The sequence below is a fragment of the Lagopus leucura genome, unplaced genomic scaffold (assembly GCF_019238085.1).
Source record: "Lagopus leucura isolate 7727_CA_CO unplaced genomic scaffold, USGS_WTPT01 Super-Scaffold_100002, whole genome shotgun sequence".
Lineage (NCBI taxonomy): Eukaryota > Metazoa > Chordata > Aves > Galliformes > Phasianidae > Lagopus > Lagopus leucura.
The window spans coordinates 13,559,299-13,631,387 of NW_024962263.1; positions in this window are offsets into that span (position 1 = coordinate 13,559,299).

Consider the following 72,089-nt stretch of genomic DNA (forward strand, 5'->3'; position numbering starts at 1 on the left):
TTGGTTTCATTTCCCCTATTTCTTCCCACAATAGCCTATTACAGCTAATCATTCAGAAGGATGGTTAGCATTCCGAAATGCCAACAGAAACAATGTTGCCTCTAAAAAACAGAAGCATTCATTTCCAGCCCAGTAAGAAAGACTTCGGTGGTAAGATTACCTCAAGAGTTTTCTCTGTTACTGTGTTACCTAAATCTGTATTGATACTTCTGTCTGGGTTCATATGAGGTTAAAGCACACAGATTCATCTACGCTTTTTCACTTCACTCGTCACATTCAAAACACAGAGGAAGTTCTTCCACTCAGGAGGTTTCTTTTGAAATTGAACAAAGGTTTTATTTTATTTTATTTTTTGAAGCAGACTCCTCTAATTTTTGGGGATCATTTATCGGTGCAGTTCCCATTAACCAGGTTTTCTGCCATTTTCCTCCCACCTTCCAGAGGCTATTAATTTGCAGATGGACAAAGAAGAGCTGATTATGCAGCTCTCTGTACTCCATCTCTGTGGCTAAAAGCAATGCCTTACTTCAGCCATGTCCAAACTGAAACATGTAACTCAATATCCAACGTTGGTTGCCTGCTCAAACTTTGTAGTCTAAGTAAGATTGTGGAAACATGGATGCTGGGTATCATGCCATGTCCTTCAGGGCTGACTGAAAGAATTGCTGAATCAACACAGTTTTTGCCTATGCAAGGTCTATAGTATTCCTGTCTCCAAGAACAAAATGCATTCATACTGTGAAATGAAAAAAGGGCAGTGGTTAGTATTTTAGCCCAGGTACACCAAAAACAAACTAACTAACAAACAAAAAACAACGAAAAAAAACAAGCCCAAATTGCATTAAAACTTCTATAGATAATTCATTTTTCATCTTGTATTCTAGCAGAAATATATCGGAGGGGGTTGTCTTCTGCCCATTGTATTTTCCAGTATCTTTAAAGATTCTATTAAATGTAAACTTGAAGTAAGAATTACTTTATAAGCAAATTCCAAGTCGCATAAAACAACAGTAGTGAACAATTTGTGCTGATAAGGTCTGGCAATTGTTTATTGACTCCAGAAGGCTTTATTGTGAAAATTACCATTTAATTCTTTTAGGACAAAATATTTCTCTTTTCTCAAAATACCTCTTTTTACACTTTTGAAGAAACCAATCCCTAAACTGTGTTCTCAGCAACTTTTGTGGCAGAGACAGAGCGGTAGATGCTGAAAGCTTCACTCCCGCTCTAACAAGGTTAATCACTTTAACAACTTTCCTGACATTTGCCAGCTCTAGTACCTTCCTGCACAAGGCTTTTCAGTGCCTCATTCACCGAAAAGGTAGGAAGTTCACTCCATATTTCTTTTTAAGTAAACCAATAAAGCTGCTGCCTCCCCCCCACACAGCTGGAGAACCGTCAGTCACCACAGCTGTTATTTTGTCAAAGCCACCAAAGCAATTCGCGGTGCCCTTCACAGGATTAAAAATAAAATCCTTTTTATAGTGCCGTGTGGGGATAACAGCCTCAGTCATTCCTCATGAACCTTAAAATCCTTGTTAATCATATAAAAAATATCAACAGTTGATTTAAAGTACAGCAGTTACCTCTGCACTTTTCACCAAGTGCCAAAGAATAAACAACTCCATTATCCGTTTCCAGTTTCAGATTTTCAGTCAAAATCACACATATAGCTAACTCAGGTGACATTTGTCACAAGAGAGACACAGATTCAATTTCTGCTGTTGTGGCTAGTACTTCCTCATCTTCAGGCACTGTGACAGATGCAACAGCATTGCTATATGACAAATTCTGCATCAGCTAAATCTATTCTTTGCCAGTGTGACTGATACATTTTACAATGTTAGATGTAGTAGTTTTCTGGCACGAATTCCTGGCTTCCTTGAAGTCAAAGGAAAAATCCCATTTCCTTCAAATCATGAACAGACCCAGAATTTCACCTCTGGCTCATGCCACCCCTATATTGTCAAAGTTCCCATTTCAAATTGCGAGCATCTCTGTCCCTGTCAAACAAGCTCTGCTGCCTCTATATTCATTAGATTCCTCCAGTCTTAATGAAAATAACCTGGCACAGCCTGCTGTGGACCTTCTGCCCATGAATAACAGGCTCACTAGATCTACGCTACAGCAACTCCATATGTATGGTTTTTGGGTTTTTTTTTTTGCCTCTCTTGATAGTACAGCTGTCTAAAAGCTCTTTTTTAACTTTATGCTTTCAATAGCTGCGACTCACTCCACCTCCCATCTATTATAACTTTGCTCACTCAGAAAGCAATGATGACCATTCAGCTGTTAAATGACCTTGCCCACAGCCAGTTTCGATTGGGTTGTTAGAAACCAACCTTAGGAGCAAACCCACATTTCCCTCAGATTTGACTGGGAGAATGATGGCCAAATTATCAGAATGCCTAAAACCTTACTGCAACCTGGAAAGTGCCTATATACCCTTCTTAGCATGTATCATGACAGAAAATGTCTTAGTGAGTAAGAAACAGAGCTTTAGAATAAACACTCTTGCTGAAGTTTGTCCACCCCTGTCAACATTTGTTTGAAAATATGTCGACATTTTGGACAAGGTTACAAAGATTTCCCTTTTGAGTAGAAAAAAGATGTGCTGGATGGAACTGTAAGTGCCAATTCTGCTTCCATTTTCATCCTTCCCCTTTTTTTTTTTTTTCTTTTTTTTTTTTTTTCTGGCCTGTGGCTCACTTTTAAGGAGGCTGGAGAAAAGAAGGAAAGGTCACTAGAATGGCAATAGGTTACAAAAAGATGGAAGCAGCATGATGCTCTGCACACCAGCAGCCAGAAAATGATGCGAAAGGGAGCGAAGATTTGCACTGTGAATCCTTGAACTTTGACTGAGGTACACCCAGTACAGTTTAAAGAAAGAGTGGGGAAAAAAATCTCCCCATTCTAAGTACCCGCACTGTATTGCCTTTTTAAAAAAAAAACAAAAAAACTTAAACACAAGTATAAATAAAATATAAATATTTCATTGCAGTGCTTTTGATTATTATTTCAACAGTGATTAAAATGAATAAATAAATATGCTGTAGCCTTGCCCGTAGCACTTATAATTCAAATGCTTTCAAGTATATGAAAACCTGGAGTTAGAAATGATAGAAAATAATATGTGGTAAATTCATTGACCCTTACTGGCTGACATAAAGCAAAGAAAAATAACTGGATCAGAAAAAGCACAAATGAAATTAAATTGATTTTTACAATTATTTAAGCAATCTAAAGTTTTCACAGTGGCATCAATAAGAACATTTTACTTTTAACAATAGGATTTTTTAAAAATCCAAGCCTCTAACTCTTTTCCCTGAGAACTGTACTTTGAAAAATCAAAAGATGAGAGGGACACCTTTCAGCATTAATAAACTGAGGAATATTTATGAGAATTAGCCTGGCAACTTCTTTGAAGCACCAAACCCCTGAGATGAATACGATAGGTACAATGCATACCTATTACCGGCTCGAGAGATGCTTCAGAATTTGTGATGTGGAGGAATTCCAAGGGCACACTGGCACACAGCAATGCACAAACTTACTGCGGTTCAAGACATGCCTGACATTAATCCTCACGGCAAGAGTAGCTGAAACAGGGATGCCAAAGTCAGGGCAGGCTTCTGGGGCAGGCACCTATGTCTATGCAGACACATATTGTTGTTTGATAGCTTTACAGTGCTCCAACAAAGGAAGCAGGATGAAACTCACAATTTTAGCAACTGGGAGAGATAAAGAATGAGAATATAGTACATAATTAAACCTGATTAAAAGTGATTACATTTCCACTGCCTTGTCTGCGATAGTAGGGGAAAAAGTAAGGGAAAACAGAGGAAATGCTCTGAATAGCACCTGTTATTAAAAAGAAAAATGGACTGTCCTTGTCTGACTTCCATTTAATATGAGAGATAGGCTGTTTGGCTTGAAGTACAGTGGTCTCTTCTTAGAACACTAAGAAGAAATCTAAATAGCCTGCTCATAAGAAAAAGAAAAAAAATACTCATGACCTTTCAGTATTTGTTGGGTATGAACTGTAAGCAGCAGATTGAAGATGAAAAGTAATTGGCACTGAGTCTTCTTAATTATTTTTCCAGTTTCAGGCCTTTAATATGGTTCTGGCTCTTATTGACACATCTAAATGAGGTTTACAGAACCTGGAGTGTGAATTCTGTGCTCATTAATGAAGAGTTCATAGGAGAAAGGCTGCAGATATTTTTTCTTCTTTCACTCAGTTTAAATCACCACCTACCCATGATTTAGACTTCATGCATGTGGGTGGGCCACCAAAATGGAAATCCTTCAAAGCAGCTCCTGACAAAAACAGAGCTGGCAGAAAGATGGCAGGCAAGATGACCTCTTGGAAACATTTTGAGTAACTAGTATGTAAAAAGCTGTGACCTCGGCGTCCATCAGAGCATGATAAAATAAACAACACCAGAGGGAAACAAATGATGCAGTTTCTAGGGAAAAAATAAACAACACAGAAATCAGAAAACCAGGCCAGTCTTCTGAGCACATTTGCAGACCCACAGTGTCTCTCTGTGGAAAAGGAAAAAAGACATTCTGGCTAGAAAAAAAATCTATTGTAAAACAAACTGGTTAATTTTGGGCAGGAAGCTTAATGATGAACAGTGGAGCAGTGGAAAGACATGTACTTTTACTTATTATGTAAAGACATTTGAGGTCAGTAATCATCTTTCACATTTCTGATGTGACAGCAGAGTCCTCAGAATGCCCAGCTGACCTTCAAAGTTGCTCCTGCAGATGGGAAAGGAGATACTTTCCTCTCCCAAAGCCCATCAGCTCTGGAAGATTCTGCCTCAGCGTGGGAGCATGCCATGCTTCTGCTGGGTTGCTGGTCTGGCAGCTGTGTGATCTTCCTGCCCATCGGAGGGACCTCTCCCCATGAGCTGTGTGAGGGGAATTGTACTTAGTGGGTGTATGGGAACTGCTGAGTCACGGCCTGAACCTCTGATTAATCACCTGAGGTGAGCCTTGAGTCAGCCAGAGGAGCACAGGTGAAGGCAATTCACCTGTGCTGCCGGAAGGGGTGGAGCCAGGCTCCATCCCTCCTGGACCTATTTAAGAGCTGGCTATGAGAGGGGAAGGATCTCTTCTGGAGATCCTCCTCTTTTGGTATCTTCTAGTGAGCTCAACCCAAGGGTAAGCTCTTCTACTTATTCTCTTTTGTGATCCTTGTTTGCTTTTGCCTTCCTCTTTTGATTATATTGCAATTACAACATCTTGGTTATACAGTGGGGTAGCTAAATTACCTCCACTACTTGAGCTGGATTTCTAAAACTAGAGTGTGCGAGTACTCACTTCTCTTTCCTCTGTGTAAGTAGCGATAGGTGCTATCGTAGCATATTCCACTGTCTGAATAACCACCAGTTTGATTGGGTTGAGTACCAGTGTCAGTGTACCAAGGGCAATAGCAGGGACTCGGGCACTGGCTGTTGTCACAATGGTACTATCTCAATATGTGCTCTGATGGCCAACCTGAGACAGTGGTTTTCAGACAGCAACACATGAAGGCTTACTGCTGTTTGCTCACTAGGGAGTTCAGGACAAACCATGCCATTCCTCAGTGGAGTGCTCTGGCTGGGAAATTCTGGAAGAAAGCTGCATCTTAACAGGCAGGTAAGTGTCTGACACTAAAATCAAATAGGACTAGGGTATGATAAGGTTACAGTAGCCAAGGTCACAGCAGTCTTAAGTACTGAAATACTATTTTTTATCTTCCACCCAAATGCTTGAACACACAAGAAGTGCCCAGGAAATAGTGACATAGCCTAAACGTGCAGCAGACAGTAACAGATGAGATGCTGGAAGAAGGAATGTAGTTGGGAGATTTAGAAAAGAAAAAAAAGCCAACAGAACAGTTTTATAGAATCAGCATTTTTGTTGATAAACATAGCTCTGAATACTTTTCAATTTTTGTTTCTATTTGTTAATTGGGTGGTGGGAGAAAGAAGAAAAGATTACAATGTGTAGCCTTAAAAATGCTCTTGCATTTTGAATAACTAATGGTCTGAAAGATGCTAGAAAAGCTAACAAGACTTTGCATGATCAACTGGACTCCTTCATAGCACTTATGACAAAATATGGTATGTACCAGAAGGAAATAATGTTAAATATACTCTGCTTTGTTGAATGTTCTAGCGTATTCTTATTCAAATAAAATTACTAGTAACAACTGGCATCTCACTACATCTTGCCAAAAGCCCAAAGGGGGCTACTGCAATGAAATCTCTGCCTTTAGCTTTCCTTGATATTGAAATGTCACTGCTGAAAGCGCACATGTAGGAATAGAATCAACTGAGATGATGGGAGGCATTACTTGGAAGGAGATTAGGTCATATGAAAAAATCAAACCAAACAAATAGCCAGTCTGCTGATGTCTGTACTCTGAAACTCAAACCTGTTATTACAAAAATTCTGCCTCTGAGCCAAAGCAGCTCTATTGTGAGCTGGTGCAGGGGAGAGTAATTTTTTTTATTCCTTTCCTTCACGTACGGAAAATTGAAGAGGAAAAGCAAATTATATTAGAAGATAAATAATATTTTTTTTCTGCCTGTCGTTCTTTGGCTATGTGAAAATAGCATCATTCATAGCTGTGAGAGGCCACTGAGTAGAGCTGACCAAGTGGTTAGGTGCCAGGAGCTGTCTGGTCATAGTCTCCTTATGAATCTCTGTTGCTCCCAAGAAAGGTGGAATGCAGGCAAGACAGTCTTAATGGTGCACACCATATCCTTAAAGGCTCAGTGGCTGAGGTACAATCTTAAATCAGGAGATGCTAGAGGACATACAAAGAATGCACTTTTCAGTGTGACTCACTGAAAGAATGAAGCAAGATAAGCTGTGAGAGCTCAGTAGGGGAAAGGTCTCGGGGAATCACAGAATGGTTTGGATTGGAAGAGACCATAAACCCCATCCAGTTGCAGCCCCCACTATGGCAGGTTTACTACCCACTAGACTGAATTACCAAGACTTTGAATGCCTCCAGGGATGGGGCATCCACAACTTCTCTTGGCAGCCTATTCCAATGCCACACCATGCTCTGAGTAAAAAATTTCCTCCTAATATTCAACTTAAATCTCTTCTTTTTTGGTTTAAAATTATCCATCCAAACTCTATCACTGTCTGCCCATGTAAGAAGTCAGTTTTTTTTCTGTTTATGCACTTCTTTCAAGTACTGGCCACAGTGAATTCTCCTCAGAGCCTTCTCTACTCCAGTTCCCTCAGCCTTTCTTTATATAAGAGAGCTTGTGGCATGTGGCTTATGACATGTGGGCCGTGGCATCTGGCTTGTGGCACATTGTTAATTGCTTGCATGTGGCTGGCACATGGCATGCAGCTGGTGCAAAGCTGGTGCATAGCACTGGTCAGTATATGTTGGATTCACCTATAAATTTTTTTGACAGAAGGAAAGGATGCATTCCAAAGGGACCAAAGTGGCCTAATGCATGACTGCCCAACCTTTTGGCTTGCGTGGACTGCATATAGTGAAGAGAAATTTGTCTTGGGCCTAGGTTCCACAGAAAGTAATACCTCCTATTTATTTTTATAGTAACTACAACAGATACAAAGAGCACAATAGCACTGTTTGATAGAGAAGATTCTCAGTTAAAAAACGCTATTTTTCAACACAGTCACCATCATTATGCATTTTTCAGACTCTCATTTGAAGAGAGTCTGAATTCAGACAAGAGTCTGAATGCTGTGCTCATAAAAATCTACTCCACTGTAGATGACCCACTGTCATTGCCACCACTGCTGAAACACACCACCCACTACCTCACTGTGCTCAAATCCGCTTAGATTCCATAAATATTCAGCAAGCATCAGTGAATGTCAATGAGTGCCATTTTTTCCACATGGAGGAATTCAATTTCACCCCTTTGCTTCATACATACTTCCATGTCAGACACCATTCTGTCAGACTGCCCCTCTGGTGCCATCTGTCACACAGCAACAGCATGTAATGGGATACTGGTAGGAAGGTTCAACCCCTACTGCCATACCACCAACATCTGCCTCTGACATCATGGGCCAACTTAATAAAACAAGTGGCATTACTTTCAGAGAGACTTGCTCAAAATACATAATATAGTTAACCTACACAAGTAACAAAACATTTTAATTTTAAATATTTTTTATTAAAACATAAAAAAAAAGCAGAGCAACAAAACCATAAAACTAGTGGGCTATTTGATCTTGTTTTTGTGAAACTAATGTATCAGTCTAGATTGATGGAAGTTGCTACAATTCCTAGTGAATTTTCAAAGTATTCATCAGAGATTTTTGATGAATTTTTACTTTTCCTGTGCTTCACGCTCAAGAACAGTTTTTTACAAATGTATGTACTTCCAAAAGCGATGACATGAATAAGGCATGATTATGAAGTGAGGGATATATCTCTCTGCTAAGACGGGGCTTATAAAAGTCTGGTAGTGAGACATGATCAGATTTTTGAGGTGAATATCTGATTACAACTCAATACATTCCATCTGAAAATTTGCAGATAATATATTTATACTGACTGCAAATGGAGTCAGAAGTATGGCAAAAAATGATAATGGTTTTGCCAATCTTGAAACTTTTTCTCAAATTCCTTTCTTACAACAGAAAGCACAGCTGCATCTATTTCATTGCTCACAGAACTGAGTTTAGGAAGTGTATCAAAATGCATCATTTGCCACCTCTTGAGTCAGCACTGCACTGCATCGTGTGCACCTGGTTTGGCGTATTCCCATACACAAGCACAGGCAGAGAAAAGAACTCTTTGGGAGCAGCCTTGTGGTGCTCTAGTGAACTTCGTTGTTCTGGTGGATGTAAAGGTGGACATGAATAAGCAGTGTGTGCTTGCTTCCCAGAAGCCCAAGCGTATACTGGGCAACATCAGAAGTGAGGTGGCCAGGAGGAGGCGATTGTTCTGCTTTACTCTGCTCTCGTGAGGCCCCATCTGGAGTACTAAATTCACGCCTGGGACCTCCAGCACAGGAAAGATGTGGAGCTGTTGGAGTGGGTCCAGAGGAGGGTACTGTGACAGAGAACTTACATTTAGTTTTCTTGTATTTAAATCTACTGTAATGCTGAATCTTAAAAACCACTGAACTATACTAACTGTAAAACAAGCATCAGGAGTTATGTACACAGTGTGAAATATCCTACAATTTAATTTGCATTTGCACCATTTTCTGAGACACTTGTGCAACTACGTGGTGCTTTACCTTTCTAGTTGTAGCCTAGAGATAAGAGGGATGGCATTTCAGAAATAACTATAGATCAACCACAGTATTCATAAACTAATTGGCCACTGGAGGTCCTTGACTTCAGAGCTATGAAAGAGTTCTGTTCAATCAAAAAAAAAAAAAAAAAAAAAAAAAAAGGGATGCGTTCAGCACCTTCTGAAAACTAGCCCTTTCAGCTTATCTCAAGCTGGGCATCCTGAAGTAACAGGCATGTCTGAGTTCGCATCCACAGAAAAATAAGGGCCTCACTCTGACTGCAGATGATGCAGTGAAGCTTGAACGGGGACAGAATATGTCTGCACTGTTGTCAGAGCTGACCATAGAGACAGAAACTCACCTCCAACCCTGTCCAGCACTCTGGGAAGGCAGGGGACATAAGATACCCACAGATATTGCCATCCTCCTTAGGCTGCTATCCAGGATTGCAGTAGGTGACTGCGGTACAAAAAGAGGATCTAGCAGGGGATTGTCTTATATCTTCTTGCAAACCATGACACAAGCAGCCTTAATTTGAAGTCACCCTTTTCTTACAGTTTCTACTCTTCCTCAGTAATACACAGCTGTGATCTTTATTTTTTAAATTAAAGGGAGTATATAATTTATCCTGTGAGTAGAAAAGCAAGGTTTATATATAGAGGAAGAGACATTTAATAACTCTCATAACTTGGACAGGTTCGTCTATTACGGCATCATTTTGTTTGAACTCTGGGGCCAGAGTACAGCAAAAAGATGTCTGCTGCTTTACTGACAAACGGCCAGCATAAAAACAGCCAGGGCGATGTGAACGATCATTCCATCTAAGGGCAATGTGGATTCTTTCTCTCTGACTCAGTTTTATCTCTGAAGGTGAATGCCTACTCACCTGCAGTATATTCTGCCTGCAAATTGGCGTGTGTCTTTGTAATGGTTCTCATTTTATCTTTTTCTATTAAGCCTGAGGAAAGAAGTTATGATGAAGAGAGAGAAACATTTTTGTTTTCTCTTCAGAATCTCCTATATAAGCAAGAGTTATCGAAGGGCACTGTTCATCATTTGATTTGGAAATAATTTTGCCTTTCAACATTCCCTGCATATGTGAAGAGGAATAGAGGCATGCAGGAAAAGGAGATGAAAGATCCTCTTATTGTTATTTATTGATTTTGTACAGCTCAGCATAAAAGCTTCATGTAACAAACGCAGCAGCTTAAGAAGGATGCACAAGTCATCAAGAGCCACGTTAGGCACACAGCGATTGAAACAAAAAAAAGCACAAGGTTATTGTCTGCAAGAGGAATATTTCCCTGTATGCACAAACCTCCTTGCACACATGCATTCTGTGGAAGAAGTAAGCAGTCCCATTGAGTCTCAAATCCTTCCTGTGAGGTGACAGGCAGCTAGGCAGCCTGTGGGAGTTGTGTCTGGTCCTCAGCAGTGAAAGAATTTATGAGTAGCCATCAAGACTCATCCTCTAAGACTGGGAGATCCAGATAATCATGGCCAGCATTACCTCCTACAGCTGATATGCAGATGCCCCAGGGCTGTGCCAGCACATGCATCTCTTTGCACCATGCTAAGTATGGTGTGCAACCTCTCCTTTGTCGAAAACACATCTCATGCTAAACCTCAGGTTGTACTTGCTTCACACTAAATATTATCATTAGGACCTGGCCTTAAAGCAATATTAAGCAAAAGGTGTTCTGTCCAGCAGCTTACTGCTTTGCAGGCCTAATTCTTTAATACTGCCTGCCTACACACAATAGCATAACACATTGACATTATATGATTGCACTGACTGCAAGTATCTTTTTTTTTTTTTGTGAGCTATTTTAAACACAGAATGAAATTAAACCCAAATCTATAGAGATTTTAGTTTAGTTTTAGAATCTGGATAAAGGCGCATTGAAAGAGTTAGAACAATAATGACAAAATGTAAAGCAAAACACTCCTCTCTCAAGAGCAGAAAAGTAGCAGTGGTACGATCATACTGTTTTACTCAGCAATAATATGGTTACTTCATCAAGACAAACTACTCAGCCTTCAGCCTTGTAGTTTATCTGCTCAGAAACTGGGTTACTGCCTCATAAAATAGTGCAGTGGTGCAATTATCACTACAGTATTAGGTAGGTACTGGAAGGTGCATTCATTCTGTGTTAGGAAGGACACTTTATGGTACCATAAAGTCTACGTGGTTTCAAGAATTTGATAGTGTTAAATTAATGAATCATACTGTGAGACACATCTTTAATAAAAAGGAACAGCTCTTTTTTTCTTCCAACAGGCACCGAAGGTGTATGAGATAGTATGCAAGCGGTATGGACATCATCAAATTGGAGGAATGGGTCATGATGAAACGAGGTGGTAGATGCTAGTGTTGGTAATTACTGAATGTGCTGTGAGAGGCTGAGATGGAGGCATATGTTTGAGACTTGTCTAATATGTATTTCTACTGAACTCTACATCTCAAAATATCTTCACTGGAATTGGGAGTTATACTCGCAGCAAAATAAAATTTTATATATATATATATATATATATGTATATTTCAGACTGAATGGATGCAGGGTGATGAAGATGTGTAGAGAAGAATGTCACACATCACACTGCGTAAAGTTTTAAGGACTGGAAATAATGGTGGTGGAGACCTTTCCTGAGTGTGAGTCAGCAAGTTACTTCTGTGAAAGAATATCAATACTTATATTTATATACATATTTATATATATAAAACCTGGTCACTTTGAATGTAATGCCCCCTATTTATTTCCATGGAACTACGACTGATACAAAGAACACAATAATATTATATGATAAAGCAAATTCTCTGCTACAAAACACTGTTTTTCAACACAGTCACAACCATTATCTCTGTATTTTCACTGGCCTTGAACAACAGTCCACATGATGTACTTGTACAAATCTGTCCTATTGAAGGTGCCTCACTGTTATTGTTACTGCTGTGGAAATGCACCACCCACTGCCTCACTGTGCTCACATCCACTGTTCGGTGTCCATAAACGTTCAGCGAGCGTTGATGAATGTCAATGGGTGCCATTTTTTTCTGCATGGAGCAAATCAGCTCCACTCGTTTGCTTTATATACATATATATAGTGCTCTGACACTTTGTGTGTCAGACACCATTCTGTCAGACTGCCCCTCTGCTGCCATCTGTTGCATGGCAACAAACTGTAATGGAATATTTGCAAGAAGGTTCAACTTCTACTGCCATACCACCAACACCTGTCTCTGATGTGGACCCACATCATAAAACAGGAAGCATTACTTTTAGACTGGTCTTCTTATATTTAAAAATAATGAAATTTCAAATGAAAATATCATAAGCATTTTTTTTAAAAGTTTACCTAAGACTGATCTTTTAATTTCACACTACCTCAATGGACATTGAAACATCATTAATCAAAACTTAGAAAGTGGAAGTAAGGGTGTTTCAGAAGAAGGAGTAACTAAACACCGTGGTTGAGATCTGGCCTTCACAACCAGTTTAAAATGCATGTTTGTCAACTTTATAAGCTTCCTTAACTTGAGACTTGTTCAAACACTCCCTATCTCTTAAATACAATATGCATAAAGATTTTAATGGTATTTATTGATCCTGAATACATTACATCTAGAGATGTTACATTCCTTATGAGTACTGACAAGATACTGCAAATATGCAAAATGCAAGTATATCAGACAGGGCTGGCTGAAAGCTTCTCATGAATGTAACAAATGTATTTTGCTGCCAATAGGATGACGGAGAGAAGTGACCAGGCTGCAAACAGGTCCCTCCTGCCAAAATGAATGGGGAGATGAGGGCAAAGGGGATGTGGAGGTAGGATCAGATACCTGCCATCCCAGCCGCTTTCTGAGGAGCTGCCATACTGGGAGAATCGATCCCCAGCCACTCCTGCCTGTGCTTCCTGTGCTCCATCTGCTGCAGTGGGACCCGAGTGCCTCAGTATGTTTGCATAGCTGCCCAAGGATGTGGCCAGGCAATGGTGCCTAAAGCTGAGTCATAGAACAGCCCCAACATCAAAGACAGACAAAATATATAGCATTTCTAGCACTGCATGGACTATATTAGTATTATGAAAGATGGAAGAATCCTGTACAGCGTTTGAGAACAAATGAACTGCAGTTTCATTATTTTCTTTCCAGTTTTCTTTTGGAGGACACGGACAAGCAATCTCTCAAGCTGTCCAAATACCCTATTAGCCACAAGTTGAAACACGATCAGCCCTTAGACAGACCTCCCCTTGTTTAAACACTGTATAAGCCTTTCTTCCTTGCTTAGTTCTTATGCACAAATCCTTTGAGAGGAAACCTGCTGCTCAGGCATTTCAAAAAGGTGCAACAAATTGACCCCGTGGATCTGATTGGTGTCCTTCCCACAATCTGCAAGTCCTTGCAGGACTTGTATCTCAGCTTCACAATGCCTAAAACACTTCATAAAATCAAGAAATGAAGGTCAGCCATAGATTGCATTTGACTATCAGCTGCTCTCCCACATGGGTTTCCAATAACATGTGGGGCCCATTCACAGCTGCTCTGAGGGCCATGGGGTGAAGGCAGGAGGCCTCATATTGCTCAGCCAGGCTTGAGCAGTGCTGTGGTGGTACTAAGGGGCTGAAGGGCAGCAGGGAGACCTCACAGAGCAAGAGAGACTTGTGACATGGAAGACATGACTGTCTCCTCACTGCTGATGGAAAAACAGAGTCAGTAGAATATTCTCTGAGTTTTTTCCTTTCCAGGAGAGGTTACTCTACAAATTGCTTCATGATTTGCTCTTTTAGAGTTGAACAACTAGTGGCCCTCTCTGCATCCATCATTTCCAAGAAATGGGCTTTCTTAATTATACTAAATTATGTTTCAACTATGCAATTACCTTCATCATTAATTAGTAGCTGGAAATACCAGACTCTTAAGGTCAATTTACTTCCATTTTTCCACTTCTTGCCCAGCTTCCTTTCTCATTTTACTAACCCCACACAGTGCTTCTGGGAATCACTCCCCATGGTTTCCCCTTGCTATGTGCTTGCTTCCTCTGCCTCAGAAAACAGCTTCGGAAAGCCCTATTGCAAATTAAAAAACAAAACAAAACAGAACAAAAAAAACCCAGTCTTTTGAGATGAGCTAAATCTGGTAAACGCTGAATAAGCAGCAGTAGTCAAGATTTCATTTTTGCTGCTCTGTATGTTTGATTGTTATTTTAACTGATTAAAAGAAACATGCACGTCATGGAGCTGAAAATGACCTTTTTGATCTCTTCCCCTGGGCATGAATCTTCACATGCTTTCCTTCTCAACCTCTTTGTCTTTGCTGCCAAACCCATGATTGAGAAAGAAGTACTAATGCAGCTCACCTCACTCCTTTGCTCTGACCTCTGTGTAGATAGCATCCTTGCATGCAAATTAGGAACAGGACATTAATCAGATGAAGGCATTGAGATTTACTCTTTGCAGTAAAATCAATGCTTAAAAACTAGAGGTAAGTCTGATGAGAATAATAATACAATCTCACTTTTCATTTATTTCAGGGATGCTGCCAATGAGAAAACTGTTTCAAATTGAAGGACAGACCAATCAGAAATTCAGTTGTTCTGTTGATCAGAATGGGGGTACAAAAAAATTACTAGCTCTGCTGTGCAGAATTTATTATTAGAAAGCAAAAGTAAAGAAAGATTTGAGTAAGAAGTAGACCCTTTAATATTCACACTCATCTCCATGCCAAATTATAAAAAGACAAAATATGCTACAAAATTGATAAGGTAGGTGGGATTTATTTACTATTAAAGAAAGAAGGAAAGAAAGAAGGGAGAAAGGGAATGGAAGGGAGGGGAGGGGAAGGGGACTGAAAGGAAAGGAAGACAAAAAAGAAGAAAGGAAGGCAGGAAGAAAGAAAGAAAGAAGGAGAGGAGAGAGAGAGATTGAGAGAGAGAAACCCACAAACAAAACCCCAAAGTGAGAGTGTTAGGCAAGGCACTTAGACATAGTGGGTCAGACTCAACAGCTTTTTCTAGTTACTCTGGGCTTTTCCAACGGAGCAACACAGCTGGACACTTCTTTGAAAACACTGACACTGGTAGAGTTGTACTTTCTTCTACCCAGTTCTAATTTGGTGCAGAGACTGATGTCAAATGCTGCTGACAGAAACATTGTTCCCATCTAACGCTTTGTACTTCTGCTCCTTTTACAAATTTCCAAGTACAACCTCGTTACAACCCAGTTGTACCTCCGGATACCATCAGCAAATCCAGCCCCAGTTTGCGGGAACTCACTTAATGGCTTAAAGTCTTGACATAAATGTAAACCCATCAGTGCTAGGAACACAGTTTCACTTGTAAAGTGCCCAGCCCAGCATGAGTAATGGAAATGAAACTCTTCTAATCCCACTGTACATGCTAGAGGTGAACCAGACCTGAATGACACCTTCCACAGATAGTATGCACGAGATCCTGATGCCATCCTGTGAGAAGCTGTATCCACTGCTCTCGCCTTTTTCACTTTTTTTATTCAAACCCCTACATCCTCCAGTCTATTCAGTAAGGAGGTTTCAAATAATCTACAATTTATATCATATTACATTATACGCAACCAACAGAAAGGAAGCTATGAAAGATTGCTTTGCAAGAGTTTTGAGCTGGCTCCCTTTCTCCTCTCACTGATGTGATTTATTTACACAACATATAGTAAATCATGCAGCAACAGGTAGGTTTTTAATGAATAAAAGAGGCTTAGAGTTCACAGTTCCAGTACGAACTGTGTTTCCTGCTTACTTTCCAGTGTATCTCTACACAGCTAATTCAGTTTCTAATCTCACAAAATTGTAATCAAGGCATTCTAACTGAGGTTATGGAAGTATGTTTCCAACATTTTCAAAGCAGCCAATCTGCCTGAATGTATTTTTGTTTGAAAACAGACATCAATTTTAAGCAACAGGCAAAATCTCTTTCAAGAGATGCCATTCTTTTCATTGACTGCTTTGTGTAGAAGCATGCTCTGCTTGGGCTCCAGGAAACATGACAGAAAAATAGGGGAGAGATAATTATACATATACTTCCTAGTAAATGAAACCAACTCAAAGCAAAGCAAAGAAGGGGGTCTGTTTCCAGTATAGTTCTGTTTCCAGTATAGTTCTCTGTTTCCAAAGAAAGTCACGATCATATTCATATTTTCTAAGAACAGCAATAAAAACATCTTCAAAGATATCACACACTATTTGATTGAGACACAAAGCTTGAAAAATAGAATCATTATATAATGCTGCTTTATTACTGAAATGCGTGCATCACAATGAGATATCATATGCTGAATTAAATGGCACACTTCACTTGTTAACTTAATTAGGAAAATAAATACAAAGGCTTAACTTAACAAAATGAATAGCAAAGGAGCAAGTGAGAAGAAAAAGGCTAAGCATTTACATTATCTTCCATAAACATTCATGGGAAGGATAGTTTCTTGCACTTAGGAGCTGCCCTGCACAGCTTACCTGCATCTCCCTCAAGTGCTATTTCACAAATCCGCTGAGTGATGGACTTCTCCATCTAACTACAATCATCACAACTCAGCCCCCTTTCTCCATCAACTGCACAAAATGCAAATAATTTAATTAGCATATTCCAGTGAATTAACAACATTTATCAGTAAAGGCCTAAATGATAATCAGTCTGCTTGAGAGCTAATTGAATGCAGAATACTCGAGTGTGAGCTCAATGTGAGCTCAAAAAAGTCTGGTGTGCACTGCAGCAGGCTGCTCTGCCTTGCCAAGGAAGTGCAGACAACTCAGAAGTTGCAGTAGCTCTGCACCAGACCCCAGTAGAGAATGGGACCTATGAGCTGCAGTGGACCATGTGGGCCTGATGTCAAGCTTGCAGTTAGAATCCTTGTACTTCTTTTCTCATGATAAGTAGATATCTGGGCATAGCACAGGGTAGCCAAAAAGCTTTCAGGAGGAAGCAGAACACCTGCATGGTCTTGTCCCCCTCTTAATGAAAAGGAAGGACTTGTGTGGTGAAGATGGTATAGGGCCTGGACCTGCGGGAGCCAGCCAAACCATCCTGCCTAAATCTTTTCACATAGGCAGGGCAAGGGGCTATTGTCCTCTTTATCTCCTGACCTCTCCTTTTAACTCTTCACCCTCTTCCTGCTATGAATTTGTGAAACCAGACCTTGCAGGGGCAGCAATACCATAGTGCTGTCTCATTTCCCACAGAGGACAGCTGACTTCTCTGCTGAATATATCTAGAGGCACACAGCGCATTAAGGAAAAGCTTTTTGAGGGAGATAAACAGTATTTTAAAAAGGAGAAAAATAGTCTACCTGTATCTGCATGCTAGTCTGAGTTCATCCTGAAGTGGCTGATGTTAGCTTAAGAAACAGCATCTTAGATAGCAAAAATGTAGAAGGCAGCATTTACTCTTAAATTCCTCACTGTCTCCTGCTGCCCAGTGCAGAAGCCATAAATGAGGACCCCAGGAACTGGATGATAACCTTTATCCTAGCTGATGGAAATGGGAACTGGGATGCCAGACTGTGGAAGTCACAGCATGGCAGTGCTTCCCTTTACCCTCATTTACTGAAACACCAGGACACACAGTATTTGTTCATTTGCAATTTGTGTGCATGAAGTGATACATATCCCAGATAGAGGCAGGTGTAAGGACAAATTTTGGTAGAAGAGATTTCTGGTCACGTTTTCCTCTGATGGAAAGTGAGAAAAGTGTAGCCAGAAATGTGGTAATCACCAATATGCTTGCTTCTCTGCTATCCATAGGCAATCTGGAAATCAGGATTTCCTGGCTGTTCCTGGTTAACGGAGATGTTTAAAATGTTAATGACTCTGTGTGTGATTAAGTAAGCATGGACTCCAACATTTACTGCCCTGGATCAATAGAAAAGTTCAGTGGAAAGAACTGGTTCGTTTAAAGCTTCTGAACAGCAACCGTACACCTTTGCGGATAACTTTGGTGCGTCTAGCTTGGTGTTCTACCCTAGAATCCTCCTCTTAGAAGAACCTGACTGCTACATCCTGCAACAGCTCACCTTTGTATTTCCAGGAAGAAAAGCTTATCTTGTACCCCCATCTTGTAGACATGGAGTCTCTGGAGCAGCCCCAAACCAAGTCAGCACACCAGCCTTTTGAAAGACAGGAATGTTTACTGCTTTCAAAAATCAAACATCTACTGAATGAATATTGTCCACTGCTAACATGCTGTGGGAAGCCCCTTGTTGGTACAGCTGCAGCCCCTAGGGCTGACACAAGAAAAAGTTTCCTCAAACTGACTATACAAAACAAACAGCCAGATGCTCATATGTTTTATTGTCTCCATGTTCGTCTGCAGCAGGCTGTGTTACCTCAAAGTGTTGCGCTGCACTGCCAGAAAAACACATTTTGAGTACTCCTCAAATCCAAATATTGTGAGATTGTATGGAGGAAGGGAGTGAGTCACTTTTTTTCCATTACTTTTTCAAGTGTTCTTGTATGCAAATCTTCTCCCTTCCTCTAACCTTTGAAATAACATCACTGGCAGAAAGTAAGGAATACTGAAGTTTTTTTCTACAAACAGAGCCTTTAGGCATGAAGGATGTGAAAGCAGAAGGACTACTAAGCAATGAGGCAGTGAGGAGATGCACTTACTTTTTCCTCTGTTTCCAAAGACAAACTTTAGCTCTAAAAGGTTATTCAGTCAATAATCTAAAACTGTGCTCCTTGTTTAACAATGCATAACACAGGCTGAAAATAAGATGGCTGAAACCATTCAGAGAAAATGTGCTCCCTGTAATTTATCAGTGTTAATCAGTGTCCCTTTATCTCGTCTTTGGCATTTACTTAAAACACAAACTCCAGGAATACAAAGCATCTTTGTACTGAGCTACTTAAAGCAATTAATGACATTAACTGTGGTAATAAAGGTATTCCTTCAACTGGAATTTATCTCAATCTGAGTCCACCAGAAGTATTTTAAAAACTGAAAACAACACCTTTTCACACAAAGGATTGTTCATAAACACAATAAATGGAGGTAATTATATCCTGTAGTCAGCTGAATTCAAAGTGATTCACATGTGATAGTCACTTGAACTTCTCCGCATTTGCTGTGAATGACACATTTCTGACTTGAAATCATTTTTGTTTCAAGTTGTTATGAAATAATTTACAGTAAATGATGGCAGCACTTAGGAAAGTGGCTGAGAGTGAGTTTCTACCATGGGTACTGCTCTCATTAAGCAAAATCATGGTTTGTGGGTGTGTATGTAGCGTAGCAGGGCTGGTTTGCTTGTTTGTTTCTGTATCTAGAGGCAGAATTGCTTAGCACAGACGGCACTGTACAACACTGCAGAAGGTCACTGGAGTGTCATTATTTGACCTCAAATCTACTTTGAAAACACATTTCTGAAACCTCCCACCCAGAAAGAGCAGCAATCAATTATTTGACAGACACCCACAAGGACTGCAAACAACCTGGAGCTGCTAGAGCAACTCTGGGATCTGCTGCATGCACACCTGATTCTCTTATGTACATTTTCTAAGATCTCATTGAGGCAGTGCCCTGCTGTCCTGACCCCATGACAGCAGCACCTGCATGAGGGCGTGGGAGGCATGCAAGTACCACTTGCCTGAGCCACAGCATCTCAGCATCACATGAGCTGAGTGACAGCTGATGCTAGAAGCCCTGCAACACCCGAGGCTTGTCCTTGGGCCAAACCCAAAACCCTTTCCCAAATCCTTTGTATATCCAGAGTGGGAAAAAAACTTGCATACAGACATTGAGTAAATAGTTGATTTAGCCTCATTGTAGCTCCACTTCTTTTTCCTAAAATATATGAAGAAGAAAATGGGCACAAAGAACATTCATCAACCATCAATATGAGTAACTCCATAAGAGCATCAGTGGAAGTTCAGAGCACTGAAACAGGACTAGCTTGCCCTACAGCGCATTAGTTTATCAGATAATATGCAAACGATAAGGATTTCCTTTTATTCCTACATTACAAAATAAAAGCCAACAAACATTTGGGATGGAGAGTAACGTAGCTCCAAAAAACTTGTTGAGACTCTTTCTTCCTTCAAGAGTGTGATGTTTCTGGCATATTTTAAGATGCTGTTGAGAGTCTCTTCAAAGATTGAAAGAGTCTATACATTTTCATGAGAAATGAGCTATGCTGCTGTTACAGCAAGAATTGTATGTTCATTAGCATTGTATGTGTGCTAAAGGTATCTGGATGAACAAGCCATAAATAGAAAACAAACTCTTTACATAAAGCATTTCTTCTCCTTCCCTCCATCTTGTTGTCATCATAATGAGGATGGTAATTAATAAAGAAAATGAATGGGGGAAGGAGATAAAAGGTAGAGTTTGAGAGTAATTAAACCAGTGTTGAGTCACTATTTTCCTCTAATTCTGGCATCAGCCACTGAAGGTGACTGGTTAGCTCTGCTCTTCTGCAACTGATGACCACCTCTGCTCTGTGCTTATTAAAGTGATGGTGAGCAACTCTGCCAGATGAGTACAGTACACATAGACATGCTCAAAGACTTTTGCTTGCTCCTGAGATACAGCACTAGGACTCTGCACAGGGCCTCTCTTAGTGATGAATCCTCACTTAAGCACAGAGGTTCCAGCATGGTCAGAGAAAAAAAAAGAGATACCAGCCCTAGAAAGATCAGCCAGAAACAAATACTAATTCTCCAAAGAGTATTTTAAAAGAAAATCCATGCATTTGGTAATATCAAAACACATGCAACACTGATTTTACAAATTTATGTGTGAAAATCACAGCAAATAAGCATTTTATTTTGCATCTACACTGACTATTGCCTGTGTCTTCTCTGAAACAGTACAAGTCCTTGGGCCACAATAACAATTAAACAATGAACTGACAATTGTACATTCACTTCAGCTAGGATGCATCCTCACTTGGGCTAAGCATTGGATGTTCATTACAATGTTAAAGATGTCTTTGTGATGGGCTCATACAATAAAGCAACTGTGGGTTTGTTATTATTTTTTAAGAATGGACCTGTAATTACTTCTCCCTTAGAGGCAAACAGCTAGGTAGGACCTACTGTTCCTTACATTTTTAAAGCAGTACTGATATGGCTAAAGTGAGGAGGTGCATATTTACTCCTTCCAGAGATTATAACACAATCCTTACTAATCCTTAATAAAGGATTCAAACTGTCCTTCTGAAGTCAATTCTATTCTTTGCATGCTTGGAAGTACAGGAATTCTATCGATCAAAATTAATGTAACCTGGTTTAGCACCAGAATACTTCACCGTTGAGCATGGCTGGATTCTAACACTGCTCTTCAAGCTTATTCATAGTTCTTTGCTTTTAGATCTTATACCATTTACCGCTTAAGCACTTCTAAAATACAGTGAGTCTGTCCTAAACCACATTCACAGTGAGCTTCACCTTGCTCGGCCTAAGAAGTAAGCCTATTTTCTAGCTGGGTAGAAGAGGTCTTGCCTATGCAGAGCTCATTGTAAAAAGAAGGCATCAGAGACCGTCATCATGTCTGCCTTTGGAAGTCACCACTGCAACACTAACGTTGAAGTTCTGTGGGCTATGATTCCAGAATACATCAGCTCACAGTAAAGGAAAAACTACACTACAAGGTGTAATTATAAAGATATTATGCTTATATTATATTATACATTTGGTCATTTCAGGGCTACCTGTACTGGATCTGCCAAACACCAGGTCTCTTCTGGAAGTGACACATGTACTTTCCTTCTCCTATAAAGGATATCTTCAGCAAAGGCTGAATTATATAGGGACAGAGTTCATCCTCTCAGTCCTGAGAGAGGCTGGAAAGAACTTGGCTGCCCGAGTGCAGGCCGTATCCAAACTCATACCATCAGTATGAAAATAGTAATTTCTCTTAAAGTGGCCAAAAGGATTTCACCATATTTCTCAGATAAAAATGTAACTCATCAAAGAATAGAAAATTTTTTGGCAGAAAGGATGTTTGTTTTCCTCCTTTAGTAAAAAGTAAGTGTATTAAATGAATGATAAAAGCTCCAAAAGTAATCTCAACTTTCAGGTGCTCACTGAAATATCACCACAGCCCATCAAATATTTTGTGTTTGTTATGTGAGTTCTTTGGTGAGTTTTATTTACTTTGACTCAACATCAGGACTTTCTTGTACTTCTTCCTCTACAAAAATCACTGCTTTCAGCTATTCTTAGATATATGTTTATTTCCTTTTCCATAACTATTCAGATTTTAGATCAGTAACATATTTTTAAGAACACAGTCAAAATATATAAAAATGGTGCTAAAGTATTCCTTCTTACCTTAACTATCCTAATGTGTAGGGCCCAAGAACACTACATATTCTTGTCTATCATTATCTCTGCCTTGCAAGAGGGCTGACAGCTTTTTCAGAGCTTTTAGATTAATAACAGCCACCTGAGCCACACAAGTCAGAAGTATGTATCTCGCTGGAGCAGTGTCACTTAACTAGTTAATGTTTAGAAAGCCTGTTGATATCCACAGATGAAAGGCACTGTAGCACTGCAGGACATTACTGTTATTACCTACAGATAGCAAGAAATTGTCCCAAAGCTACAGTGTATATCACTGAAATCTGAAGGCTGACGAAGTTCCTGTAACTTCGTAAAGAAGCTGTGATGGCCTTCCACTTAGTTCAGGGCTGTACACTGAGGGTTATAAAGAGCTTGAGTCTTGAAAAAAATTATATAAGCAGCAGTTTCCCAGCACAGACCAAGAGAAGTCCTCATAATCTATCTTGCTTTGTAAATTCTCTCAGTTTCAGACCTTCAAAATCTCTGTTCTGCTAAGAAAGGAGCTAAACTACAGAGTTGGACCTTAGCACATTTTTTCTTAAGGAACACACAAGGAAACAAATTTTTCCTTAAGGAAAAAGATACAGTAGGGAGCACAGACATCATCTGGGTTGCACAGACCTTGACCAAGGAGAGAGGACAGAATATCAACACTGGATGATGATTTTTGTAGGTGAGGGATGCCAGAAATGATAATGAAGAATGAAGTTTTAACTGAGTTCCAATCACTTCACTCACTGAGCCAGTCAAACAGCAAAGAGCAATCCTGTAAAATGTCAGCATTAACTTATGAGTACACACATTGAACCAGCACTCCTGGAGCTTTAGATGCCTCAAAGTTTTTTGAAATGTAAGGCACATGTGTGATTTAATTCCACTGTGGAAAAATAAAGTCAAAAAGTAATAACTTTTACAGGTATAAAAAGGTACAGGTATTATTTTGTTTGCCCTAATGGTTTGGGAAAGTCATTAGGATATACAAGTTTTTAAAGATCAACTGTGTGTAGAAATTGAACTGATTTGGCCTGGAGAACAATAATGGTGGGGTGAGAGGCAGCTTGGTCTAGTGGACTGAAAGGCAAGAATTCTTGGGGTCTAATTCTGGCTGACACAGTGTCACTGCATGGCCTCGGGCAAGCTCCTTACAAAGACATGTCAGGTCAACTTAGGCCTGAAATTAAAGTTGCACAAATATATGGATCTGCAAATAGTTACATCTGCAGAAATAAATGTCACTTTTTTTTTTTTCCTCTCCAATTTTTTAATTCCTATGCAGCAGGATGAAGAAAAGGAAGCAATATTTCTGGCTAGATAGTGGAGATCTTGTTTTCTCCACTGTTTGCAGCCTTGGTGCTCTGCTAGAGACAGTGTGAAAGTAAAAGCATTCAAAAATTGCTTCTGCAAAGACAAAAAATCCTGCAATTACAAGAGAACACAGCTTTGATCCAGAGAGCTCTTGAGTGGTGGATGCTTGTAAGTATTCAAAATTCACTGTCATTCAAGGAACACTAAGTATTAATTAAGTATATGCTAAGTGAAAACTACAGTTCAAGAATCAGGCTCTGCCCTCTGGTGAGTGCTTTTCATCAACCTTGCCAGCCTGAAATAGAAGTTAACTTTAAAGTCTACACAGCTACCTGTGCTCCTAAATGCAAGGGCAGGCACAGACTGTGTTTTAGGGCTGATAGAAGTGCCTAAGATGATTTATGCCCTGCATGACACTAACTTGTTAATATTTATCAAGTCACTACAGCTTTCTATGATTCCAGATTTCTCCCAGCTGCTTAATCACAATGACCACTACTGTTAGACCAGCCGGCAAGGAATTACGAACGGCCCTTATTTTGAAAGTCTAGACCTGTGAGACATCTCTATTTGTGTGGTGATTTTACTGCAATGCTACTGCATTCCCTTAAATGATGAGACTGCCTGAGATAACTAAGTGCTTTGTTCGCTAGATTTTGGGATTCTCTGGAGGGAAGCCTTCCTTCTCTGCAGGGAAGAGCAGCTTATTTTTACTGTTTTATGCAACTTTGTGCTGCTCATGGGCTTCCTAAAGGGACCTGGGAATTTAGGGGAAGGCTCTGCCTTGGGAAAGAAGTCAAGTCTACCGCCTCGCATGAGATGGGAACAGCTGCAAGTGGCCTGGTATCCATAGACTATGTGGCAAGAGAAAAATTAGCTGCCATACAGGGAGACATTAAAGGAATGAATATCTCTGTGTGTCTTACAGGTACAGTGGGAAACACAAAACAACCAAAAGTCCATCACTGGATAGAAACCAGCTCTGAGGCAGAAATTAAAGAGGGGGATTAATGGTCGAATTTAAAATGTGTCAAATGTTGTCAGTGGCTGCCCCAAAACCCCACAGTGCGGTAGGTTTATTCATATGATCCACGAGAGATCTAAAGATGAATTGCAAGGCAGCAAAAAACTGCAGATGCCACAAAGTTATACAGGATAATTAAGACGTGGGAGACTGTATTGCACTCCAGTGGAATCCAATAAAGCTGGGTGAACAGAGAATACAACAACAAATAAAATGCAAGGTAACACAAACTGTGACAGAATTTGACCTACTTGTGCATGTTGTTGGCTTCTAATTTAATTGTGGCGTTTCTGAAAGATGATCCAGGCAATGTCGAAAAAACAAAGGTCAACATGCAGAAAACTTCAGTGCACAATGACAACCCAATATGGCAAGCAAATTTTTCGGAAAAGGTGCCTCAGATATGGAGACGTGTACCAAAGGCACAAAACGTCTTTTGTAGAAAGAAAGTGAAGATGGCACATTTAAGAACAAAAAAGGTAATAAAGTAATACATAATGACTAATGGTTTATAGAAAATAAATCAGATATACTTCTTCTTAGACAGAAGAACATAAAAGTTAAACTGAATACAAGATAGAATTTAGTCTATTAGGTCAAGAAATTATTGCTGCAAAAATCTTTCAGGCAAAGAATTTGGGGAGGATTTTTTTTAAGATATACATGACTCTAAAGATAATGAGATCCTTTTGCAATAGCATTAGCATATCTGACAAGGAGATACAAGAATATACACTGCAGGACACAACCTAACCACAAAAATGTCAAGCGCTAGGAAAGAATTTCCTGATGAACAAGTTGTTCCTAAATTATCCATGACTTTGTTTCTTTTATTTCCCTTAAGAATATAAAGTGTTGGCCATCTTCTTGTTATTGGGACAATGAGAATTGCCATATTGGGTCAGAGTATATCTTGCTGGTTCACTGCCTGAGAACTGTTATTAAAAAAGCAAGCAGAATCAGATTAAAATGTAGAACTACTAAATGTACCTCTATTTAGCCAATAACCAATTATCATCTCCGCTAAAGAGCTACTGTTGTTAAATATCAATGGATTTGAATGCATTTCTCCAGACAAAGAGACAGAAATACCATTATGAGATTTATACTGTTTTAAATGCAGTAGGAGAGAGAGGGGACAGGTGTTTTGCACATCAGAGAAAAAGCATGTGAAGAGTGTTGCTCTAGGCATAGTTTCATCTATCTGACTCAGCATAAATGCGCAAGTAGGAAGGAGAAATGAACCAGAAGAATCAGCTCTGTGCTGCCTTACATCTGTTCACAGGGCTCTAAGTATTAGTTTGCTTTTTTTTTTTTTTTAATTAATGCTTTACCTTTCTACATTACACTGGAGACAGTCTGAACTTCAACAGCAGAGTATGGCCATTGACAAAGTTTTCTGGGTAAAGAGCCTACTCAGAAGTGCTGAGCAGAAACCAGGAGAAAAATGCACAAAGAAGAAAAGCTTCTAGAGAAGGGCAAATTATTTACTGCAGGCTATTCCTCAAATTTAGCCCTTTCTCCTGATTGTGAACCGACCACAGAAAGATGATGCGATGCGTATGAATTGATCTGCCATTCAAATATTTCCCGACAGATGCTTGGTGAGAACACGTTTCAGCCAGGCAGTTGTTCATGAGCTACTGTACCTGAGGGGGGTTCATTCCTGAAGTACCTCAGCCATTTAAAACATCTGGTGGTATTTTTTTGTTCCTAGACTGTCTCACCTATAAAACTGAGACAAGAAGGACTCCTGATAAGTCAACAGGCAACAGTAAAACAGTACTGAGGCTTTCTTTCTCTTGAGGAGAAAAGGGCTGAGAAGAACAAAAAAGGAAAGACTAGGAGAGAAAGAAAGAACAAACACCAGGCACAAGTCATTTGAAATCTTGTCTTACTCCCTTATGTAACAGGATCATACCCAGCTGGAGTTCTGCTATACAGCATGAAGTGCCTTTCTGTGATTTACTTGCTTTTGGCATGGTGCCTACTTGCTATTCCTACACACTCTGATGAACAACAATTTGTTTCACATTTTTGACATCTAAAATATCATTCATATTGGAGGATACGTCCGCTGAGAGCAACACAAGGAGTCACACATGTAAGTGCTGCCTGTGCTCTGAACTAGCAGAGCAAGAGCCAGTACTGGTCTGGAAGCTATTTAACCTAGGGTCAGAGTGGATGACTGCCTGCACTGCCCCACAGACATGTATCCTAACAGATGACTTGAAAGGAACAACTCACAACTCTAACTCTATTGTTTGGGCAAACCCAGTCAGATACTCTTGTGTTTGAAAAGGCCTGAAAAAAAACATTCAAAAGGTAAAAGATAAATGGAGGACTGCTGACTCTTTCCAGACAAGATCAGTTCATAGCTAGGGTCATTCTGCATTCTATTCCTTTATCCTCTTGCTCTTGGTGATGGAAGGGGGTGGGAATGCTACTGTCTTTGCAGAAGCTATCCTGATCTCCAAATGCTCTGAACTTTAACTTTAGAATTTCTTCATCACGCAAGAGATGAAAAATAGAATCTCTCATTCATGATGAACTAGTTTTCTGCCTTGTAACTCCCAAAAAGTATCCTTTGCTCATGTAGCCCAGATGTTCCAGTGAATAGCTGCCTTTTGTGTCCTAGTTTAGAAGCTCATTTTGTCTTATCTCTTCTTTCGAAAAACAAGCCCAGAACACAGTGTTATGTATAAACACAGGATGCTTATGTTGCTGAATTCACAGACTTGCACAGTGTGAAAGCAAGTCATTAAAGAACAGGTAGATCATCGCTTTGTGCCTTGCCACCACAATGCCAAAAATGTATTATTTTTCGTATATGCTGGTCTTCCTTACCATGAGGCAAGTGAAACCCGTACTGCTATCTCCAGCACAAAGCAGCTCGAGGCATCCATTATTTGCTTTCATTTTTAAAGTGCAGTTTAGGATTATAAAGATCAACCTGTTTTAAAATGAGACCCAAGTACAACATTTTCTGTTGTGTATTCTGTTTTAGAAGGAGTACTTCAGTGTAAGAGGAATTTTTGAAGCAATTTTGAGGTGAAAGTTTTGCACAGAGCTATCAATCTATTCTAATTCTGAATTAGATATAAATGTAAAAGATTTTTACCTTTTTACCACTACAATCTACCTTCACAGTTTCAAGGCCAGTAATATTTGAAGAGATAAATTAGTATCTTTGAAATCTGAAACTTGTCTACCAAAGGTATTCAAGTTCAGATTCCAGCTTTCTTACGGGAAAACAATTTCTTACTTGATATTTTATATCCAATACACTTATAAAATCATAATATGTGATTCATAGGATGATGTCTTTCTCACCCTCAAATACAGCAAACACTTATGAACCATTTGGCTTACAATCTGAATTTCAGTTCTGCATGTTTATGTGTTGACCTCATCCTTACTTTCTATAGTAGCACCAACAGTTTTGCACCCTCTTGCCATTCACAGTCCTTTTTGCTCCTCCTCTCCCTTTTATCTCCATCTGAGTGGTACATTTTTGCGTACTGGAAATATGTTAGCTGAAACCTTATGGTGAATTCTAAGAATTGCATTGAAAAAGGAGTATTGCATATTCCTCAGCACCAAAAACTAGGCCTGAGTTTGATTCTATTGAAATTAAAGTCCTTAAAGGAGGAAAAGGAGAAAGAGAAGGAAAGGGGCCCACAACAAAATAATCAGAGATTAAAATACTCTAGCTTCTATGAGTTGATTTTCATGCATGCATTAAAACAGGATTGGCATCACAGTAAAAATTTTAACTTTCACCTAACATGTCAATATTCAAATTTGTGACATCTATTTCACCTGGGCCTAGTTAAAAGACATTGACATTTCTTGAGGGAACAAGCAGCAAGGTAATGAGCTTGGGTAGCTGTTGAGTGAGCATCCACATTTTGCACACAGGATTGTGAATTTCGCCCTCAGGTATCCTCTCCATGAATAAGTTACACATTAGCTGTAGCCTTCTGAATGCATCCACATTCATTAGGGTGCGCACTGGTAATTTCATATTATCTATGAAGTTATTTTTAATTTCCAGGAGTTTATGATTGAATATTCTTATCTATCACAGAGTATAGCTCAGTAAAAACCACTGAGAGCCAGCTGACTGTCAGCTATTTTTTTTACTTTCATAACTAACAGCAGTGTTCTTTTTACTTTTCAGATAAAATTAAATGACATATCATTTCCATTGCCAATTTTATAGACAATTTTTATTTAGGGAATACTGAGGAAAATACTTGCAAAAAAAATCTTTGCCTAGTATATGAGGCAAAGAAAGTATAAAGCTTATGCAATATAGTGTTCACTTCTGTGGAATGATAGACATGGTGTTTAAGGAAATGTTGTTTTTATGTCAAAAAACTAAGTACTTTATTATACTCTACGTTTATTCACTTGCTTGGTACCAATTGTTAGTTGAGTGCATCCTGTCCAAACCTTATATAGAGGGTGGGAACCAGCAGGGAGGCCTGATATCGTTTGCTGAGAAATAGCAGTTCATTCATCTGTCAGGGCAACATAAACATCATATTGATGTGTTTTATTTATCATAAATAATCAGCCTTCTTTCCCTTGGTTATACTTTCCCAATTGAATAATTCTGTCAGTTTTTTTTTCCATGTCTTACTCATTTAGCTTTACAATCACCTGAGTGCATGTTTCAACTGCTATTAAAACGTATTTTATAAACATATATAATTAGTAGTAGGAGATATTTTATAAACACATATAATTAGTAGTAGGAGAGTCGTAAACGTCCATTGGGCTTTTATAAACAATCTACAAATTTGCACCTGTCTCGGTATACTCAAAAAAGAGTCAGTCCAATGTAAATGAAGATGTGTTTTATTGCCCTCATTGTTGATTACTACTACTACTAGCTGGAGTGGAAGGGGTTTTTTTGAAAAGGCTGTTGTTTGAGAAGAAAACATAGTTGTTTCTCTGATAAATTTCACCTCTTCCTCAATACCCAAATAAGTCCTCAGTTAACCATATCAGAAATTGGAGAGAAAGAGAAATGGAGATAGAAATATAGTGGGAGAGAAGGCTGGGTTGGATGCAGTATCAGGAAAAAAAGGTGCAAACAGTGGAGAGCATGGGGAGCAAAGTGCAGCTAGGTTGCCCAACAACGTGCATGCTTGCATTGCTGCTGAGACACAGTTTGCTTTCTTTGGTTTTTAATATTTATTTTGCAAGGTAACCATATGAAAATGCAGGACTTTCTTCTGAGGCATAATTGCCTTTCAGTAAAAAGGCAAATGAAGCTCCTGACAATTTAATCATTTAACAAAAGCAATGATTTCCATGGGTTGTTTTGAGATAGTACAACATTTTGGCCATTTGAAATCAGATCAGATTGCATCTTCATTTGCAAGCTGCCAGTCCAGATTCATATTCTTTTTAATAACAATAAAAAACATGTTCTGTTTGTCTGGCTTTTGCTTTTTATTTTTGTTGCGTCATAAAGACTCAATTTGGACAAGGTTTTGGATGTTTTCTCTCCCCTTAAGCACTTCTACAGAAAAAAAAAAAAAACGGTTCAGATTTAACAACAACATGTTAATATATGCAGTTTGCCTGCTGTCCTTATAACAGCTTCAATGCATAACTGCAGAGGTTCTCTAAGACACAAACTTAAAATTTTGAAACTATATGGGACCCAAGATCCTCATTCAGTTTAAATCAGTGTCCAAAGAGGATGCTGATTCATACAAATTAAGGTTTTCTCTCTTTCATTCTGTGTATTAGACTCAGAAAGGGTATATAAAAGATTCCAAATTCCTTTCTACTTCATTTATCTGCTAGCTACTTAATTATTGATTAAGTATGCAGAGAAATAGACTGAAAAGCTAGAGTGAACTATAGTATATGGGAGTACTGGAACAGAAAGGCAATCCCATAAAATTCTAATGATCTCTAATACCAGAGGTTATTGCATCTCACTGTTGATACCTAACAATTATGCTAATATAGGACACCACTGGAAGGGCACGAGGTAGTATAATACCCTGTGGCCTAGAGAGGATGAAAGCAATAGTAGAAAAGGAAAAAAAAAATCCTAACTGAGTAGATTTTGGTCATGGTTAGCTCTGCTGGAGGAATACTGTGGAAATAGTAGATGTGGAACCTTGATCCAGAGCTTATACCTTGGGATGGAGAATATTTTAAGCAACAGTAAAAGCAGAGGTTATCTGTCTTTTCTAGGGAACTCCTCTGTGCTCAGAGCAAACCAACTGGGAAACAGGATTTCGCTGTAAGCAGCTGTTCTCAGTGTCTGCATTTCAATCACTCTCCTGTTGGGACTACAATCCATTCATACACCAGCTGTAAAAATCAACTGGTATTACAATGTGCTTCAACATATTTGCAAAATGGAAACAAGTACTGCAAAATGCATGCTTTAAGGTCCCAGTAGCAAGCCAAATACCAGAGCACACATCTAAAAGGACAGCAAGAGCACAGGATCTTACAGTGAAAACCGTATTAAAGAAGCAAAGAAGGGATTCATAGCTAAGCAGCAAAAGAACATTTCTCAATAACAGGAAGGACTGCCTTTGTCACCAAAACATCCAGTCCCAGCTAGAAGTTGAGTGAGGACGAGCAAAAACTTTTTACTGTACCATCCATCCCCATTGTTCATATTTGCTAAAAGAAAGTTTGTAGAAAGTTATCACGTTCATTAGAAAACCTGCCTTTCAAACATCTACAGATTGTAGCCCCAGGTATGCACAAGCAGGATGAATGCATGCTTGTCTGCTTTAATGCTGTAGAAGACCAAATTTTCTAGGAAAAAGCAAACAACTTTAGCAGCAGGCGGCTGAAGCATAACTGAAAGCTGCTAAGAACCATTTCTGTTTAGGAAATAAAACACAGTTGCAAGCTATGTTATTTGCACTTATCAATTCAATGGAAGGAATCACCTTATGTTTAATTCAAATTGTAGTCCTAGTTTGGACAAGCTTAGAACAGTTGAGTTTTACAAATCCATTTAAGCGACTCTCCTGTTGGTTACTCACACCGTTCCCTATGTTCTCTACAGATAAGCTTTCTTCCTATTGATGGAAGCAAGAACTGAAACGTGAGATATGGGGAAGGAAAAGAAAAAGCGCTGCCACTTGCTGCACTCATAGGAAACGAGCACTAGTGGCTGCAGCACATGGGGCCGTGGATCAGAAGTGGATCTGAAGGCTTGAGAAACAGCACGTTCCTTTTCCACCACTGAGCTCCACTTAACAGTAACAATCAGTATCACACACATAATCAATGTGCTCACTGCACATGGTATTACGTCTCAATCAATATTTCTTTCTGACATAAAACATAAGAAGAAAATTGGAGGAAATAAACTTAAGAATGCAATTTAATTTTTTTTTATTTAAAGGAAGATCATAAGTCCTAGACAGTCAAAAGAAAATCCATCCCTCAGAAGGAGAGCTGTTTCTTTTACACTTCTGAATCTATTTGTTAAGTGACCAGTTTTCCTTTATTAGCACGGTAACATTTTTACCAGATACTGACATCTGTCAAATGGGAGCAGAGTGAGTTAATTTCACAGGAGAAGATCACTCTGTGAAACCTACAATTATTAATTTGCTAATCTGATTGGGTCAAGAGCCCTTGGAGACAAGAGGCCTTCTTCCTCATTACTGGGGAAATGCAATTTCAAGTTTAGATTTCACATGCATTTGCTCTGAGCAAGAAATACTCTGGAAATAAAACAAAAACACACTGTGTACACGCTAACTATATACATGTACGTATATTTATTTAAATATAAATCACAATCTAGAGGCTCCTGCAGAAGTTTGTGTCAAAACATACATTGTTCCCATACTTCCTTCCTTGGCTAAAACTAGACAGATGTCTTGCAGCTGACCACAAGACTTTGTACAGAAGGAATTTTATGGTTCTAGCCATTTTTTTGACTTATTTTCTCACTTCAGTTAATGGAAGAGCAGCTCTGCTCCCTGAGAAGGGCAGCAGAACCCCTCCTTTTCAGGATCAGCACAAAAACTCATGACTAAATTCCATATTTTTCATACAACGTTTTAGAGGAGTAAATGACTAACAGTGCACCTTCTAGACAATGTCAGCTAAAATAAATAGCAAGCTGTCACCTGATGTTTTGTAAGTCCCTCTTGGGAACGCGATACTGGCGGTTACATGGTAAAAAGGCAGCCTCAGAGGTTCACACAAAGGCACAAAGCACTTCAAAACCAAACCCAGCACTGTGTTCCAGGGTTTTAATGCTGACAAAAGAATATGGAGTCAAAGACTGGAGATCGAGACGAAAACCGTCCTGAGATTTCACTCCACACACAAATAATATGTTTGAGGCACTCTGAAAAATAAACTCGATAGTAGCAATGGTGCAGATATAGAGCAATACCAAACTGGGGTGAGCACTTATGCTCGGCCTTTCACCCTCCACACAGGTTGGGACTGAAATTACAATGCAAATAATAGTTTTCATCTGCTCATTTAGAAGCACACATCTACACGTGCATAGAAATGTGAGGCAGCTTATGAGCATTCCCCTCTCTACTTCACCTGATCTCCCATTGAATCCATTCCACCTGCTGGAAGTTTGCCCTGCCCAGGCTGCCCATAGGTTATGCAGCACTGTCAATAATAACAAACAATTTTGTAAGGAAGCAGCTCTGTTCTCAGCAGCAGGGATAGTATTTCCCTACACATGCTGTAAGATCTTTGATATCCTCCAAGGCAGGCAACACTGCTATCAGTTACATAATTCTCTCCAAGCACAGCATTTCTAAAACAGAAAACTGTACTCAGAGTCTGCATGGGAAGAACTCAGAGTAGCAGTATAGGTATCACAGAGAGGGGCACCAGGATAAAGCACCAAGTTTTGGTCTATCTTTTTTTACAGAGCGCAGGTCACACAGTTATCACAAAGCAATGAAGAAGGCTACAAGTTACTGCCATAGACATGCCAACTATGCCATCACAGATGCATTGCTAGGCAAGAAAGAGGAATGTCTAGGGCTGCAGACTCCATGTGCTATTTTAAGGTCTCCTGTAATCCCTGGAAAACTACTTTCCACATCTAAAATGTTCTATGGATACATCAAGCAATTAAGGTTTTCTGGGATGTGGTGTGCAGTGTTCCACGTCTGACCTGCTGACCAACAGATCAAGCCACTAGAAATTGGAGGCAGGCAAAGAAGTTCACCTGAAGTGTGACCCCAGAATATTCTATAAAAATAATCATTTTGGAGATAGTTCACTGATAAAAAGCAATTGGGCATCTGTCCAATTCTAAATTATGAAGTGGGGAATAGTAACAGTGCTTTAATTAGGGCTTTTTCACTCCTCATGTACTTATTCTGTATAAAGTACATTTTCTTCGTGATTAGCCATGACCTTTCAAGAGATATGCTACTCAGATGATTCATACATCTTAGTACACTTGCAGAGGAAGAGCATTTGTGCTTTTTATACTGGCAAACAGACAGAATTAAACAATGTGGAGAGAAGCACTAAAGGTACATGGCAAAAATTTTTTAAAGTAATTTCTGGACATCACTGATGAATCCTTGCCAAGAATCACAGTCCAAATTTGAAAAAGTTACGATAGGCACTCTTTATCCAAATCCATGGATTGTACCTAAAGATACTGTAAGTCTTATTTTCCATCCATTCAAACAAAACCAGTAAGAATTTAATGAATTAAATAGGTAAAAACAAAACATAACAACAACAAAAAGATACTGGAATGCTTTGTAAGATAATCATGATATATAAGATAATCACGAGAATCTTAATCCCAACCACATTCCAGCAGATGCTCTACTCAAACTGTGCTTCAAGGTGTAAGTAAAGAATAAACTGCTCAGTGATACGGACAAAACTGCAGGAGAACAATTCTTCTAACAATGCATATTACACTCAGCATCCTCAGAAATCCTTCCTTCGTTGTCGATTGGGAGGGAAAAGGCAAGGGGAACAAAAACACCAATTGTCTTAGAGGTTATTTCAACAGTGAAGACCAAATAAAAGTATAATAAGAATATCTCAGTAGAACTGCTTTCAAATTAGATTGATTTTGTGCTGCAGGCGTTTGAAGGGCCAAATAAACTTATTTTGAGGATGGCTAACTGATAGGCCACTAGCACTGAAAAGCCTCAAGGCGAAATTAACTCCCAGTTTAAATGAACACAGAGGAGTTCTTAGAGAAAATAGCAGACACTATTACAGCTTTAATTCTTGAAGAAATTTAGTAATTCTATTCCAATCTTTTACTGAAAGTTCTGTAATACATAGCATTGGTAGGCGCCTATTCAAGAGACTATTTACGTAATCTCATTTTAATAGACCTCACTGATGCCTTATGTTGCAAATTCCATGTCCTTTCCAATTGGACGGATGCTGTATTAGGATGAGGGTCTGTAATCTGTCTAAAACTGATGTAAGATAGCTTAATATTTTAACTTCCTCAGACTCCAGCTAAGACTATGATCAAAGCAAGATAGCTGATGACACCAAGTTGAGTGGTTCAGTTAATACAACAGAAGGAAGGGATGCCATCCAAAGGGACCTCAGCAAGCTTGAAAAGCGGGCTCGTGTGAACAAGGCCAAGTGAAAGGTTCTGCGCTTGGGTTGGGACAATCCCAGAGGTGAGTAGACACTAAGAACTTGTTGAGAGCAGCCCTGTGGAGAAAGACTTAGGGGTTTTGGTGGATGAGAAGCTGGACATGAGCCAGCAGTGGGTACTTGCACCACAGAAGGCCTGGGCTGCATGAGAAAAGGAGTTGCCAGCAGGATGGGGGAGGCAGCAAACTAAAAACAGAGCTCATGATGGAACTAAAGCTCAAAATTTAGCTCCAGTCTAAATGTGACCAGAATAGCAACAGAAGTGCTTAAAAAGATAAATGGACTGTAATAGAGCGCCAAGATCAGATAGTGGAACTCTCAAGTGAGGACGGGAGATCTTCCAAGGCCTCTTCTCCACTGGTACACAGATCTGAACAGTTCTGAGCACAGTTTCACATCTGTATCCATGGGAACTGCTCATGGGTTGTTGAGCTGCAAGTTTCTCTTACCTTTAAGGATGCTGCTTGCATTGTCATGAAGCAATGCAACATCAGATGGCTGTCAATTTCTTACACAAACATTGGTACTAAATAGGACTTCAAAACTTAAAACTAGCAGGAACCACTTGGGCCTGTTATAAGCATACCATTGTTGTCTGGCTTCTTTGGTCTTCATTTTTTCCTAAGGAAAGCAGCAAACAGCTGAAGGAAGTAATCATTATGGAACCTTCTTCATGCTACTTCTGCTATACAAACAAGCTAGTCTGTTTTTGCAGTGGTCATAACACAACACTGAGTTACACAGAAGTACAGTTATCCATGTTAAAAAAAAAGTCTTATTGAAATCTTATGTCTGTTTTATACCTCACACAATGAAGCATAATATGCAGGAGGACAAAAGTTAATTTCAGAAAATGCAAGAAAAACTTGATTAAGCTAAATCTCCAATGTTTTGTTTCATTCATTTGTCTGCAAGTATTAAAATCTCATCTTATCTCAAGCATTGTGTATATTTCTAAGGTTAAGAAATGAAGATTTCATAGATCAAGAAGTTTCTTACAGAAAAGATGTTGAGGCACTGGAACAGGTTACCCAGGCAGGTGCTGGATACCCCACCCTTGGAGACACTCAAGGTCAGGCTGTGCTCTGAGCAACCTGATCTCATCATAGGTGTTCCTGATCATTGCAGAAGAGTCAGACTAGATGGTCTTTAATGGGCCCTTCCAACTCAAAAGATCCTATGATGATGCAAGAGGAGATGTGAACAGTTCCCCATTCTTCTTAATGGAGAGTAACTTGCGTGAAGTCTCAAAGCAAATTAGTTTCTTCCTGTTTCTCCAAGGACAAAGGAACTCCTGTTTCATTTGTGGCCCAGGTGCTTGGGTAGTTAAACAGCAAACTTAAGATTGTAGTAGTCATGCAAACATATAGATCAGCCCTGCTGGTTTTCCACTTCACCAGAGAATGGGAAAAAGAAGAGGAATCCATTGTGCATTCTCAGAAATCAATTCTTAACTGCTAAAATTGGTCAAATTAAAACCAATCTCCTTCCTATTCCCTTCAGTTTAAGGGTAATTTCTGAAAGAAACGTCAGCTTTCAAATTTCAGCAATTTCCCTTATTTAAAACACCCTGTTCCTATTACAGACTATATTTTCCTTTGTAGTTTTCTTCAGTTTACAAGGAAATAACTGTTTTGTAAGCTCAAACACTAGAAACAAAGTATTTATGTTCAGGCAGAGATTAATAATGAAATTTCACTCAAGTAGGTGCATCTCTTAGAAAAGGTGCAAGTAATTGAAAACCAGAGGCTGCAAAGTTGTCAGTCAGAGCTGATGACAGCAATCACCATTGTTTTGTTTTAGCAGGTCTTGCCTGAAAGAATATCTATGCTGCCTTATCAGTAGTTTCTGTATTTACAGACACTTCTCAGGACTGATCAGAGCAACCTGTATTTTACAAGACAAGACTTTCTGCGCTCAGCCTTCCTGATTCGTGTGACTACAGGCCTAAAGACAACTTGTCTTTCAGAAGGTTAATCTATTTGCAAAGATGTGCTCTGGGTGCTGGGTCATGTGAAGCTGCCTGGTGTGAACCTGTCTTAAGTCCAAGAAAACATATAAAATCACATGCAACCCAGTGCAAGCAAGGCTTTAAGGTTTCCTCAATACATTGCTTAGAAGTTACTAAGCATAAATCAGTTACCTCACCATTCTTCTATTATTCCAGTTTGCAGAACATTTACTCTAAAAGCGATATCTTTTTAGAAGAAAGAAACTACATACGTAAGTAATTTTCATGTACCGTTCCACTGTGGCAGAAAATGAGTTTTCACATTTTATTTTCCTGATCACAGAATCAGGGATTTAAGTGCCCATGTCAGAGCACACAAAGGAACTTAGTGAAAACAGGTTCAGTTTTACGTCTGAAAATAAAAATCAGAATATGTTTATTCAAAAAAATTTTGACACAAACACATGACGCCAAGTGAGCAATCCACTTGCCTGTGCCTTAGTTTGTACTTATTTTCAGTAAGAAGTGAATGGCATGTGAGAGCCTAATGGACACCGTGGAACTTCTTTCCCATACAGTATTAATAATGCTTTACACTGCAGCTTGCAGAAATGTCACAGAGGAGTTCAAGTGCTCTGCCTCTTGTCTGACCCATGCTAGGAAAAGTGGAGCCCAAGATGCATTTTCAAATGAACCTCCTATATCCTAAACTGTTTTGTAAGGGCAGTTTAGAGTCATTCAGCAGATGAAGGAAATTTATGGGCTTGCTCAAGTAAAGTGAACATCAACCTCCCTTAGCAGCCCTGTGTTGAAGTGCCTGTCATGAAAGGAAAACACCCCTTTAGTGGTGGCCAAGACTTCATCACGTTTTGTCTCATCTTTCCATTACCTCATCTTCCAGCAAATCTGTCCTTTAAAATGTGTTAAAAACCTGTTAAAAGTTGGAGAAGTGTACCAGGCAGGAAGAGGTAGATACTATACTTTCTGAAGTATAACTACCTTCTTTGGTATTCTCTCTTTCTGATGCTAGCATTGTTAAACTGAGAGGATAACTACAATTTCAAAGTGATGGAAAATGAACTTCATGTATGACTTTTTTCAGCAGATAGCTGTTCTTAAACTTGAAAGCACTGGTGAGGGGACTGCCTCCCAGACTGCATATAGTAGGCATTCAGTGTTACCTGTTGACTCAGGTGGAAAGTTTCACATACTTCTATTTCAAAATCAAAGGAAGAAAATAATGCTCTTCATTTTATTTAACAAAAATATCCAGCATTTACACATTTAAACACTAGACTATTAGCAATACCTACTCTCCGCTGTCTGGAAAGTTAATCCTTAATGGCCACAAACACTTGCAGTAATCTCTCTAATTAATATTAGAGAAATCTCTATCTAAAGCTATTTTTATATAAGGGATAAATAATCAAAGTGAATTTTGCACTAAAGAGAAAGGAGAAGATTTGATGATTCAGCATACACTTACACAAAAGTGACAGTTATTTAAAAGAAAAATAATAATTCTATGCTGATACAGTCATTCCAAACAAAAGAATTATGCTTGTGACAGTCTTTCCTTCAATTGAATATCATGGAAAAGTCACATATGAGATTGTATTTCACTGATGCACTGTAGGGTGAATAACACTTAAATGAGAGAAATCCAGCTGCCGACTCTGAGAGTATCAAAGTATTTAAATAACAGCAAAGATGAAATTAAAATAGCTGAGACATAAGAGTTTAAGAGATGGCCTTCTCTTGAAAGGTTACACGATTTGCCAATTATCTATCAAGCTCTGTGTAACCATTTGATGCATTTATCACATATAAAACCACTCATTTTAATATAGTGGAGAGCAACGCTTTATTCATTGTGAACTAGCCTCATTATCCCATTGTGCATTATTACAGAGACAGCAAAGCCACTTTTTAATGCTTCACCTTTAATGGGCTTTGAGTAAAAGATGCTCACCTGTCCTAGCTCTCTAAAGCCTTAGTAAAAAGGATGTGCATTTATAGCAGAGGGGTAACTGCATACAAATGAATATGTTATTTCTCAGTATGACCATCGCATCCTCCCCAATTACAATTGCACTTCTGGACAGACCACAGTCCCCTTGTTTAGCTGTCAGGGTCATTTATCTCCCTTGTTATTTCCATCTACAGGCCATTTTGATTTCTTTTCTCTTGTGCCAATAGCCATTGGACAATGCAGTAAGTGTGTCTGTAAAGGGCTGGTGTACATGCAGAAAACAAACTACAAGGGACTGCCATCATGAAGAGATCGATCTGCACTATGCTGCCGGAGCAAAAAAGGTGGCAATCAAGATACAGGTAAGACAGACATTGACTTTTTGTAGGAAGAAGACGTGAGCTTTAGCTCCTTTAAAGTATGTGAATATATTTAAAGCTCAGAAGGTACATGTTTGCTTCTTAGATTTCTCCAAAGTATTGTTATTTATATTTGACAGATAAAGAAGAATGAGATAATTCAGACTAACAGGAGCATGGAATACTGGTTAGATAACCACTGGCTTATGCAAATTCAGTCTGACTCTAATCAGCAGAAACACTGAATGGCTCTTCTAAAGGTGGTGGAAATGAAAGCAGGGAGGAAGATTCATCTTAAGAGAAGGGAGGATACAAAAAACATTATTAAGATCTTAGGAAGAGGCCAGATGTTAGGAAAACAAAAGATCTCAGGAGTTTAGAATGGGAATGAGTATAAGCAGGCAAAATGGTATTTATGCTGTAAACCAAATTAACAGTTCCACCCTGTTACAGTAATGATTACAGATAGATATCATTATAGTTGACCACTTTTTTTTTTCATTTTTTTATTTTTACAAAGTATGAATTGAAATGAAGGCAAAAAAATCTAGATAAAGCGACTGAACAATAACAACAAAATCAAAATAAATCCCATTTTGCATAACTTTGACATCAGTGACTGTTACTAAACTTAGCTAAAATTATACCATCCTGAGGTCTGCAAGTTGTCTTAGGAAAAGTTCACCTTGTTTAGCTTAGAAAAGAGAAGGCTCCAGAGAGACCTCACTGTGGCCTTCCATTACTTGAAGTGAGGAAGGGATACATCTGTTTGCATGGGTGGATAGTGATAGGATAAGGGGGAATAGATTTAAACTGAGACAGGAGAGGTTTAGGTTAGATATTAGGAGGAAATTTTTCACACAGAGGGTGGTGACACACTGGAACAGGTTGCCCAAGGAGGTTATGGATGCCCCATCCCTGGAGGCATTCAAGGCCAGGCTTGATGTGGCTCTGGACAGCCTGGTCTGGTGGTTGGCAACCCTGCACATAGCAGGGGGGTTGAAACAAGATGATTTTTGGGGTCTCTTTCAACCCAGGCCTTTCTATGATTCTATGAAAAGTAAGAGAAAAATAAAGTAGTCCAAGGACAAATGAGACAGAAAAAGAGAATGCACAAAGGGTCTAAACCACAGAATGCATGTCTGGAAGAAGAGTAGATACTACAGAAATGTAGGACGTACTTTAAAATTAAAAGAATGGTACAGAAAATAGTGAAGGGAGAACAGTATGCAAGTGAGATAGTGTATTACAGTGTAAAAATACAAGGGTATTTGAAGGACCAGACGAGTTAGCAAGCATCCTGTTTATCCTGGATGCACTAAAAAGTTTTCCCATTCATTTTCATATTGTTAACTCAATGCATAGACAAAAAAGCAAAAGGAACTCTAAAACAATACTGAATACTTGCAGGACCTGGAAGGCTACAATATTTTCAAGACTGACATACTCATAAAAGCTGTCATGGTTCTATGTTTTGTTTTTGTTTGGTTTCAGTATTCCACATCAAAACATCATGTAGTGTACGGGGCATTAAAGTGTCACTGCCCCAATCCCAGGTACCTATCCCTGTACATTACAGCAGTCACGGGATCTGGCCCTTCCGGGTGGGGGGGGGCGCTCTCTTGCTGCCTGGCAGTGGGTGCTGGAGGTGCTTTCCTAGCCGTTCCAAGATTTTCAGGTTTGAATCGGTCCCGGGAACTCTCTCTCTCTCATCTTGTCTGATTTATTAATCTCAATTTCAATTAAATTGTATATATTGTGTTATCTTGTATTCCAATATTATAGTAAAATAAGTTTTCCTCCATAGATTGTTGCCGCTGCTCTTTTCCTCCCTTCCTTCCTTCCCATTTTTTGTGGGACTGGGGTGGGGGGGGGAGGGCAGAGGCCTGTTGCCCCTGTCACGGACATAGATTGATGTAGTCAACTCCGTGACAAAGCACATCTTTTAAACTGCACAACTTTCACCAGGAACTCACAGGAGAAAAAGATAAAATGAATAGTAAGTACAAGAGAAGGATTCAGGCCACCTCCTTTGATCAAACACACACAGCCACAAACATACCACCTATGATAACGTGTGAAAAGACAACCACCTTCCAGAACCTCTAGAAACTCTGCAAGCCTCTCATTCAGACTTGCTGGAAACAATAATTCCTCTGTCTTCTCTTCTGTGTGTGCACATTTGCAAGATGTCCCTCTCGCCACACTTTACAAGGACCTTGAAACTAGCTCATTCTAAATCGCTTTTAAAGGAAACAGCTCTGAAACATACTCTGAATTTTGTTATTGACTTGATGATGGCATATCCAGACTTGTTTACAGTTTTGTCTTCTTTTCCGCTACAATATGCTGATAACACTCCTAATTCATAGAGATCCAGAATCATAGCACTGTTGTTTGAGAGGCTTAGCTTGGCTCCAAATTAAATTTCCGTCAGAACTTGGAAGTATCCTGACTAAAATTTTATTTCATATTAATCTTTGCTCACTAATTTTACCACATTTGAAGGCACAGGGAGACACTGATAAAATTCTTACCTTGCTCAGCATAAGATGGTCTATTAATATTTGCTTTCCTGACTTCCTTGCTGTCAACTGTACCCAGGGGTGCACTTGGCACAGGAATGCTCCAGGCAAGGGCAGGGGCTGTCCCATTGTGCTCTGTGCTGGGCAGCTGCACCTCCAGCACCTGGTGAAGGTTGGGTTGTCACAGTATAAGGAAGACATAAATTTGTCAGACTGTCCAAAGGAGGGCTACAAAGATAGGAAAGGGTCATGGCTGCTGCAGGTCCTCACAGGGAGCGGAGGGGCAGCGCTGAGCTCTGCTCTGTGTCAGTGACAGGGCCCGAGGGAACAGCATGGAGCTGCGTCAGGGGAGGGCAGCTGGGGGTCAGGGAAAGGTGGGCATGAAACGGCTGCCCAGGGCAGTGAGCAGAGCCCTAAGTACCAGAGTTCAAGGAGCATTTGGACAATTCTCTCAAACAGAGGGTTTGGATTTTGGGTGGTGCTGTGAGGAGCCAGAAGTTGGACTTGGCGATCCTTCCAGGTCCCTTCCAACTTGGCATATTCAGTTATTATGTTCCCAGCAGTCAAGTTCATTGGCTTGAGTAAAATGTCTTTTTTTTCCCCACTTGTCAACATTATCTTATTGAAACAAGAAATTTAAAGATAGTGTTTTCATACATATATGTGCGAAACGCATGGGAATTTCTGAACAGCAGCCTGAAATATGAAAGCCTCTCAAAAGCAGAATGCTTAACAAAAGCAAAGGAGAGCAAGAGAAAGAAGTGAGAATAATGATGAGCGTTTACAAAGAAAAGCACAGTTCCTCTCTTTTCTCCTCTCAGAACAGTAGCAGCAACTATTGAAGACAATTAAAAGCTTCAGTTCAGATAAAAATCCCCAAACGCTAAATGCTGTACATACTGTCATAGAGGATGAGAAATGGTTGCTGCCTCAAGCACTTGTGCTCTAAGTGGACAGGAGAAAGGACAGAAGATGAAATAGAGGTACAGACAGCTTCCTTTTGAAAAAATGCTGTATTCTTTAGGCACTGAATCAACAAAGCTCTTAAATATGCAAAGTGTTTCTTTGAAGATATAGTTCAACATACCTGTTTCAAGATAAGCACATACTTAAGTGTTTTCATGGACCAGAGCCAGGTTGCTTGGCAGCTGGCAGGCCTGAGCACAGATGTCTTCTCAGTGACTGTGTAGAAAGTGGGTAAAGAAATAATTACAGCCCACTGACCTCACTGTTAGGAGTCCCAGCTGCACTGCTACTCATAGGCATATGCAGTGTCAGGCCCACGTGCATTTTCAGAGGTGCTCCTTTTGATAAACTTTAGAAAAATACAGAAGAATTAGGGAATTGTGTTATGAAGTAAGGAAAACCTAACCTGTGCTGTGTATGTGATAAAGCCAAGAAAAAAAAAAAACAAAAACCACCCAAACATACATAATACTCCTGAGAGAAGTTTTGAACACTTGAAAACAGTAAATTGTTAGGTTATACCATCCAATCTTACAAACATAGTTGTGCAGGGCAACAAGAAAGATGGCAGAAAGCCAGATTGCCCAGTGGGTGGCATAAATTAGCAAAGAAACATTTCAAAGAGACATAAATATAGAAAACATTCCACAGTTTTCTTACTTAACTCAAAACTGTCACAAACACTGTTGTATAGTAACGTGGTTTTTTTTTTTTTTTTACTGTAACAGCTGAGCAGTTTCAATAACTCAAGTTACACCCAGGATGCTGAAGATATCTATACAAAAGGGTCAGGTGTCTTTGGTGAGCAGCTATCCTTAATAGAAAAGGCACAAACCATACAGAGTACAGTGCCCTGACAAAATCCTCCTTACAACATCCTTGTCCCATGCCTGGGGAGCACAAACACAAGTTGGTGTGTTTGATCAAATCAGTTACTTGCAAATGAGTCCACAATCACAGAGAGAAGACTGACTTTTAATCTATGGAAAGTGCATCTCAGCAATCACTAATGGCTTGGATGCAACTTTCTCTGTGAAATTAGCTTTTCCTCAGGCTGGTCAGAAATGGCTTTCTTCTAAAATAAATTCTAAAGTTGGTGCAAAACAATGAATTCTGGGTTGCTCAGCTACCTTGAACCATAAATATTTTCTCCTCAGTTACTTGGTCCTTTGAAAAAGACCAAATGTAGCTCCCACAAGTCACTATGTACAATCTATCTGCAATAACTATTATGAACCCACAGTGAGACCTATAAAAAGATTTCTGCTACTCCACAGCAAATAAAGACTGGTTAGCCTATCAATACCACACTACTTGTTTTCTCTTGGGATGCCTGTAGCCACTTTCAGAAGAGAGGAACTAGAAGAAGCTGATTGCTAACAAGAATTTTAAGAGCTCTTAACACCAACAGGAAACAGCACCTCTGAAAAGCTCCTCAGAGGCATTTTGCACTCTGGGAAGCTACTCTCCATGCAAGATTGGAAAATTTTAATTGTTACCTTCTATGGTTACCTGATGGTTTTTGTACCTGTCCTAGCATAGTGAATTTCAGAAGTGGTGCCAGCCACTTCCTCTTTGGATAGGAGATATTTTGAAAGAACTACGTAGGGAGCTGAAGGACATACAGAGCTTTGCTATTATTTGAGAGAACACAAGAAAGAATACAATAATAATAATAATAATGCACACACAAAAAAAATAACAACAACAAAAATCAGGCACCAAGTAAATGTCTGGGAAACCTAAATATCAAGAGAAAATGAAGTCTTAGCATTAAATTCACCTGAATGCCATTGCCCATGCAATTTTTAAGTCTTATTCTTGAAATTTCTAGTCTTGCTGGTTTTTTTTGTTTGCTGAGTAATAACAATGCCACAGGCCAGTAATAATGGACTTGTAGGACTCAGATTCCTTCCTTTATAGTTTTTCCTGGGACACTAGACAATCTGCATTGCTTCTAGTTGATAAGAGTTTGTAAGAAGCACATTTCTCTTCACTTTCCTTCACATTTCACACTGCGACAGGAAAAGAAATGAATGGAAAGCACCGAGATCCACCAAGAGAAAGAGGAGGTGAAAGGAAAAATATATATACGCCCCTGAAGGAAAGCACACTGTTAAAGTTGAAAAATCAGAGCAGGTTTCAAACCTACTCAAATATACAAGGCTGCTCATACTAAAAATGAGAAAGAACACATCCCTAAGTTTCCATTCTTTGCTTTACTTTCTCAACTTTGCAAAAAATTTTTTTTGCTAGTAGAAGTATACTTTTCCAATAAAATAACTGCATTTAAAATTAGCAATGTGCCTTTCACCTACATACCTCAAACTCTTTCACAAGACATAGTTCTCCCAGCTGGTCATAGTCAGATGAACGGGGCAGTTTTGTTAAGTCCATGTCATAAAAATGAAAAGCCAAAAGGGGAGATGAACAACCTATCTTCCAAATACTTGTATTGACTCTTAAGTTCATTACTACACATGCAGAAAGTGGTGCAGTTCAAGTTCTTGGCACAAGCAGTTTAACCAGGAGTGGAAAAGACTGTAAGTACTTATTTGTCTAGAGACATCAGACTTGGGAATACCATGTTCAGTTTGTTATTTTGCTGTAGATATTCAAGCATGGTACACTCTGTGCTATGAATGTAATTACATTAAGCATTACAAGTTCTTTAGGTACTTCTACAACACCCTGGCAATGTATGTAGAGTCAGTTAAAGGGGCATCAACTAAGAGACCCTCTGACAGTCCTCCTTGATGACACGGTGACAAAAAGAACAACACATGTGGCTCTTGACCCTTGGTCATTTGCTCTACCTTTCAGCAATTACTTGCTCTAGATCACCCTTCAGCAATTGTAGCCTGTTATCCTTCTCTTTTGACTCATTAGTATTGCTTCCCATCTGGAACAATGCTGAGTACTACTTAGTCACTGAACAGCAAGGAACCACGGAGTCCTGGATAACCTTTCCCTTCTAGCAGACAATGTCAGACTACTAAAGTTGTTTGAGCAGGGAAACGCCATGATGAGATCACAGCAGACAGTTCTCCCTTTCTCACCCGTTTTAGCACAGATGAACACAGCCCCAAACACACCACTCTGCCAGCAGTACGCACGTTTCTCAAAAACCTCCAGGAGCTGCCCTGAAAGTTCTAAAGTAATGAAAACAGGACAAAGAGGGGAGGGGAAAAAAAACCCTAAAAATAAAACCAAACAACTCCAGCGCACTTTTCTTCCATTACACATTATTACTGTTGTTTTCTTTTTCTTTTTAATTGCATGTGCCAAAAAAACATTTAAGAAAAATATCACATAGAATAACATCAAAATTCAGGTGAAAAGTGTTTATGTTAGGCTGATTTCATTTACAGAAATAAGAAAAATAATCTTTCCCACTGAATCTGACCAGGATTTTTTTTTTCAGATCTTAGGTAAGTACTTGTATAGTCAACGAATATAAAGATGCTGTAATCGTGAAATAAACAAGAGAGTTTGGCAGAGCAGATCATAACGACAAAAAGAGAAAAGATAGAAAGCTTACCCATGTCCTGGGCTCGCTGCAAAACTCCAGAGGAGGGATCTTCAGAAAAAATCCTTTCCCCCGTAGTCAGCTCTTAAATGGGTCTAAGCTCCATCCCTTCCGGCAGCACAGGTGAATTGCCTTCACCTGTGATCCTGTGGCTGACTCATTGTGCACCTCAGGTGATCAATCAGAGGTTCAGGCCATGACTCAGCAGTTCCCATACAGTACTGAAGAAAGGGAGAGATAAGATATTAACATTGTGCCTGCTGAAAATTTCCAGAAACCAAACAGTGGATGTCAACACAGTGAGGTGGAGTGTGGTGCATTTCAGCAGTGGAGACAGCAATATGAAGGACAAGCTATGTAGCATGTTGGCTCTTGTTCTCGGCTGGCAAAAATGCATATCTAATGGTGGTGACTATGTTGAAAAATAGCGTTTTATAGCTGAGAATTTGCTCTATCAAATAGTTATGTTGTGTTCTTTGTATCTGTTGTAGTATCCACCAAAGTAAATAGGAGACATTACTTTTGGAGCAACCTATATATACTCACAAGGCAAAAAATCATGTAGTAGTCTATTGCACAATGCATTAACTTACATTCTATTCCATTGCCTAAACATCTACAAATTGAGATGAGACTTCCCATAAGATTAAAAGTATGTGTTGAATTTATTCATAATTAAGTTACAGCAGGGCAGATAAAAGTTTGCAATGCCATGAGACCATAAAGGAAAAAGAAAATCAGAGAAAGGTCATTGGAGGCCAGCAAGTGAGAGACTAAAGACAGCTTGCAGAACAAGAAGTTCATTTAAACACAGTAATTTGAAAACAGGCACAACAGGAGACGATCTATATTATCTTTTATTTGCTGAATCTTTTTGCTTTTACTACTGCCAATTCCACCCCTGCAGTTCAGACCTGGCAGCTAAATCTCTGTTGCTTTCCAGCAGCTTTCAGAAAACAGATAAGGAACCAAGCAAGCAAAGAAATAGGCTAAAGTACACTCTCTCTCACTCTCTGTTCAAGTACAGTGAGTGAATCTTTCTTTACAGCATCATCTAGAGGCTCGGGAACTCTTGACAGCAGAAATCTTACACTGACCTAGAAATGTCTGAGTCTATGACTGCCATAAACTTTGTGTTAATAGTTTCCTAAGTTATTATACACTTTTCAGCAGTATTGTGTATATCTTGGCAAAATAATGAGACTTAGTCTGTTCATCCTCAGGCCCCACAAAGGTGATACTGTCTTGATATGTGAGACTCCAGGGTGTTTTGGCTTCTGCAGAGAGAAAAAGGAGGAGAGACCTCTAGCTATTATCTAGCTGGCACAGCCTTTCTATAGAGGAAAGCTCATCATGTTTTACAAGAGAAATTGTACACAAAAGATGATTTAGAAAAAAAAGCCAATGGACTATTTTATTGCCATGCATTTGTTGTCAGACTTTTTTCATGAATTTCTACTAAGCCCAAATGTTCTCAACCTACTTAGAAATATATTCCTCACATCCTTCCTACAGGCAGCTGCAGCATTCTGTGTGGACTACAAAACCAATCTTTTTAAGCTATCAGTGCCTGCATTTGGATTCAGTTCTTTTTGTACTTTGTTGATTCCGCTTTAGGGTCTTAAAAATAAATCAGCAATTCATTCTGTACATCTTTACACCTTACAAAATAGATGAAATGCTATAATGAAGAGACAGAATTGAAGGATGCGTACTGTGTTCTATGTACTATCGGATCATTGACTTCAATGGGAATGCTACGCATTGTCCTTGCTTTATAGAGAACTAAGCTTTGAGCTTGCATCTTGCTGCTTATCACGGTACAACATGCAAAGCAAAACCTTGCATAGAGCTCTGGAAGCTGCCTGTTCCTTTCTCCTCAGTGCTAGGTTGCAGGCTGTTACTAAAACTACCAAAACTTATAGTCCTCCCAAAGCCAAGTCCAAAATGAGTTCCAGCTTTGCTCCTCTCTCACCACTGTCTCTTGATGGTGCCTTGCAGCTGAAGTCCTCTAATTTCAAGAACTCCAATTCCAGACTCTGGAATATAGCTGGTGAACAACTATGAACTCTGCTTGTTTCTTTTCCCTCAAGAACTTCCTCCTGCGTGTGATACTTTTCTTACTAATAAATACATGGCTATGGTTTTCTATTCAAATGCTACCCTTTCTTTTTCAGGTAATTTTACCCAGCTATCAAGAGTACAGACAGATTTTCAGCTTCCATGATCAAAGGAACCCAGACCTCCCTCTGTCTTGGTTTCCATATCATGAAGAAACAAAAGGGTTTCTAGAGTGCTTTTACAACAACTGCTTACAGTTTCATCGTCTTCTGAGAACAAAGTCTCAGGACTCCTATTTTCCAACCATGCTTCTGCCTGTGTATTTTCCTGAAACACAACCCATTTTCCAGCTTAATTAACATTGCTAGGCATGTTTATGTGGCCCATCCTAGTAATTTACTGATCATTTCAATAGAACAGTGGGATAGAACTGATTTCTCTGACTTACAAATCTGATTAGTGATTTGTGCCAGAGGAGATCTGGAACTGGAAAAGATCAATCATTTCTCACAAAGAGCGTAATTCAGTGAGACACAAGATTACTCTGGAACACAAAGCTCAAGCTGTTTTCTCAAACAGGAGAGGTTGGACAAAAAATTCTTGCTATGTGGCACACTTTATCAATTAAGTCCTAAAAGGCTGTTTGCCTATCTCAAAAGGAACAAACAGTACAGCTCAGTACAGCATGCAAAAATTTTTTCATATTCCAGGTGTCAAATTTTGAACTCATTAATAAGAAAACTTCCAGCAGCTGTAATGAGAGTGAATTTTTTTCCCTAGCATTGCTGGAACAGATATATAATCCACTTCAATACACAATTCCAAGACTAATTCTGAAAGTATATTGATATAAAGGGACCAGTGCAAACATCTACTGAAGTCTGAAGGAGTCTTTCAATTGCATAATTTTAATGATCATGACTGGATGTGAATTCAGGCTTTGGTGTTAATTTAGGATAAACTTCAGGAAACTATTGAAAAATAATCTAATTCTGTAGCAATAGGTACAGAATCACAGAATCACAGAATCACCCGGGTTGGAAGGGACCTCAAGGATCATGTAGTTCCAACCCCCCTGCCTAGCAGGGCCACCAAACATACACATTCAGATCAGGTTGCCCAGGACCCCGTCCAACCTGGCCTTGAACACGTCCAAGGACGGGGCATCCACAACCTCCCTGGGCAGCCCGTTCCAGGGCCTAACCACTCTCCTAGTAAAGAACTTCCCCCTAACATCCAACCTAAATCTTCCCTCCTTCAACTTGGATCCATTTCCCCTAGTCCTGCTATTGTCAGCCCTTTTGAAGAGTTTACTCCCCTCCTGGGTGTAGGTTCCCTTCAGGTATTGAAGATCTGAATGAGACTTGACATGGTCATAGTCCAAATAAAATTGGTGATGATATTGGTGTAACCGGATTTACAAACAGAAGACTCAGAACATTTTATATACTTCTTATGATAGAAAGTGGAAGCTAAAACAGTATCACTGTCAGAATGTTTCCAAAGATTGTACTGTTAACATCAAATGAGCTGCTGTACTTTAGTCACTTACCTCATTTTGGCAATGGGAAAGAATAAATAAAATATATCAGTAGCAGTCATCAATTGAACAATTTCATGTTTTCTTGTGCTGGAAGTTTCTTAAGTAAATCAGCAAATTTTTGCTGCATTGTGATGGCTGTAAATCTCAGAAAAGCATTTTGCGAATGGGTCAATGCATTGGCCCTGCATGCTCAATTAGCTGTGCTACCACCAAGCTGTGAAAATCTACAGTAAAAATAAAACAGCTCTATCCCATTAGAATAAAAATGACTATAAATATTAAACGTTGTAATAAATTGACACAACTTTGAGATATGCCATGTAATTTTTGAAGCCTCATTTACTATTTAAAGAACATTAGCTTATTTTCTTGCCAGAGAGTACTAAATCTTAGGAGAAAGCATTTAAAAATGAATTGAGTATCTATTAGCAATAAAATACGGTTTTACTCAAGTTCTACTTGCAATTTTTTTCATTTAATTTTTCATTGTGTTTGTCAAAAATTATTTGCTTTGATAAGCACAGTCAACGTTGGGTGCTAACAGGTAAGATTTCAGTAACCAAATATAACATTTGGAAAATGCTACTTATTAATCAAAACTGTTTTTTTAAACTTAGTTGTAATTCTGCTTTATAAGCATCCCATTCAAAATCATGCTTCAAATTTGAATACTGCATTACTATAAATTAGGTGAAATAATAGACGGAAAGAAGTTGTTTCCTTCCCATTGCCACGATTCTGCAGCCCCAGTACCTGCAGCCTTCATAAAAATCACTTATTGAAGCAGCAACATTCTTAACAACCAGAACCAGCTTTTCTATGTGGTTCTGAGTAATCTCAAAGAACAGGAACACATTTACATTTATAGAGACTCAATTCATCTAAATTTTCACTGGTATGATCCCAAATACAAAGTGGTGAATATCCATCCCAGAAGTATTAAAAAGAAACAACAACAACAAAACAACTTGGAAAACCAGGCTTTTACAGTTACTGGAAAAAAAAACACAACAACAACACACAAAAGAACATAAAGATCAGTGAATATATATTTTTCTACCTGCATATTAAAAAGAAACTTGAAGAAATTTGGGTACACTTTGCATGAAGCGCAACTCTGTTTAAAGAGCTAATTTAGGAATTCTTCAGTGCTAGTAGTTACCTGTGGGCAGAGATGCAAGAAGACATTATATAAATTGAAAAGCACTGCTCCATGCTCTGTGACACTGCAGTAAAATGTGAACTTTGATCTGGCTATGACGTTATCAAAGAGGAACATTTTAGTATACATGGTGACTCTTGCAGCAATAAATTTTTTGTACACTGATTAGCTCCATTCCAACCTATTCAAACAGGAGTGCTGTGCCTGTTTTGGAGCTGCCTTTGCTAGTTTCACAGGTTTGTAAGTATTGCCTATCTGTTTTTCTAAATCTTTGTATCAAGCCCAACGGAGGTAGATAAACAGAGGTAGCTGACCCTGCTGTGATTAGCTGTTCTGTGGCACTTGTGGTTCTAATTCATCTATTTCCTACAAGCTGAGTGATATTTAAACAGCTCTGCCACAAAGCATCAAAACTTTCCTGTACATCATGTAGAAAGTCAAGCTAGCAAGGAAAAGCTGACAGAGATTTTTTTTTTACCTTTTCTGTTCTTCCCTCTGAATTACTAGGGATGGCTGAAAACAAGTGCAGAAGGCCAAACAATTAAAAGGTACAGCAATAACAGATCTGTTTCCCTGAAATTCATGAATTATTTCATTATCTTCTAACACTGCAGTCAAGGTGCAAATCCAATGTTACAGACACCTGGGGAGGTTTGATCTGATAAAGGAATGACCACCCTCCAAAAACATTTTTTTCTAATTCTAAGAGTAGACAAACCACTGGAAAATTTGGTATTTTGTTTTCAAAGACTATGTCAATGTGCTTGACTGCAAAGAAATCATTCCTGGATAAGCACTGTAGCCTACTCAGTTTGAAAGATCTGAATGCTCATGTTTTGCATTCATCAAAAAATGGAATGCATTTTTCTACCTACTTTGTAAGCTGATTGTCATAGTACTTCAAAAAAGACAAGTGGAAAAATATATTTCATGATGTTTTTAAATCATTTTCTTATGGGTTTGCTGAGATTGACAGTTCTGCACAAAAAGAAAGATTCTTCATTTGAAATTAAATAGAAAAACTTGGAATATCTGAAATTGTCAGGAGGCTTTCTGAAAAGAAGTCCTTATGCACGTAACTACAAGTCCATCTGTTGTTTTAATTTCTCTCTCTAATAATTCCCTGGAGTTTCAGTTAGTTTGAATGTTAGAATAAGTAGAAAGAAATCAAACCATGCACTCTTTAAACAAAATTTATCCAATAATACAGTTTCGTACATTAACTCCTGAGTATGCCAGCTTCGTTTCAAATTTCACTGTTTTCATTAACATTTTCAGAGCTCCTATTTAAAGCAAATGTATTCATTCTAACAGCTGGTTTGCCTTAAACATAATTTTATAGTTTAGAACTTAAAAATAATTTAAGTATACAGCTTAGTTAAAATGAATTTGCTGTATTAACCTGAACATCTATTTGTACTTTTGGATGTTTTTCAATTGTGAAATGTTCATTAAACATATATTTCAAGTTTCCAAATAATGAGAAACAAGAATCACGCATTATTAGTTCTAAAAAAAAATAATCAAAAGCAATTTGTTTACCTAATCTCAAATAGTTATTTTATCGAGGTAAACAAATGGTAACAAACTGCATATTAGCAATTTTGGTAGCACTGATGCATGAATCATTCTGCTGTTTACAAACTGGTGCAATGTGAAACATGATACTTCTTTTTCGAAGTCTTAGAGAACAGCAGCTTGCTCTACTCCAGTTCTGTAAACATGCAGAATCCAAGCCAGTACTGTCTTGATTTAGGGGCAACAACCACGGTCTCCAATTACATTTCAATAGCAATTAAATGCTAAGTATAAACTGATTATTTACATTACATAAACTGTTTATCTGCAACTACTAAAATTAGCCTACAGTGTAACAGTATAAAGAGTCAGTCGGTGAAATCCTTGAGTTTTCTCTCCAGCCCAGATCCTACCATTTGTGAATATAATTTGGGTGTTTCAGGCTCCAGCCAAATCCTATTCCTTCAAACTGACAAAAAAGCATTGGAACTAACACATTTACAATCATTATATGTGCAAATTGTATCTTGAGTTTCATCTTACTGCTAATGCTGACATTTGGAGTAAATACAGAATCATAGAAGAGACCTTTAAAGATCATCTAGTCGAACTCCCCTGTGATGAATGGGGACACCCACAGAGAGATCAGGTTCAGGATCAGAGCCCCGTCCAGCCTGACTTTGGTTGTCTCCAGGGATGGAGCATCCACCACCTCTGGGCAACTTGCTCCAGTGCTTCACTACCCTTATCATAAAAAATGTTTTTTATATCCAATCTAAATTTCCCCTCTTTAGTTTGAAATCATTTCCCCTTGTCCTGTCACAACAGACTCTGCTGAAGAGTCTGTCCCCTTCTTTCTTAGATCCTCCCCTTTAGATACAGAAAGGCTGCTATAAGGTCTCCCCAGAGCCTTCTCTTCCACAGGCTGAACAGCCCCAGATCTCTTAGCCTGTCCTCCCAGGGAGGTGTTCCATTCCTTGAGTTATTTTGGTGGATCGTTTACTGGAATAGCTCCTTAAAACTGTGAACTAAGCTTGCCTATTTTTTCATAAATTAAGGTTAATTTTTTCTGTAACAGAGAAGAAAAATACATCAGAACCCAAAGAAGAATAATTTGTTCTCACTTAAAAATCACATGGTGTTTCCTAAACATGTATAAATTTGCCATAAAATATTTTAATGGCTAAAAATAATAAAATGTAGTGGCCAAAGACCCTCACTTAACAGTATTAAAGCCTTTTTAAAAATCCAACCTAATTTTTGAAGAATCATTCATAGTTTTATCAGCCCACTTCCACAAGGAATGTTGATGACTTGCAATTTCTCTCACTCTCAGTATCCAAATAAGTTAATGGTGATTCTCCCATTACAGTTAGGAGAAGTCAAGTTGGCTTCATAGAGGCTTGTGCATGTATTTGTTTGGTTGCACCTGAACACTGACACCAGTGAAAGGTTCAATTAAATCTTTGTTTCCTAGACCACACAGAGATAGTTACTGTGTTCAGTTTAGGGCCTCTACTACAAGGAAAACAACGAGACCCTGGAGTATGTCTAGAGAAAGGCAAATAAGTTGATGAAGAGTCTGGAGCACAAGTCTAAAGAGAAGTGGCTGAAGGAACTGGAGTTATTTAGAGTGAAGAAGAGGAAACTCAGGGGAGACCTTATTGCTCTCTACAACTGCCTGAAAAGAGGCTGTTGACAGGTTGTCAACGGTTTACGGGCTGGTTCGGCCCGGTTCCGTGACGAGCAGGGCGGAGGGATCTGCAGATCCGCGCCTCTGGAAAAAAAGGAAACAGGAGACCCCAAAATAATTAGAAACAGCGGCAACGATCTGAGGAGAAACAAACTAATTTACTAAGTATATTATCGGAATGCAAGATAACACACTATAATACAATATAATCAGAATTGAAGCTAATAAATCAAATATAATGAGAGAGAGAGAATGTCCGAAAGGTGGATAGGCCTCACCACAACGCTGAGGTGAGATGCGCAGTCCAGTTGAGCAGCAGGGAGATGGGAGCAGCGCCCACGATGAAGGGCAGGCGAGAAAGAGAACTCAAGTGACCTTGCCAGGAGTTAAACCTCCTCTCCCTGACCACAAGGTCCCCTGGGGAATGTAGTTCTTCTTCTCTTCAGGGCAGGTACCCAGGACTTGAGCACTGACAGTTAAAGTCCTTAGCAGGCACCCCAGTGGTGCTGACAGTGTTTCATAGGGCTAAACAAAGAGGAGTCACAGCTTCATCTGATAGTGCAGCTATTTTCAAGGGACATCCTAAGGAGTATCTTAGAATAAAATATAAGCTACTTAGACATTATTTTTGTGTTATATGTGATTCCAAAACTTATCCAGCATTGCATTTAGTCATGTCTGATTTTTGACTCTTCTACCAAAGCCATTCTTATTCAATGCCATTAGTACTAAAACACATCATCTTATATTGTTTTTGCAGTACACTGACAACCTAAGTACCTCTCTCTTCAGAGATGTCACTCATAACTGCATTAGTTTTTCCATCCAGTATCAGCATATTCCACCAAATCTGCTTAAATCATCATCTTTATGTGGATAGTACCTCTTTCCCCATTTCTATCAGTTAAAACGTTTATGAAAAATGTTAACAGTGAAAATGTCAAAATGGCAGGCAGGTCAGCATGGTATGCTTAATCTGGTGAAGATGCCTGAATGAAGCCAAAGTAGATTTCTAATTTGAAAAACACTTCAGACTCTGCCAAATGACATAAACTGCATGCTGATGTTCAGAGATGAGATTTCTTCCCTTCTTTCTCTACCAAGCCTTGGACACCTGTGGACCAGCTCCATATGCAGTTATCAAATTAACAAAGTCTTTAAATTTTAAATGAGCAAGATGCTGCATACCACTACGTGAACTGATACAGAACAGCCAATGATCAGCTTCTCAAGAGAGATAATAACAATTCCCAAAGACAAGAGAACCCTATTTGGGATTGCCGTCCCAATATGTCTGCTTTAGATTGCCAGAGAAAATAAAACAGGCTTCATTCATTCCTGAAGCTAATGTGGATGTGATAAAGGAGATATGAAAAGCTGAAAGAGCAAGGGATGAAATCATGCTTCTTCCATGGCAAAGACCCACTCAAGTAGATAGTTTCACCAAAATGCATTATCTCCTCAGGAAATCATGAGTTACTCCTGCCACAGGGAAATAAAGGGGAAATGCAAGAGGGAAAGACTGAATTTTAGTTCTATTTCTTCCCTACTTTCTTTTGAAGCAGCATCTTTAATTGGTACCTCTTCTGGGCTGCTATGACTATGCCATGTTCAAGTATACAGAGATTTTCAAATACCTAAAACCAGCAAGAATTCTGCTAAAACCATATGCATCTGCCTCTCTGTGGTAGGGCATCTGAGAGTGTGGTATATTCTGTGCATATGAACATTCAGATTTTAGTAATGGCAACATATTAACTTTAGAAATCACTGAAGTACCATTTGCAAGGGAAGACTAGGCTAATCATTAGCACTCACTGCTTCAGGGAAGGCTCAGGACCCTAGATCCTCAATATTTCTATATAAAGTCTTTCAAAAAGCATAACCCCTAACCAAAAGCAAGACAAATTTCTAAGTCACTCAACTAATCCCCCAGAGACACAAAATCCCTGCAGCAAGAAATATCTGTTAGTTGGTAGTTATGCCACTCTTAACTATAAAAACACCATCTGAATAAACAGTAGGTGGCAGACAATTCTGACAGAAGAAACAAAAGCCTCCCATACATAGGTGATAGCAAGTAAAAATCTTCAGCATGGTGAACAGACATTAAAATTCCACCTAATTCTCCCCATAGAAACATTTCTCTTTTGTTTCATCAGTTTCATTCATCAGAAATGTTTTGCCAGATTTTCATGTTCTTTTGGGACAAATTCCAGGACTCTTGCTGTCAGCTGCTGTGCTGATGGGGAGCCAGCAGATTAGAAAGTTATGCTGCATCATGCACAGAGAGTATGTAAAGGGAGTTGAAGACCAAGTAAACTTTGCAAACATCATCACTGGATTTAAATTACATGCTTGATGAATTCAGCTCTTTTTGTTAGATCTAATCTAAAGAGGATTTTTTTTTCTCCCCTTCCTGAAGGATTCGTTTGTCCCTGCCTCTTATTACTCATCAAAAGTCATCATTTTCTGTCTGTGACATCCTGATAGGCTGTTGCGGTGGAAAGGATTATGAAGCTGAAAACAAGCGAGCTGATTTGCATTAAGAAGTGAGTTTCAAAGTGTGCAAGTTTTGTTCACAGAGAGACTTAGGTCACAGTTGATTAGACAAAGATAATGCCACAGGGGAAAAAGAAAAGAAGATTTATTTCAGAGACCTCTTCCTTTTTTTTTTTTTTTTTTTTTTTGTTAATACATGGCGTATCGTAGAGCAAATTATTACAACTGTTTTTTTCAAATCCTCCTTTCCTGGAGTTCTCCAGTTTATCTTTCCCTTTTAGAGAGCTCTGGAACAACAAGTTTCCCACCAAATCTTCAGCCAGCGTGGCTCAGCATTGCTCCATTAACTTCATTAACTTCAGGACAGCTGTATCACTGTATCAGTGAAAGATCTGAACCTCTGCTTGAGAGCAGAAATAACTAAGCACAATAGGAAAGAGAACCTCTCTGGGCAAAGAGGATGTCTTGAGGAAAATAAGCGCTGAGTGTACTAATGACTCAGTATACCTCGGTGTCAATAAAAAGTCTACTGCTTCATGGCATTTACAGCACAGCAGACATCAACTGTTAATTGATTGGAGCAGGAGATAAAAGTCTGTTTATAATCAGACCTAACAACATCCACATACCTTGATTTAGGATAAAAGCATCCTCTTACCTCTCCCAACTCCCTTTCACAAAACATACAGCGCTCCAGATGTCAGGCTTAGCAACAGAAAATTCTGCCAGAGTGAAGAAGTGAATAATTTATTGCTGTTTAGCATGACTTGCATGGGCATACTCTGCTGTGTTCCTTTTTGTGCTTTTCTTAGGCAAGGAAATAAAGTCTAGTTACTTTTGGAGCCTATATGGACACCTGGATTTAACACAAGAATGCCTCCAGAAATCATAGGGACCCTCCAGAAGACAATTATGGGCCCCTCCACCTCTGAAATTAATTTTGCCTGTCTGTAAGACAGTGCCAGTTAGTTGCCTTACACCTTGGTGAAGACAGGTCACCAGGGAAACAGATCTTAGCTAGATTTACTGTATGGGGAAACATCACCTTCCAGTTAATTCAGGAAGGATGAGGCTCAGGAAGGTTCAACTAGTTCTATTATTCTGCTTTTTCTGGCAGCTGCCACTTTGAGGATTCAGGAAGGGTCTGCGGAAATTTTAATTCAGCCTTAGAATTTGTAGTGACTTTAGTTCCTGGAGAAACACAGTAATCTACTTTGCAACTTATTTATTCATTCACAGAACACTAAAAAGTGATGAATTTTAAAACTCATTGGCTTAGTTATTTTATTTCCTCCTGCATTTTCCTCCTTTCTTTCATTATCTTTGTTCATTAAAACTAATATTCCTTGATATTAATATTAAAGAATGATACAACATTAATTTTGCAGGAGTTTCTCTAAGAATATAATAAATTAGCTCATAATAGACACAGAGCAATTTCATTTTAAATAGCATATTACAACACATCTTAATGAATTCATTATATTATTGTTAATCACTTAACATAAACAAGTTTTGAATTTGCTTGTTAAACTTACAGAATAACCTCTAGCTATGCTGTTAACCTTACCTTAGGATGCCCTATAACCCTGCATTTGTTTCAACATTCTGGGTGATCTTCCTAGGATGCTTGCATTACTAGGTCTGTGGCTATCTTTCTTCAGTAGGTGCTGATCTATGCTGTGAGGTATGGAGAAGGACATGCGCAGGGATAGTAAAGCTGTTTCAGTAAACTGAGTATTTGCTGTACCCATTAAGTATTGGAAAGCTGAATATTCTGGGCTTTCAGTGCTTCCATTGGATTCAAAGGCACAGTCACAAACAAATCAAATGAATGTTACCAATGTACCCAAAAGTAAGGAGGGTGAAACTCAAGAGAAGAAAGTCCGCAAGACCCTCTGTCCTAAACCAGCACAAAGTACACATTTGTCTGTTCCTCACTGCCAGTGAGACTACCAGCGACTCTCAGCTTTGCCAAGTCCTTATCTCTCCTCAGAGCTAGCAAGTGGAACATCACCTGTCTCCAGTGTACTGTGTGGCAGTTTCAGATAGTTGCATATTCTGATGTTCTTGCTGGCACATTCAAGCTACATTAGAACAAAAGAATTGTAAGAAGTCTAAAGACAGTGGCTGTATTTTTACCTGCTCTGCGCTGTACCAGAGGAACACCATCTTCATCATGGCCACCTGTCTATAAAACAGTTTTCAAAAGATGGGCTAAATTTCGAAGCCATTAGTAAAGAACATAAATAATTCACATGTGTAAGGATTTGGAGTAGGAAAAATACATACACAGCACTAATTAAATATTTTTTTTAAGATAATGATTATTTTATCCTCTCTGCAAGCCTCCCCTGGTCCTGAAAACTAACCACCATGCAATGTGACAAGGTGAAAAGGAGAAATCCCTCCAAGATGAAATGGGGTAGTAAATGGAAGCAGGTAGGAAAGAAAGTCTGATCTCCAGTGTTGACTTTTTCCTCTTCCAACTTGCCTACAAAGTTTCTTCTACCAGTATCACAAGAATGGCAGATGAAGATCTATAACAAAAAAACCACATTCTTATTAGATCTGTTAATCACCTGTTTAATGCTCATACCTATCTTTACAAAGCAAAGAAATTCAACTTCAGCTAGTCAAAGTCTTATTTCCTTCAACACTTACAACAGCAATGCTGCTGCTGCATGTCCTACCCATAGGAATGTTATTATAATTATTGTTATATTAATATATTATTATATATGATATTATATTATTGTTATATTGGTTTGATTTGTTGATTTTTAGACTTTCATCTCTATGACAGGAATAGATAAGTTGCAAAAGCAAGTTAGAAGTTGGACTGCTTCTTGAATATCATTTGCTATGTTTTATTTACAAGTGTTTTGACAACATTTTGTCTGTTTAGTCCTGGAAACAAGTCAGAATATTTTCCTTACTATTATATTTTAGTCACAAGTGTTCCAATAGGAATTTTGTGCATTTTTTCTATGTAGCCCTTGTATCATGTGTTAAGCGTTGGGTTCCAGCACACTGCAAAGTTCCTCTTGAGCCTGCATCAATACTCAATTTGTGCAATTAGTTTTCTCATCTACTTGATTTAGGTTGGCAGAGCTGAAAAAAGTTGCAACCTGTTTTAGTTTTGTGCTGTCTGGTGTCAGACATGAAATGTATGTGTAGGAAAGTGTGTGGAAACAACATTAAAAGAAAAACATGGTTCAAGAGAAATACTTCAAAATCATTTCTTTCTATACTTCAAGAAAAAACAAGAGTTTTCCAAAGAGGAATCAAAACATTTTCTATTAAACAACAAAGAGTCAAAATGAAATTTATAGCCTCTTGAAACATTTTACTGCTCCTTTAGGCTGAATCCAGCTGCTAAATTTGATCTAAGCTCATGGAGTTTTGATTACCTTAAAACAGCATTTTGCATAAATAAAAATCTATCATTCTCAAGTGCAATTTTATAAAGCTGTAGGAATGAGTTCCAAGTTAATAGCCTTTTAGAAAACAAAGGAGTAGTGAGTAGGATCCAGAAAATAATTTTACGTTTGTATATAGCTTTTGTGAAACCTATACAAGAGTACTGCAAATAGTTCTGGCATCCTCATTTCTTAGAAGTTGCTGAAAAATGAAAGGATTTGTAAAAAGAAGCCAGACAAATTTGTTTGGGTTTGGAGACAGTGCCTTACACTGGAAAACAAAGATCTCAATCTGTTCAATCTGAGAAAGAAGACAGAAAGGCAGTTTGATTACAGTGTACAAATGCTTTAAATAAGGGAAAATACTGGTTTGCACAAAGCTGTTTAATGCAGCAAGAAAAAGCAAATGGAAGTCAAAAGCTAGAATTTAAAAATGAATTAAAATAAAAAGAAATGAAAAATAATGAGTATTAAAAAGGCAAATAATCTGGAATTTTCACCTCTTTTTAATTCTGTATCAAAACTGAATGCTTTCAGAAAACTAGCCTTAGCTAATACAATTTTCTTAAAACCACAACATGTTATCAGGGTCAAGATTAGGACAACTGAATGAAAGTTAAGGCCAGTAGTATTTTGGAAATGAGACTGGGAGAAATTACACTGTCTCCCAATGAAAGAAGTGTGTATTATTGACATACAGAAAGCAGATCTGACTGAAATGCCACAGTGGGCAGTAGTCTGAGCTATGTTCCAGCATGGCAGAGATAGTGTCAGGGATGGGAAAGCAGAGGAAAGGTTCATGAATTATTGGGCTGCAGCTTGCTCCAGAATCCTTGGTCTGAGAATCTCCTGGTCTCAGCATCTACAGAAGACAGACCGAAATACTGCTAACATGTAATGTTAGTGCCTAATAGCTGTGGCTATAAAAAAAAAAGTTTTGTAATGACAACATTTGGCACTTAGAATGAATTTCATCAACATCTCTATGGAATCTTTAAGGGTAAATGCATTATGAAATAGCAGAAGTCATCAAAAAAAATTGCTGTTGGCCTCAGTTACTTCAGGTGTATCAGCTATCCCAATTGCAGGCCTCTCCTGATGATTGCTGACACCACTAGGTGTCATGTATAAATAGATACTAGTAATTTTTAAACACTTTTCTTCTCATCTACCCTCTTACCTTTGCTCCCTCCAAACCTGACTATGAAAAAAGCATCAGCAGCAGCCTCATGTTCTGCCATTCGCCAGTGTTTGTGCATCTTACTCATGGAGAACATCAGGCCTGGCAGATTTGACATCACAAACATTTTAAAGGATCAGAGGGAGGCCCTAACAGAAGTATTAAGACAAATAGGATCATTTTGCAAAGTACACCAAGAGAGTAGAGATTCCAAGATCCCATAAATGTCTGGCTGCAGATGGGACAGTGGTAATGAAGGTGTCAAAGGCTGCTTGATTTCACAACAATCTTTGTCATTGAACTTGGCAGAAAAACTTGTAAAACTAGGTTCAACTTTACGACAACAACTTTCAGCTTTTATATGTATGCCCACAAACTCGTAAAACACATGCCCATTCACAGGAAAAATAAATCAAGACCTAGCAAGAATGAACCACTTCCAAAGAGAGACCTTATTAAATGAGAGTATTTTCATTAGAATGAAAATAAGATACAGCTTTAAATTGTGAGAATGATATAGCATTGAAATCAAGGGTCCCAAAACTAATGAGTAGACTAAAACATGCTGACCAGTTGAACTGTGGAAATGACTAAGCTCGTACCTATCATTTCAGGCATAAAGAACAATCTAGTACTTCTAAAGAAACCTCACAAGGCTCCAATACTGTACTTGTGAAAACCTTATTCTGTGGTTATTGCAGGTTATCAACTTACCTTTCACAGTTACAGTGTTTTCTTTCTAGCTCTAGATACAGGCAGACCCAAGAAAAAACAACTACACCAGTCTCAAGGTTCTCAAGTTCTCTAGTAATGACTGTAAGCATACGATGACTAATATTTATGGCCACACAGTTGAGTCTGACAAAGCAGGGGAAGTATAGGCAACATTCATCCTCTGCTCTCCTCTTTCGTGCTTATACTCCTTCACAGTGCCTCTTAGATCCTTTTTAATAGGCATCATTAATCTAATGTATGATAATCTCGTATTTTTGCTTTCCATGATTGCTTTTAACTCTGTAAATCCTATTTGGCCCTGACACTGAGACAAGGCAGAAAAAGACATGAGACTTTGGGTGGCATACATGGAACTTTCTGATTCTTGAACATGTTTGTTATTAGCTCTTAACAGAAGTGGTAGCCTTCTCTAAATCTTGAAAAAAGAACAACAGCAAAAAACTATATATATATTTATCTAAAGGGATTCTCTGTTACCTAACAAAGGTCAGGAGAAGTTGAGTAGGAAAACCTTTAAGCAACCATACTGAAAATATGAAAATACACAAAAATGACTATAAGTACATGGGATAGCTTTAGAACTATTTTACTAGCATTCAAATAAAAACTTCTTGATTGGTAGTTTAATATAAAGGAAGATTGTAGATGTTCTTCAAAGCTTGTCTCTCTTAGTAAAAGCTGATGACATAAATATGTGTCTATTACCATTGTGAATTCATTCCATAATTAGCAAGATTTAAAAAATGATATTTTATCCTGAGAGAGGCTTTCTTCTCCACCCCCCCTCCCCCCAAAATGAAGAACACTGCTAACAGTAAATAGCTAGCTACTTTTCAATTCCACTTGCAAAAGAGTAAATTCTGGTTCTTTCTCAGGATTAGAAAAAAGACTTGAGAAATATAAACATACATATAAAGAGATATTATGTAGATTATGCAAAATGTACAATATACATTCTTTTTATGTACACAGTGTATACACAACATACATTAGTGAAGAAGAAATTTCTCATCAAAATTACCTTTAATTCTCAGGTCCTTCAATGTGCTAACTTCATCTTAAGCTCCTGAAGCAACCTTAACTTTATGTTAGTACCATCCCTGTTTAAAAACTTAATCACATTTCTAACTACTTTCACAGACTTTCATGAAGCAATGACATCTAAATATGGAAATGTTGATTGAGTGCAGATGAAGATCTGTCCCATTGCCTTTAGGCTCTATTTCATATACCCTTAGCATGTAGAAATGTATAATTTTAATTTTCTGGATTAAGCTGATTATTGTATATGCCTTACTTCTTTAAATGTGTACCAGATATCAAGTATCATAGGTTTTATAGACAACTTGGATTTATACCTACATCTGCAGTTTTTTTGCATTCCTCCCACTTAGTCCTTAACAGACATTTTATCCTTGCTAAAGACCTGTTAGGACTTCTCTTTCCACTGAAACAAACTGTAGTGTTTTCAAAGGATGATCACACAACAACAACAACAGAAAATTTTTCTTCAAAAAGCAGCCTATTTCCATGTGAAAGCCCCAGGATCTATACTGATATTTTCACATCTTACTGGCAGATATACAAAATTTCCTATTATTTTACTGAGGCTTTTCTTAAATGTAAACTCAACAGAAACTTTCACTTTCTGGTCAGAAAAGAAACCTGAACTTTACAGCCACATTTTGGAAGAGCTTGATTTTGATAACTTCACCTTATTATTCTCCCACATGTTTCAGGTAAACTGTTTTTCAGTTGCTGCTTTATTCTTTAAACATATGATAAATTCATTTCTGGTCAGTGTTAGTAAAAAAAAAAAAAAAAAAAGGGGATTTTAGAGATTTGCATTAGTTCCAGTTTTTGAAGAACTATCACAGTTTTGGCAGTATTCTATCTCATAGCCACTCAAAATACCCTGCCAGAACATAAAAGAAAACAAGAAAAATGTTGTTTTCCTCTTACAATGTGCACATACTGTCCATTGTCTATTATGACTTTCACAGGAACAAGAAACTGCATTTCTGACACGTTGGGTTTGTGACTGACAGATGAGTTGTTTTATGACACATCCTATACTTCACATAGCTGCTGGATCTGAAAATTCATAGAGTGAAACTTGCTTTTCACTTTGATGCTGTTTCTTTCATTTCTGCTGAAACTGGGAGTTAGTTATGAAAAAAAGGTTATCTGAAGATAAAATCACCTGAATTTGCACCACTTTTAAACCTGTTAGCTTGCCCTTAAGATGACTATTTCTTTCCTCTTACAATGCTGCACAATGCAAACAGAATCAGGTCAGAGATGTGAGATGAAGGAAACTATGGATATTCCGTCTACATATGGGCTACAGGCTTCTATGCACCACTTGCAATACCTTACTGCCCACAGGACTCCATTTCTGAAGCTTATTTAACAAATATTAAAAACCCTGAGAAGAACATACATATATTTCAAGTCCAATGTCATTTTCTTACAGTTTAGCTATGAGATCAGCACACAAGACTCAAAACTTTCCTTATAATGTCTAGATATTTTTTGTGCTGAATTTTTTCATTTTTCAGCACAAGATTTTACAAATCATCTACAGTACATACATAGGCATATGGTTCCTAAAAATGACAAAAAATCAGCAGGGCTTAATAAACTTTATGCATGACTTACTATTGACACTGACTGTATAAAGGAAAACAAATACTGTAATCAGTTCTACTTAGGAAAGCATCTCTAAGTTAGTGTTGCATGAAATAAGACTTGCTCATATTGTAATACATAGAGCTGTAAGAAATATTTGCTTGAACTCAAGAATAAATTCCCTTTAATCCAAAAACAATTCAGTATCTCAGTGATTTTCCAGAAATACTACAGATTTGGCGCTGAACTTTGCACATCAAAAAAATTCCAAGTTGTAATCTAGCTTGTTATTTGCTTTCCATTTGATGATGTGGGAAGCTGGGAAGCAAGAAAACAGTGATTTCTTTTGAGTTGATATTTAGTTCTGTTTGCATACAACAAATAGCAATATATAAATGAGACAAACCTCTCAGGACATGAATCCAATTTCACCTCTTACGTTGAGCATCATCGCAATTACTCAAATGATTAAAGTTATACATGCGTTCAAGCACTTCACTGAAACAGGGCTTTAATGCTTTAAAATGCTAAGATCCAATCAGGCAGCACTAGCACGGTCATCATCATGGCAGGAAAGTGTTTTTCTGATCCACTGTTTAATTCCCACTTAACTGGGTAACATCTCAATCAGGTGGTTCTTCCTGATGAATACAGAAAAGCAGAGAAGGAACATGAATCCAGTTTATCAGGATTTGCGAGGCCTTTGTGAAAAATCAAATTAAAACCAATTTAACTTCAGTAAACATATCTCAGCTGTCTTTGCATCAATTGTATTGCTGAGAGAAATGATGGCAGACTGAAAACATGCGTAAAAAAAAAACAACAGTATTCTGAAATTCTGAATGAGTTCTCAATAAACCTGGGATTATTTTTCAGAACATAGTAGCTTACAAAGGCATACAACATGGTATTAAATACATTCCTTATGCTTCTGGTAGTTCAAGTAACACTTGCTATAGCTATCTGACAAAACAAAGCTGATAAATAAGCAGTTTTGATTATTTGAGGGGTTGTTGGTATTTTTCTCCTAAAATGTGTTTTGCTTTGAAAAATCAAGAAAAAAGTCTCTACTTACATACTTATAAACCTGAGAGAAAGGTGGACAGAGGAACTCCATCCATAGAAAATCCTCTTAGCAGGAAAAATGCTCTCTAAACAAACAAACAATAGCTCAACCCTGGCAGATGATGTAACAAGGGACAACAGCCATAAATTGCAGCTTGGAAGGCTGAGATCAGACAAAAGCTGAAAATACTTTACCATGAGAGTAGTAAGTACTGGAACAGATTGTCCTAGGACACATGCTTTTTTTTTTGCTTTTTTTGAAGTAATTAAACAATGACCTGTGGTATGTATTGTTGATCTCCAAGATGGTGGGTGAGATGCAGGAAGACTAGACAAGGATAAGTACAGTAAATATCTTCAAAAAGCAAATAAGGGAAGAAGTTGAATCGTGTTTGATTTGAATTCCTATTTAAATACTCGGATTAATTCAAAATTTAAAAACATCTTGAAGAAAAAGAAATAGGGAAATTAATGACAGACTGAACAAATCAAATTTTCCTTCTCTGACAGAGAAATGACTGTTGTAGATTGGTGCAGGACTCTGTTATTTTGGCTTTAGTAAGGATTTACCTCAGATGACACTTTTATCAGCCAGCTCAGAAGGTACAAAGACGTCTAGAGAAATACTGCCAAGCTGGTCAGAAAAATCATTCTCAAAATAGTTGTCAATAACAGTGTTGAAATTGAGGGCATCATTACATGGCAATTCACAGGACTCTTTCTTAGGTATAGTATTAACCCACACTTTCAAAATCTTGGTGACTGAATATAGCATATGCCTATTAAATATTATTCATGGCACCAGTCTAGAAAGGACACAGTGTACAGAGCAAAGTCTGGAATTCAAAAAGATTCTGGCAAATCTGATTTACATTTTTGAGGGTAAAAGGAGATTACATCACAACACAAGCAAGTGAAAATCAATTGTAACAAAATTATAAGAAGATTATTGCAACATAATTTTAATTATTACAAATTGCTTTCTGTCAAAAATGCCATGGTATTGCATCACTCTGTAAAGACATTGAATATAACCTAACAGTCTTATACAACCTATCAGTCTTATCCAGCATTAAATGGCCTCCACGTATTGCATCTACACATAAATCTCAAAGTATACTCAATTGGAAAAATCAGAGATATTCAGAAATGTGAAAACAGGAATTAAATGAATTAAATGACATGTTAAACAAATTGGTCCTGGTTCTATTACATTTAGAAAAAAATAAAAATAAAAATCTGGGATGAAGGACTTCTTGAATAATGGTTAAGATATATAAAATACTTCTCTTCATCTTTGTAGTCTGTTCTCCACATTTTAGGGCAAAACAGACAATCATCTCTTAGGACTGACACCAACATAACTGATTCATCCTTATAGCAAGAGGAAGAACTTAAAGATGTCTCTAGATCTTTACCAGTATTCTGATGATAGAAGCAATCAAATGCTGCTCAAAAGAAACTCAAGCGATGGACAACAAACTTAGATTTTCAGGAAATAGTCTGAAAAAACACTGGATGAGGCAAGCACAAGGTTGTTTTCAATGCTGTAGTACCTGGGTTCTTTTTGGATGCTCACTGGAAGTAGTGGTAAAGCATTCCCCATTCAGGCAGAAGTAATTAAACTTACAGAGAAATCCACTGGATGAAAAATGGTGGAGAAAAGTAAATACATGTACTATGACAAAGAAAGCGCCCAACACAGGGTTAAAATAATTAATCTCCATTGTACCATATAAAGTATTAGATCAGTAGGACAGAGGACTGAAACAACTAAGTTTTAAAATATTTCTAACTTGGCGAATTATTCTACCTGTACTGGTCTTCCAAAAAAAAAAAAAAAAAAAAAAATACCTAAAAACATTCAATTACTTGTTCTTTGACTGATAATCAAGACACACTCACACTGTTCACTACAACAGACCAGATCTCATCTATGCACCCAAGTGAAATGACAAAAAGTATGGGATACTTTCTTCTAGCTAATGAGATATGAAAGTCTACAAGAAGCAGCTGATACAAACAATTGTTCATCATTTGATGGGGCGAGAAAGACTATATAAGACAACTATAAAATTTTGAGTGGAAAAATCAAAAAACAATCATTGGAGCATGAATTCAGTTTGGTAGCTTAGCATCTCATTAGTTATTTAAACCAGTACTGAGGTTGTGCTAACATACAGGTATTATGAACAAGGCAATCTTGAGCTGACATTCAGTTTCTCAGACTCTGAGAGCATCTCAGACAGCCAAAACACACAACAAATTCAGAGGTAAATTTTCTAATGGGCATAAAAGAAATTCATGTCATAGTACAGGCTTTCTCCAGTTCTGGTCACAGCTGCTGATCAATGTCATTTTTTACTTTTAGTGTCTAAAACATATAAGTGTTAATGTGTGCAAAAAGAATAAGGCCCTTTGGCCTCAGTTAATGAATGTAAAAGGTTCCACATCTTTATTTATGGGAGGCCACTGTTAGACGAAATTGACCATAAACTACTTACTGCTGTTGCCAAAAAAGATCTGACAAACATTCCCACTGAGAACAGAAAGGGCTTTTTTTTTTCATTTACAAATATAGGATTTGCAAATTGAACACAAACCTAGAAGGATTTGTGGCTGTTGACTCATCCTCTAGAGCTTTTCAGCAAAACAAAGCAGCTGAACAAAGTCCAGAACTAAATTAAATATGTGTCAGTTTGAGGAAAAGGAAACTTGTGCACATCAACCACTACCTGTCCAATCTCAGATAAAATACAAATGGCAATTGTCAGAGCTGCTGCTAAGGACTCAGCGAGTAAGGAAGGCTGTGATCACAATCCCATTATCAATTAGAGGGACAGTAACTGGCGGTAACTGTGTTTTTATTTAAGGGCACAAGTGGCAATTCCTGAGGGGATAATGTTTAAAATTCTGAGAAATATAGGAAGTTTCTTCCTCACTGAGGCAGATAAAAAGATCCATTAACCTGTGTCTAACAGTGGTCATCAGAACATGTTTAACAAAGAATAGATATGCTCTGCCTTTATGTTGTTGTCAAATCTAGTGGAAATCACCAGTTTAGAGACTATGGAGCCCAAGGCTGTGAGGAGACCATCATATCTGATTCCACTCAATAATTCTATTCACCATGAATTTAGCCACTTGACTTTCACAGCATTTACACTTTCCAAATTTACATGGAGTTCTGTTTTTTTGTTTGTTTTAAAGCTGACAGTTTCAAGTCTGCTAGCTTCTTTTGGTACCGTCAGCCTCTTGTGTTGTGAAGGGCGCTGGATAATCGTTCATTACATATCACATTACCAACTTCCAGCATACCACATCTTATCATATCCCTCCTTAATCATATCCCTCTTTTCCTTGATGAAGTGTAGTCTATTCAATCCATCTTACAACTCTGATCATCATTGCTGCTGTTATCTGTGCTTTTTTTCTTCATTCCATTAGTTCCTTTCGATGAGGAATAACAAGAATGCCATATTGTATTCAAGACATGAAAAACATTATTTATACAGTGGCATACCACTTTCAGTTCTGCTCACTGTGCCTTTACTAACGGCCTCTAATGTTCTATGTGCTTTTCTTGACCTCATTTGAGCAACGACTGGCTCCCTTTCCTGCATAATAACAGCTCATTCAGATGCCATCAACGATGATAGAGAATTATTTTGCTTTAATCATTTAATTGGTATTCAAGTCATACACAAATTATTAAAAAAAAAAAAAAAAAGAGAAGAAAAGACAGCTCTCTTCCCTCGTTGACCACAAAAAAGAAAAAACCAAAAAACTGTAGTGACCTCAAAGAGGAGTAAATTTAACAAATTGAATGCCTGATCTCTTAAATGAAAAATCTAAAGATAAGAAACACCACTGAAGTTGTATGGTAGACCAAAGGTATCTGAAACATTGGGCTCAAATCTACTCCATCTCAAAATGAAGGCCACAATTAGATCATCACTTGAATTCATTCAAATAACCTTACAAAAATAAAAGTATGTCAAAATGAATCATATAAGTCTATATGGTCATGATAAATTCATTTTCTGTAGGCACAGCTGTTTCTGGCAGTGAAAGCTCAGACCAATACAGTTCTCCAACATGATTTACTGAATTTGCTTAACACAGCATGAACATGCTTGTTTCATAGCTTGTGCATAGTTTACAACCTAATGCTAGATGATTATATGATTAAGAACCACGTAACTGTGAGGCATTTTAATGTTCTGTTTTCCCTCATACAATTAGAAGGTTTAACTTTCTATCATACTGAGGTTTTGTTTTGTTTTGTTTTGTTTTGTTTTACTTCTCTTCCTAACAATAATCCAAATTCTGTTCTACAGGCAGAAGAAATGAAAAAAGACAATGTATCCAGTATGATCCCTTTGGAATTCTAGTCTTCATACTTGGAATAAAAAGATAGGGGGCTCATTTTCAGATACCACCAATAGAGTCACAGGCTATCTAAACGCTTACAGATTAAACAAGGTTAAAAGGAAGCATGAACCGAGAAACTGCTTGTCAGAAAAGACAGTGGGGTCAGGTGCCAGATGTAATAAATATTCTGATTTACAGCCCTTGCAGTCTTTGCTAATGCATGGGTAATTGCAACTCTTTGGCTTCATTCCATCCCTCCAGCCAATCGTCTGTACTCTCATAGCAGATCTCTTATCAGAGTGTAAAACAGGACCTGCATCCTGTGAGCAATGCAAAGTCCTCTCAGCTGTTGAATAGGTGACTTCGCTCAACCAGCAAGGGAAAAGGCTGCTACATTGTCATCTCCTCAAAGCATTAGTCACATGAAAATTCAGTGTATTAACAAAGGACCCTCCTAAGGCACAACTTTGGAGCATCAGTTGCAGGAAAATATAATTTCAGCAAAAGGTACAAAAATTGCTGAAGAGTTTCGAGACACATAATAGCCTTTTAAATTTTCAAAATGAATAAGAAATGTTTTTCTGTACCTCCCACACAGTGTTTTGTAAATGGATTGTTGAACATCTCTGAATTCTGCATTTTGCACAAGTTAAATAGAATCCTCCCATGACAAAGACAGCTGAGAAACTGCAGCAAGCAGAAATAACACTTGAAAATCTGCATTAATAATCATATTAATAACTCTAAGAGAAATGGGAGAAAAATCTGATTAGATTATGTCTAGGTTAGTGTTCTGGTTTCAGCTGGGACAGAGTTGATTTTTTTCAGAGTGTTTGATATGATGCTGTTTTTGACTCTAGGAAAAAATAATGTTGATAACACCCTGACATTTTACTTGTCACTGAACAGTGCTGTACAGAGCAAAGGGTGTTTCAGCTTCTCAAACTGTCCTGCCAGTGACAGGGGTTGAGGGGCACAAGGAACTGGGAGGGGACAGAACCAGGACAGCTGACCTAAACTTGCCAAAGGGATATTCCATATCTCATTACATCAGTTAAAAAAAACTATGAAATTGATGTGAGTTGGCTGAGGGGTAGCTGTTGTTTAGGGCCTGGCCGGGTATCGGTGGGTGGTGAGCAATGTGTTGTGCATCCCTTGTTTTGTAGATCTGTAATTATCATGACTGTCATTTCTCTCTTTCTTTTCTGTCATAGTAGACAGTTGTTTTTTAATCTCATCCTACAAGTTTTACTTGTTTGTTCACTTACAATTCTCTCCCCCATCACTCAGCATGGAGGGAAGTAGGCAAATGGCTAAGTGGTTTTGAGCCACTTCCAGGCTAAACCACAACACTTCTGTTTGAAATTGTCTTCCTACTTT